Genomic DNA, 72,089 nt, shown 5'->3' with positions numbered 1-72,089 from the left:
TAATTGGTTGTGTTTTTTCCTTCAGCAATTCCATATATTGCCCCGTACAGGATGAATTTTCAAGCAGTTAAGGTCTTCATGGGTTCTCTTAGAAACTACAAAATCTCTTCTGCCATTTTGGATTTTCTTATTAGCAGGAGGATTGAAGGTTGTGATTTCTTTGCAGCTCAAGGCAGTTGATCCTCAGTAGGAGCAAATGCTCACAGCAACCTAAAATTTGAAAAGATTATTGTCTGTACTCAGATATGCCTTTTCATATGAAAACAAAGATTCTGAATGCTACAGATAGCTGTAGGGATTTAAGCTTCTTTTTCTTTCTCTCTCTCTCTCTCTTTTTTTTTTTTTTTTTGAAATGAACCTAATACAGTATCCACAGCTCTGAAACTTTATAGGGAGTATGATTAAGGACAGTCATTCATGAGTATTTCATTTTCAATTAATTTCTTATGAAATAAAAGCTTATAACAGCAACCAGTCAAAAAAATAAATGCACATCAATACTGCATTATATATTGCACCATTATACATTTAATTCTTTTATACCTGAATAGTTTTGGGCCATTCTAGCTAAGGAAAATTTAAAAAAAAAAAATGTGTGTGTGTTATTTTCACCAAATTTAATACACAATTTTCTTGAACCTCAGAAATTCTATATAAGTGAGTTTTGGCTTTAAACAAATTTAGCTGTTGATTTTGTACATATTGGAATACTTTTCTATTGTTGAAATAATGACAGCACAATTGCAAAATATTAACCTGAAGATATGTTTCTTAGAATAGTGATTTAATAGGTTGTTTGATTCCATGCAATGCAAATGTAAAAGAAGGCAAGTGAACTGGGGATTAGTCTTTTTTCCTACTATGTGTATACAAGTAAATCATTTCACCCCCTTTGCTTCCCAGCCTATAAAATAAAAACAGTTATCTATGATAATTAGCGATCTTAACAGGGAACTCTACAGGAATCCTCATAATGTAGATCCATCGACTTTTCAGGTATGTAATACGTGGCTTTTAGCAGAGGTATTGATGATTTTGTATGGTGAATCTCATTTTATTTTTGGATGATTATAACTCAAATGTGTCATTTGAAAATCATCTGGAAAACTTTTATGGTTTAAATATGGAAACAATAGTTACTGTCACAAAAATTTAGATGCTGTTTATTATTATTAATAACGTTAATTATTAGATAATCTATGTTGCCTATGTGGAAAGAACTCTTTATGAGGGTAAAGCATAACAAAGTCAGCAAAATCAATGGCTGATTGGAAATAAACTGAGCAACTGAAGAGATACTAATAACATTGGAACATAAACATTGTAAATCACGGTAGATCTGACATTACATATATAGCCAATCTTAGGCCTATGAAATGAATAGTTTCCTTTTGCATGTGAATAAATATGATTATCTTTATTTTTTTTCTTTTCTGTGTGGATTTTAGTGACTGATTGTGTTCACATTAGCTTTAAATTCATGGAAATAATAATAAGAGAAAATTTGGAATGAGAAAAGAGTAAAATGTCATACAGAAGGAACTAATCATTTTAGAACCAGCAGGCCCAATCCAACAACCATTTTAAGGATTACTTACCAAACAAACAAACAAACAAACAAAATTCAACAATGTTTTGCCCAATAGATCACATCACTATATAAACAGAACTCAGAATACTCACCTTAATTACACATGTAGATCTTAGCCTGCTCACCCTGGCTTCTTTTTAAATTTTTACATTCCCATTTTTTCCTTCATATCCTGAAGTTTACATCTGCAAAACATCCTTTTAGTTATATATTTTCCTAGCTTCATTCCATATCATGTAAATATTTAATGTATCTAAATGACCTTTATGTTTGATTCTAGCACAAGTTAAATCTAACACAACTTGCCGTAAACCATCATCTGAATTATTCCTGTTGAGAATGTACCACTAAGTCCACAATTTAACATCACTTCTTTGGGAAAGCTTTGCTACATAAAGGCACAGATACTTGTTTCACAGCCTAGGAAGAAGGAAAACAAAACAAAACAAAACAAAACAAAAAAACTAATTTCTAAAAACTAATATATTGTTGCCAGATATAGACTTTATTGGTGAATAGTTCTTCATTTTTCAGATTTTTCTATGTAGACTTTGCAATCCCGCTCATGAATACATAGTTTAAATAGTCCCAATATATCACTGAATAATGTGGGACAATAAGGGTCATATATTGTTGTGGGCAAAATCGTGTTGCCTTGAAGTTCATACGTCAAAGTCCTAACTCACAGTACCTCAGAATGTGACTGTGTTTGGAGACAGGGTATTTAGAGATATAACTAAGGTAAAATGAGTGGTGTCTATTGTAATAGGGGAAGGCCTTAATCCATTATGACTGATACTCATATAGGAAGAGTGCACTTGGATACAGACATTCAGGCACATGGAGAAAAGACTATGTGAATGCAAAAGGAGATGGCTATCTATGAGTCTAGGAGAATATCACCCTAATGTAACAATCCTGATGACACCTTGATCTTGGACCTAGTTTCCCAAACTGTGAGAAAACAAAGTTCTGTTATTTAAATCACCCAGTCTATGGTATTTTTACAATAGTCCTAGTAAACTAATACATATATATTCAATTATCTTAAGTAAAAGAAGGTAACTAAAAACTGCTTATTATACAAAGTTCACCATGGAAAAAGAATTAGTAGTAGAATCCTTGAAGAATGATAAGGACAAAGGTGTGATGTCATCTCCCGACTTTCTTTAACTATACTATTCTTCGTTACATTATCTGTGCTATTAATATCATATTATCTCTAATTCTTTATGCTACACGAGTTATATTTAAACAGTAACTGTAAGTACTGTCAAGCACCTAGTGGAAAGTCCTTTACCTTCACAAACAATTAGTGTTGTTTTTAGATATTAATTCTATTCTTAATTTATAGTTTCTATATAAGGTATTCATATTCATCATATATTTTTACAGAACTTAATAATCAATCTTTTATATTCACTACTTGTGATCCAGGCAAGATACTATTATGGTAAAATCTTTGCTGCTGTTGAGTGTTTTTCTTGCCAAAAAGTTATTTTCTTTACTGTTTACATAGTAATTGGCCATAATTACAGATTTTGAAAAATAGATACAGGCACAGAAATGATGAAAATGAAAATCAAGAAACCAGAGTTCAAAAAAAAAGAAAAAAAAAAAGAAGCTAGAGTTCTCTCCTGGGTTAGATTAACTAGATACAGTCAATTAGGCCAATTACTTTACGCTTTAATTCTGTCTCCTTATTTACAAGTAAAAAACAAAATATATATTTTATTTCCTTTTAGTTCTAAATCCCCTTACCTATGGTCTATAACAGGGGTTAGTATAGGACCACAGAGTAATTATTTTAGGTGTTTTGGTCCATATAGTTCCTATTGTGAATACTCAGCTCTGCTCAATTCTATTGTAGTGCAGAATCAGCTGTAGATAATATATAAAGAAATGAATATGGTGTAGTTCAGTAAACTTTATGTTTAAAAATAAAATGTAGACCAGATTTGGTCCAAATGCTGATTCCTGCTCAATGAGATTTACATATCACAATCCACAATTTTCTCAGATACAGACAAATATATTTAGTAAATAAATATGATTAAATACATGTACATAGGAAGTAATCTATGTCATTGGCAACATAAATATCCATAGCAGAAAATTTTGCAAAGGTGATTATGCAAATCGTAAAACAGTAAATACAAAATAGCAAAAAATGTAAGTAGTCACAAGTACTACTGAGTCACAACTAGTCATGTTATTGAAAAGTAAAATGACAATGAGATAATGCTTTACAACATCAGTTTAGTAAATATTAAAAACTGTGATTTCTACTACCTCTTTAGTATATCAGGGAAAACAAAATTCTCATACATTGCTTTTGAAAAGTGAATTATAATGGCCTTATTGAAAAACAATGTGGTAATTACTTACTAAACTTCAAAATATATAACAACATCAATGCCAATGACTCAAGAGGAAACTAATAATTAATAGTTCCAAAACTACCAAATAAATTTAATTCGTAGTTAAAAACCTTCTATTAAAGAAAACATCACACCTATAGATATAGTGTGTTTATAAGGGCTATGGGTCTATAATTTCAATTCTGGAAAGATATTACCAAAAATATTTTGGTATTAAAATAATTGTGGTCTCTTAAAAATCAGTTGGGAAGTATTTCTTCTTCTTCTATTTTCTGGAAAAAGTTGTATAGCACAGGCGTTATATTTTGACTACTTATAAACATTAAAGATTGAGGCATTAAAATATTCATTTGTAATTTTGTTGATTGTTGTGCTCATTTTGTTCACATGTTGTTCATTGTTCAACAAAGGTTTAATTTCTAGGAAAGATTACAAACTGAAAGGGCCAGAATCTTCATAACTTAGGAGGGCATTAGGCTCAAACGAGATAAAGTAAATAAAGAGAAAAGAAAATCCTCTGGGAATATTCAAAGGAAACAAGAATGCCAAGCATATATAAACCCTTTTTAAAGAAAAAAATTTGGAGCTTAAAAATATTTCACTCTAAATGCATTTTTCCGCTATCAGTAAATGCCAGTAATATGCCATGAACACTTTTTGTGATTTAAATCCATGTTGTACAAATGAAATAAAATTTACATCATACCAAGTGTTTCCATATGTGGGGAATCCATCATTTCTCCCCATTGATCTCAGTGCATTTTCTACCTCAAGGTGGTCCTCTGCTTCACTTTCAGTGTCCCTTTCAGCTCTGGTTCTGCCTCTTGAATTCCCAGTGCTGAAAACATTGCAGGAATAGAAATGGCTGCAGAGAATAGCCAGAGTCTTTTTCCTTTTGTGTTTTCTTGTGTTACTGGGTGACACCAGGGATGGATGTTGCTGCAGATCATGAGATCCTGAGACACATCTGAAGCTTGATACCCTCCTTATAAACTGGGGGCATTTCAGTGCTGCCTAGTTTTGTTTTGTTTTTTCACGTTTTGGAATTCTGGTGTCTTGGCCATAAGTAGGACTTGGAGATGTGGACCCTTTCTTTATGGGATGTTATTGCTGCTATTCTTAAGGTGGGAGTAAGTGGGGGAAGAAGAGGTGAAGCGGGGGTGGTTATGGTGGATCTGAGGAGCTCCACCTGGTGGTGAGGGCAAGTGCTGTTTGGATGGTTATAGTGATAGTGCTTCTTGGATAAACAGACTCAGAGAAGACCCTTTCTTACTCTTTTCTGATAAGGAAGGCAAATATTTCTCGATGACTGGGAAGCTTTGTGAAGAATGACAGCCTCTGCATTGCTGTGGTTTAGGTGGTTTAGATCTCATTTAGGAGGCTGAGTGGGGACAGTTTTTCCTCTTTGGAGGTGAAAAATATCTCCTCTACTTTGTAGAATGAGTGTCTTCTTGGGGATGCTGAGTACAGATGTGGGAAAGGAGACCAGGGAGAAGGGAAAGAAGAGGGAGAAATGAGGGAAAGGGGAAGAAGGGAGAGTAGGTGTTAAAAGAGGATGGCCTGGGACGCTTGGGTGGCTCAGTCCACTAAGCCTTTGCCTTGGGCTCAAGTCATGATCCCCAGTGTCCTAGGATTGAGTCCCTCACTAAACTCCTTGCTCAGCAGGGAGTTTCCTTCTTCCTGTGCCTGCTGGTCTCTCTGCTTGTGCTCTCTCTCTGACAAATAAATAAATGAAATCTTAAAAAATATAATATAATAAAATAAAATAAATACATCGCCCTCTGATGGGCAGTGGTTACAACTGCTCCCTCTGAAACAAGGGAAGTCTATTTCTGGCACTTTGGAGGATAGGCACTCTAGAAGGGGAATGTTCCTGAAGCCTGCTTACCTCTCTATAATTCATATAGGACCTCTTGAGTCATAATTTACTGAGAGAAAGAGCCACAGTCATATAAAGACTTCTGGTTTCGTTGGCTATATTTTTGTCTTATACCGAATCTGCTGCTAGTATCTTGCCACTTTATCTTATCTTTGGTTTTGTAACTATTTTTCTAGGTTTGGGTGCTGGTGAACCTGTCTTTTCTCAGCACCTTTAAGTTTTATAATTTTACTTGAAGTTCTCTCTGGGGAGACAAAAACACGTCTTTTTCTTGTGCAGTTGGATTGTACAGTGTTGAGGGACACGTTTTTTGGAGGGGAATTGTTGGAGGTTACAGCTAGTACCTTCTTGGGTGACTTGAGAAAGATAATCTGCTAGTTTTACTTGAAGTCTGGATTTCTCCAGGGAGGTTTCTTTGGTGGTGACATAAAACAAGGGCGGTATGCTGGTTCCAGACAAGGGTGTAGATGAACATCTTTTCGTCTCACTGGAGGTATACTTCTATTAGGTTTTGGTGGAGGAGACGCTTGTCTGGTGGAGTTCTTTGAGAAATGGCCACATTCCTCAGCTAGACCACCTCCTTGGTGGCTGCAATCTTTACTGGGGTCTATGGTGCTGGTTATATTGAGAATGAGAAGGAGGCCTAGAATGTGGCTGGGACTCCAGTTTGAAACCTCATCAAGTAAGTCTGCATGTCTTTTTCCTTTTTGTATTTTTTCCCTCTAAAGAATGTTCTCTAGACTCTAATACAGTTTTAGGTTTTGGAACTTTAAGGATGTTACAAGTAGAGGTGACCTCTTACATTCTTTTACTTTCATCCAAGGTTTTGAGAGCTCTGGAGTCTTCTTCACTTCAGCAACCAGGGAAGAATTTCCCGCCCTCTGCCCCTCCAGCTCTTGGTTCTGTAAAGATGAGATGGAGAATGACTGACCAACTTCATGAGAAGGCAAGCTTGCCTTCTAGGGGAAAGTGATCCTGATTAAGATAGTTTTGAGCTTCCTTTGACCTCTTTGTTTTTCTGTTGTGATTCTTTTTTCTTACTTATCACTTTTAGGCTTTATCTTGCTTTTTCATAGATGCCAATTTCTTATACAGTCTATCTCTATTTTATTTATTCTCCATTGAGTTCTAGGAAAGCAGGATGGAATCCAGTCATTTTTTAATTTTTCTGCATAAAACAGCGGAGGCCATACTTAAAATTTCTAGTTTTCCCTCCCTCCCTCCTTTCCTTCCTTCCTTCCTTCCCTCTTCCTCTTTCCCTCCCTCCCTCCTTCACACCTTCCTTCCTTCCTTCCTTCCTTCCTTCCTTCCTTCCTTCCTTCCTTTTGCCTAATAGGGTTGATATGAATTATTTTGGAGTCTGGAGTCTTCACTTGCAGCTAATTGAATATAAACTCAATCACAATATAATTTTAAACCCAAGCATTTCTGTTATTTGTTTTGTTCTCCGGGGGTTTATAATCTTCAAATTTACTTTGAACATGGTTTCTCCTGAGGCCTCTCTTCTTGGCTTGCAGACAGCCACAGATTGATTGTATTGAGAGACCCCAGAAATCATGACACCCTTATAACAATGAACAAATTTAGCAGGGAGCACTGATTTTGATCTCTAAATTCCATCCTCCAAGTAAAGAAGCAAAAATTCCTTGAAGAAATTGTTGGTTCTAGGGCTGTGGCAGGAAAAATCAAGTTGGATCTAGAGAAACTTATAGTGCTAGAAAGTAGAGAAATGCTGATGTAGATATAGTTAAGGACATAGTTGTACATGTAGAAGTATATGTAGATATAGATGTAGACATAGGCTAAGGTACATGTGCATGTAAGAAAGGCAGATAAGGCATTTTGAAAGAGTTCTCAGTGGCTAAAACTGATACAATTAGAACAAAATAATAATATGTAAGCCTTAGAATCCAATAACTGAGTACATATATTTAAAGATAAATACATAAATGGAATAAATAATTGGAAACATGGCAGAGCTCCCTCTTAGAGAAAATCCCAATGGATAATACAGAAGGAATGGAGAAAATAGAAAATTAACATTAGAACACCACGATAATTGAAGGAGGCAGGATTCATAATAAGTACTAAAATTTGTGGTCAAAAATTTGAAGAGAGAGGGGTACCTGCATGGTTCAGTTGGTTAGTTAAGCACCTGACTCTTCATGTCAGCTCAAGTCATGATCTCAGGGTCATGAGATCAAGCCCCAAGTCAGGCTCCACACTAGTATAGAGCCTGCTTGGGATTCTCTCCCTCTCCCCTTTCCTCTGCCCCTTCCTCTTTCTCTCTCCCTCTCTTAAAAAAAAAAAAAAAAAAAAAAAAAAAAGAGGTTTTGAGAAATAGATACTTATATATACTTATATAATCTCAAAGAATCTCGAGATACTTCTGAATTATAAAAGGAAAAAATAATAACTTCACCATAGAAAAACTTTAAAACACAATTTTAATAAAATGATCAAGGTTAGTGCCTTCAGTAACCAGCCATATTATGTACCCTTGATAAGATTCACTGAGAAGGACATGCTGTATGTTATTCTTAGAAAAGAAATGCATATTTTCAATCTAATCATGAGACAGTTTCAGTTAAACCCCATCTGACAGGCAATCTAAACAATATATGACCAGTTTCTCAAGTGTCCCGGTGATGAAAGACAAGGAAAGACTGAGGGCTTTTCACAGACTGGAGGAGCAAAGAAGACAACTTGGTTAAATGCAGTTTTGAATCTTGTGTTGGACTGGCACAGAGGAAGAATATTAGTGGAAAAACTGATGAAATCTAAATAAAATCCATAGTTTAGTTATTACCATGGTGCTAATATTATAATCATACCATGATTTTTTAAGGTGTTAATAATTAGGGGAAACTGGGTCAAGGGTGCAGAGGAAATGTTTGTATTATTTTGCATCTTTTTTATACATACAAAATTATTTCAAAAGAAAAAAGAAAGGACATGAGAATTTTAAATTTAAGTCTAGCTTTTAGCTGTGGAATTTACTTATAATCTCAACCTTATTCACATTGTGATGTTTTCTTGCTCTTAGTGCCCCCATAGTTTATATCTAAATATACAATACCCAAAATTGTTCATGTATAATTTTTCAGTTACAATTATTATATTTTTAGATATATAAAGTTCTAAAATTCTCAAAGTTCAAAGATAAATTTTGTTCAAAACCAAAATTCAGCTTATGAAAATCTTTTTAGAAAGAATATTAAGATCTGAGAAAACACAATGCTATTGATTAGGGGAGATGGAATTATTGTGTTAGATGACTTTTTTTTAAAGATTTTATTTATTTATTTGACAGAGAGAGAGATCACAAGTAGGCAGAGAGGCAGGCAGAGGGAGAGGGGGAAGCAGAATCCCTGCTGAGCAGAGAACCCAAGGCAGGACTGGATCCCAGGATCCTGAGACCATGACCTGAACAGAAGGCAGAGGTTAACCACTGAGCCACCCAGTGGCTAAGTTTTACAATACCTAAGTTTTACAATTCTAGGGAATGTTACCTGAGGTTTCCTTTCAATAAGTGATATTGATACACATTAATTTGATATATTTCCCATCCCCCCTTGGCTCATATATTTTAAAAAAGACTGGCTGTTCTATCCTAATTAAAAATTCAACAAAACTTATTCTTTCTCAAACAGTCCCTTCCTTACCAAAAGAAAGATGACTTTTCACTTTTCTTATTAGTGTTGTGATGGTAGTGGTAGTAGTAGTTCAAACAATCAAAAATATAGAGTACTTAATTAGAGATAAAGTACATTCTTTTCAACTTTATAAAGTGGCCTGATTAAGAAACACTTTAAGAGAATTATAATATATTCCTCTTCTAACCCAGGATGTCAATATTCAAAATCAAAATAGGTTCAATTACCATTTCACCTAATGTTTAATATACTTACAGGAGCATTTTTAAAAGCCACTTATATCAGATATGAAGATAACTAGGAAAGAAATGGCTGCATAGATGTATTGCTTTGATTAATATAATGTAATTAAGTGAAGGTAAATGAGATTTTTCTACTGAATATTAGTAACAGGAGCAAAGTAAATTTGAAGAAGCAAATTAACGCTGTTAGTGTCTCTTCAGCATATAGTAAAAGAAAAAAAATATGCAGAATTACAGGCCCAGGATACATATTGGTTGTATTCCTTTTTAATTACTCCTTCAATAACTAAGTCAAAGTATAGTAGAATTTATTAAGCCATCTTTAGATTACCAAGAAGTTGGCTTTAAGATTTGGCTTTTGAAATTTTCAGATGAAGGGATTTCATAAACATTATTTTTTTTAGAAGATTTTATTTATTTACTTATTCATTTATTTATTTATTTTAGAGAGAGGAGAGAGAGAGAGAGAGCCCAAGCAGAGAAGGGGTGTGAGTGGGGGCGGGGTATAGAAGGAAAGTGAGCAAGAATCTGAAGCAAACTCTCTGCTGAGCACAGAGCCAAATGCCCATCTAGATCCCAGGAGCCAAAACCAAGAGTTGAATGCTTAACTGTCTGAGCCACCCAGGCACCCCTATTCATTTAAATTATTATTATAATTATTATGAAAGAAGATAATCTGGACCCTGATCTTTTTTAGTTGACTCAAACAAAATGATACATTGAAAAATCAGACTCACATGAACAAACTTTCTAAAGATATTGGTGAAGTCATTTCAAACTTCTGTGACTAAAGGGATTCAAATCTTAAGTCCTAAATCTTTGAAAAATACCATAGAAAAATTACATTTTCTAGTTAATTTGAACAAGATTAATACACAAAACCATCTACCAAGATCATAGTATGTCTTCACATTAGGAAGTATGTCTAAATACCTATGTGAAAAAACTTTAATCTTATCAACAAATTTTTAAATTTTAATAAAGCTAACATAATAGTGCTATATTAAATGACCACTTTTAGAAGAAAGAAATCACAGATTCTACATAACATTGTTCTATCAGAAAAATATATATTGTGTTAGACTTTGACGTAGTGTTAAGTGATGTATTGATAGATGTGCTTTATCCATGTGGCTTTTCAAGGTGAAGTCCAAGGACCTGAATCAATGCTGTAACATGGAAGCTTATGGAAACCCAGCCTCTCTGGCCTTGGCTCAGACTTCTTAGATTACAAATCGCATTTTAAGTTCATCAAATAGTATTCTAAGAAACTGATTCTCTAATTTGGCTAACCATTGGAAACACAGATTTTTTTTTTTTTTTAAGTAGTGATGCTTTTTCAACTCCAGAAACTCTGATTTAATAGGCAACTAAGTTGCAGTGCAACTTAGACATGGATTTTTAAAAATATTTAAATTCAATTTAGTTAACATATACTATTATTAGTTTCATGGGTAGTATTTGGTAATTCATCAGTTGCATATAACACTCAGTGCCATTATATCAAGTGCCATCCTTAATATCCATCACCCAATTACCCCATTCCCCCACTCACCTCCCTCTGGCAGCCCTCAGTTTGTTCTCTATAGTTAAGGGTCTCTTATGGTTTGCCTCCCTCTCTGTTTTCATCTTATTTTATTTTTTCTTCCCTTCATCTGTGTTCATCTTTTTTGTTCCTTAAATTCCACACATGAGTGAAATCATGTGGTGTATGTCTTTCTCTGACTTATTTCACTTAGTGTAATACCCTCTATTTCCATCCGTGTTGTTGCAGATAACAAGATTTCATTATTTTTGGTGGTTGAGTAATATTCCATTGTATATATGTACCCCCTTTTCTGGGCTTTTTCAAATATTTGGGTGTGTGGACATTGCTGCTATAAACATTGGGGTGTATATGCCCCTCGAGTTACTAGGTTCATATCCTTTGGATAAATACCTAGTAGTACAGTTGCTGGGTCATCAGGTAGTTCTGTTTTTAACTTTTTGAGGAACCTCTGTACTGTTTTCCAGAGTGACTGTACCAGTTTGCATTTGCACAAACAATGCAAGAGTGTTCCCTTTTCTCCACATCCTTGCTAACATCTGTTGTTTCCTAAGCTGGTAATTTTAACCGTCTGATGTGTGTGAAGTGGTATCTCAATGTGGTTTTGTTTTGTATTTTCTGATGCCTAGTGATGTTGAGCACTTTTTTATGTGTCCGTTGGCCATTTGTATATATTCTTTGGAGAAATGTCTCTTCATGTCTTCTGCCCATTTCTTGACTGGATATATTTTGTTTGTTGGGTGTTGGGTGTGATGAGTTCTTTATAGGCTTTAGATATTAACCCTTTATCTAATGAGTCATTTGCAAATACATTCTCCTATTCCATAGGTTGCCTTTTAGTTTTGTTGACTGTTTCCTTTGCTGTGCAAAAGCTTTTTTTTTTTTTCTTTTTTTTAAGGATTTTATTTATTTATTTGACAGATCACAAGGAGGCAGAGAGGCAGACAGAGAGAGAGGGGGAAGCAGGCTCCCCGATGAGCAGAGAGCTTGACATGGGGCTCGATCCCAGGACCCCAAGACCATGACCTGAGCCTGAGGCAGAGGCTTAACCCACTGAGCCACACAGGCACCTCTGTGCAAAAGCTTTTTATCTTGATGAAGCCCCAGTATTTCATTTTTGCTTTTGTTTTCCACCTTTAGAGATGTGTCTAGCAAAAATTTGCTGAGGCCAAGGTCAAGGTGGTTGCCGCCTATGTTCTACTCTGGATTTTGACAGATTCTTTTCTCACATTTAGGTCTTTCATCCATTTTGAGTTTGTATATGGTGTAAGAAAGTGGTCCAGTTTCATTCTTCTGCATGTGGCTGTCCAATTTTCCCAACACCATTTATTGAAGAGACTCTTTTTTCCATTGGATATTCTCTCTTGCTTTGTCAAAGATTAGTTGACCATAGAGTTGAGAATCCATTTCTTGTTTATTCTATTCCATTGGTCTCTGTGTCTGTTTTTGTGCCAAAATAAAAAACTGTCTTGATGATTATAGCTTTGTAATGCAGCTTGAAGACCAGGATCGTGATGCTTCCAGTTTTTTGTTTGTTTGTTTTTTCAACATTTGTTTGGTCATATTTGGGGTGTTTTCTGGTTCATTACACATTTTAGAATTGTTTGTTCCAGCTTTGTGAAAAATGCTGATGGTATTTTGATAGGGGTTGCATTGAATGTGTAGATTGCTTTGGGTAGCATAGAGATTTTTAAAACAGTATTTGTTCTTCCAGTCCATAGAGCATGGAATGTTTTTCTATTTCTTTTTGTCTTCCTCAATTTCTTTCATAAGTCTTCTCCCAGGTGATTTAAATAAGCAACAAATTTTGAGAACCATTGTTCTAAGATGCATTATCAATCACCAATAGATAACTTATTGGCACCCGTGACCCACCCAACCAAAGTCAATTACATTGATAGTTTTTATTTCTTAAAGAGGAATTAACTTTTTTCAGGCTTCCTTTTAACAACATACATTGCTGAAAAATAATATGTTGTTGAAAAGTGCATAATTCAAAGATTTATAATATAGATAATAGACTTATTTCCAAAGTTTTCTCTTTAAAGAGATTGTGAATACATTTGTAATTGAAAATCAATTTTGATTACATTATTAACATGTTTGCACCTTTAATTTTATAGTTTTTAAAAGTAATCACATTATAAACACTTTTGTCTTTAATCCAATTTCAAAATATAAGTCCTTTTTTGAAGTTAAAAACACAACCTTATTTATTTTGATTATTTAAGTGTTGGCTTATGCTGGAGTTTAAGGTTATTTTCAGAATTGAAATAGATTTATGGAAAGGTCACATATTCTTCATTACCCTACATAGTACACTTAAGTTTTTGTCTTAGTGAAAATGAATATTTTAATCTTTACTAGGCATTTTTATAGAATTTATATAGAATTATATTTATCTCAATTATTGTGTCCTTAGGGCACAGGTATCACTCCTGAAACCTATTTTGTGATATTTTGGATAGTACCAGTTTATAAATGGCTACTTAATAAATACCAGATATTTATTATATTTAATAAATACCAGAGGTGATAATTACTGTACAGTACTTTCCCTGAAGCAATATAAGAATACATTATGTGAAATAATATAGCTTTTACTTCAATTGAACTATCTGAGTTAATAATGCCATGATAATTAACAATTCACCCTGATGACCCTTCCAGTAAGCATAGAAATGGTATATCTCTTTGTTTTTGTTTTAATAAGAACTGTGCATCAGTAACTCTTTATAATTTTTCTTCTCCATACTTTTTAACTTACACTTGTCTTTGTGTGGAGTATGAATTTTTGATAGATGGTCATGATATGAGAAGGTTAATAAAGGAGAAGAAGATATTAAGTGTAGAAAAGTAGAGAATATATTAAATCGCTTATAACTAGCTAATTAACATCTGAGTTAATGGTCTAAACATACTAATTTAAACTTGAATCAACTTATAGTGTCAAATATATATGTTATTTTATCATTTTTTATTTGATAAGTCATTCTACTAACCATACACATTCTGACTGCCATATAATCATCAATATAGTTTTAAAGTACTTTAAAAGTGTTTAAATATGCCTGAAACTTTATAAAGAGAATTATAAATCCTTGAGTCTTCACTGTTTTAAGGAGAACAAAAGTTATCATCTCTACAATCCAATACTCACTGTTAGGTTTAGAGTTTTGAGACCAGAGCGTCTGACTTCTAGAGCAATGTCATTCAGTTTTGACTGGGTATTAATTGGCCAATCAGCCCAAACTGACTGGACATTACTGTAAACATCAGGAGTTCTGAGCTTTTACCATAAATGCATTGGAAAATCCTGAGTTTTAGATTCTTTCTAATACATGTAATTGTTATTAAAGTTGTGGATTGAACTTTGATAGTTTTCAATAAAAAAGGTATTTGGAAGTTATACCTTAATATTTTATGATCCATAAGCTTATACCTTTTCCCCATGTATAATATAAAATTAATGCAATAAGTTATGTTTACTATATTGCTGTAGATTTCCTACGTGAACTTTTTTCCATAAGAGGAAAAAAAAATACCCCCCCAAAAAAGGACTTTATTGAAAAAGCACTGAATAAAGGGAAAGTCATGTCAGAAACATGAAAATGAGAGAGTAATAAAATAGCATTACAATATTTAGTTAAAAGGTAGATTTCAAAAACATAGAATATGATTAGAAGTGCTTATTTAGGAATTTGAATTCATTTTGTACCTAAAATACCAACATCATTAGTTGTAGAGATAATCGTTTAAGTTCAGTTTCCACTACTAGAAAAACAAAACAAACAAACAAACAAAAAAACCTCACCCATTTCTTAGAGACTGTTATGCATTATTTAAAGACTATAAAGCATCTTGTGAATAAAATGCTACATTCATACCTAATAAGGCTAATAATGTTTATAATGATACCAGCTGTTGAAATCCAACAAATATACATAATTAATGGCAATTGAAGTTTACCTACAGCTTTTCCATCTGCTTCATTAGAATACAATTTCCAAAATTAAATATGGTACTTTTACTTTAGAAGGCAAGGTTTTTCTCCATACCCATTCTAAAACATGTCTGGGCTTTTTTTATGTAGCCTAAAAATATACTTAATGTCTTCTCTCAAGAAATTATCTAAAGGAAACTTTTTTGATAAACACATTTGGAAATACCATCTTTTTCTCTAATTTAATTCTATTTGTGTATGTGTCGATTTCAATACCTTACTTAGTAACAATAGTTTAACTTGATTTGTGTCACCAACATTACATAGAGCGATCGGTCAAACACTATACATTTCATTACTTAGGTAATAATCAAAACAGGTCTGTGAGATAAGTACTGTTAATAGCTCAGTTTTATAGTATAGAAAACTAAGGGTCAATCAGGTATTGATACAGAGATAACTTTTAAAAATCAGAGAAAATACCTTTATAATTTAACAAGGTGACCCTAAAAATTGAGAAAAAAAATAATCTAAAGTTTACTGGCAACAATAGAAGATAAAATGAATATAAACATACAGTATGTGCTTTGAAAAAACTAACCGTGAGGTTCAACATGAGTGGGGTGAGACTCCTTGTAACATCTCTGTTTCCTAATGCAGAGAAGATCAATTGGCAGAGTGTTGAGTATCCTCAATTACAGATTTCAATTTGGAAAGAATAAATACAAATGAGGTAAATAGATGTGAATGGAACAATTTAAGGTCTCAAAAGTTAAATATGCCTTTGCTACATGGAATGAATTCTTGGAAGGCATTTATTAAGACGAAGGAGAGTGCATAGCCCAGGAATGCATATCCTAAGTGACACTCAGTTCCATTTCTCCCCAGTCTCTCATGCCTTCATGTTTCAGAAATAAGGACAGAAAACAAGACTTAGCCTTCAAACTCCAGCTTGACATTGGAAAATAAACTGATCTTAACCAAGTGAGAAGAGTGATGCTACATGCTATGCTACATGAGAGGCAATGGGGAAGTTCTGGACAGAGCCATCAACATAACTTAAGCATACATAAAGAAGATAGGAAAAATTATTGGCAGTTATGGATTTCTTCCTATAAAGCAGTGAAAAAAAAAATGGCATCATGAAGATGAAGAACTTAGTCTGTAAGAAAATAGAACTCCAGGTAATAAGTACATATCACAGTATAACATATCACACAGATAACTGTATGCATAAACTTAATAAAAATACAGAGACAGTAAATAAGAATTCAAAATCCAGATAAAACAAATTACAAACAATTGGATGACAAATATATAGTTGAAAGCCATTCAGAAAAATAAGCAATGCTAATGTAATAAATCAATAAATAACATCCAAAGATATAACTAGGGAGCTGAAAAATAGAATTGTGGCATGGAGGAATAAATTAAAATAATTATATTGAGTATAAAGAAAGAAAAGGCAAAGAATAAAACATTTAAAGAGGGGACAGTAGTTCTGTGTGATAATCTAACACAAAGATAATTGTCATTGTTGTAAGAGAATAACTGAAGAAAGAAGGTAGAAAAAGTGCTGAAAGTTAGAATACAAAAGGTATACGTTCTGAAATCAGAGGAAGATATGCAGTCCCTTAGGATACAACATAAATGATGGGAAAAATTAAATAATTACCAAAAAACATAACTTGTTTTAATTATTGAACTTCAAACATGAAGATTTCTTCAGAAACCTATTTGAAAAAGTAAGTCAGCCGTAGTGGAAAGATTAGGTAAAATTTATCTCCATCAATGCCACGTAGAAGAAAAATGTGGATGTTGGGGTTTTTGATGATATTTGGTTTCTGTATTTCTACATTTTTAATTACTTGTTCTGTTTTTTGAAGAGAATATATCCTTTCTATAAATATTATCAGTGACTTTATAAAAAAACATTAATACTACAAATCCTTATTTAAAAATTAACACCATTCAATACATTTTTGTATTTTGCTATTACTATTAATTAATCTGAAAATATAGTTCTGTACATAATTCATGGTAGTCTTTCTCTAATACATTTAAATATTTTACAATTGGCTTTTATCTTTTAGATTCTATTCTAGGTTACAGAGTTATAGCAGTGAATAAAATAAAGGAAATGCCATTCCCTCAAGAAGCTTGCATTATAAAGGAAGGAGACAGAAAGCAAACAATACATAAGTTATAAAAATATTAAAAGTTGGTACATTAAATGGAGAAAATAAAATTTAGAGAAAAGATATATACGATGTTGATAACAGAGTAGTGGTTTGGCATTTTAGAGGGGGTTGTTGGGTATGCATCTCTAAAAAGGAGCAATTTGAGCAAAGACTTGGATGAAGCTCCAGGAGTAGCCCTGTGAAGATCTGAGGGAAGAGCTCTCGGGCGAGAGAAAGTTGTAGGTGAAAATATGCTGAGGTAGAACATGCCTGGCATTCCCAAGAAAGCAAAGAAACCAGTGTGTCTGGAGCAAAGTAAGAAGAAAAGAAAATAATAGTGACAAGGGCAGAAAAATAAGGGTAGGTAGAGGGTTTGTATTCTAAATAAAATGGGGTGCTGGTAGAGGATTCTGAGCAGAAAGTGACCCAATTTGCTTTTGAAATGATCACTAAAGGGATAGATGCCTGGGTGGCTTAGTTGGTTAAGCATCTGCCTTTTGTTCAGGTCATTTCAGTGTCCTAGGATTGAGTCCTGTATAGGGGCTCTCTGCTCTCCTGGGAGCCTCCTTCTCCCTCTGCCAGCCCCTCCCCCTGTTTGTGTGCTCCCTCTCCCTCTCTCTCTCTGACAAATAAATAAATAAATACCTTTAAAAAAAAAAGGATCACCAGAGTTGTGTTGAAAATATACTTTAAGGGGACTGAGTTGGGGGATGCAGAGTAGTTTGGAGGCTAAAATAATAATCTGGATGAGAGAAAATGGTTACTTGGACCACAGAGGTGACCGTGAAGATGTCAGTGAAGTATTCAGACTTTGTAAATGTGTGTGAGTGTATGTGCGTGCACACAACCTGATCAATTTTACTGAGACATAATTTACATAAAACAAAACATAGTCATTTTTAGTTTACTGTTCACTGAGCTTTCAAAATCCAGATATAGAACATTTCATCCCTCAAACTTCTGTTACTCACTTTTGCCATAAATCCACCCCACCAATGCAAGCCTCAATAGCCACTAATTTGCTTTCTGTCATAGGTTTTATCTGTTCTATAATTCATTAATGAATTTCAAATTAATGAGATCACACAGCATGTCATTTTGAGGTTTCATTTCTTTTGTTCAGCATAACATTTTGGGATCTGTTAATGTTGTCCATATCAATAGTTTATTTCTTTGTATTGTTAAGTGATACCATATATATATATATATATATATATATATATATATATATATATATACACACACACACTGTAATTTGTTTATCCTTTCACTACTTGATACAGATTTGGCTTATTTATGATTTGGAGTTATTATGAATAAAGCTACAATGAATACTGACATATATTTTTATCCCCTTGCATAAATACCTCTGAATGGAATGGCCAGATCATATATTAGATACATGTTTTACTTTTTAAAGAATTTCTCCAAAGTGATTATAGCATTTTGCCTTTCAACCAGGCATGTATGAGAGTTTCAGTTGCCCAGAATTTTTGCTCACACTGGTTATTATCTATCTTTCCGCTAAAGGGGAACATAGTAGTAATAGAATTTCTTTGTGAGTATTTACTTAATGGTAACTAGTGATGTTGAACATCTTTTCCTATGGTTATTGGATATATATACATACATATATTTTTTAATAATTGTCTGTACAAATTCATTGTTAAGTTATGTTTTATTACCAAGATTTAGGAATCATCATATTCTGGATTCTGTTATCTATTATGAACATGTTAAATAAAATATGTCTATTAGTCATCCAAATGAAGGGATTAAATAATGCCACAATGACATAGAGGTACATATATCTTTTTGAATTAATATTTTCATTTTCTTTGGTAAATACCCAGTAGTGGGATTACTGGATAATATGGTAATTCTATTTTTAAATTTTTAAGGGACCTCATACTGTTTTCCACAGTACTGCACCAGTTTGCATTCCCACCAACAATGTATGAGCATTCCTTTTTCTCCACATCTTTGCCAGTACTTATTATTCCTTATATTTTTGATTTTAGCCATTCTGACAGGGATGAGGTGATGCCTCACTGTTGTTTTGATTTGCATTTCCCTGATGATTTGTGATGTTTAGTCCAGTGTTATTTACAATGGCCAAGATGTGGAAGTAATCCAAGGGTCTATCCATAGATAAATAAAGAAGATATCATAACACACACACACACACACACACACACACACACACACACACATACTGGAATATTACTAAGCCATAAAAAAGAATGAAATCTAGCCATTTGCAACAACATAGATGGATCTAGAAGTTGTAATGGAGGTGAAATAAATCAGAAAGATAAGTACCATATGATTTCACTCATATGTGGAATTTAAGAAACGAAACAAATGAACAAAGAAAAAAAAAAAGAGAGACAAATGAAGAAGTTTACAGAAAAGACCCATGTTGGAAATCTACATTTTAGAGTTGTCAGTGTGTAATGTGTAAAATGTCATTTAAAGCTATGAGACTGGATGGGATATCAATCATAAGCTCATTATTAATAAAAAAGCAGATCCATGGATTGAGACACACCAGCAATAGCATTTGAGAAAAAGAGAAGCCAGAAGAGGAAACAGAAGCTTGTATGAGTAGCTTGTGTGGTGGGAGAAAAACCATAGGAGTATGGTTTGCTAGAAGGCTAGTAATGAAACATATAAAAGATGAGCACTGAACAACAGTGTCAGAGGTTGCTAACATGTCAAATAAGTTGTGGACAGAAAATTACCATTGTACTTAATAATAGAGGTCTTTGATGACCTTAACAAGAGCATTTTCTATGTAGTAGCCAGGTCAAAAAAGGTAATTGGTGTGAAATTAAAGAAAGGATGACAATTAATAAAACCAAGCAGTGATTACTTTGTTGATACCACAAAAAGATTCAAAAACAGATTATAGACTTCATAATAGATATTCACATCACCATCTGTAAAGTAGGCCTGCAGAAAAATCAAACCTGAATGTAGAATGTGTTAAGTAGCACCATAGGGTTGCTACATGCAAAACCCAGATTGTAGGAAAAATAACTCAATTTTGAAAATAAATACATGGAAAGAAAAAAAAAATATGATGAAAGCCAAATCAATAGATCAAAATAGACAATAAATTTACAATCAATTACAAAGTGTTTACTAATTTCTAAGATATTGATTTGGTCAAATAGGCTGAAAAGAAACACATTTGTGAAAAATTTGGAGAATTTCAAGCACTGATGAGACTTTTATTATTAAAGAAATAATTTTGTTGTTTTAAAATGGCATTGCAGATTTTATCTTTTAGAGAGACATTCTGGAGTGTTTACGGGTAACTAGCCATATCTAGAAATTGCTTCAAAAGAATTAAACATAAGGAAAAAGAGTGGGGGTATAGACAAAATAATACTGTCTGTAATTTAATAATCAATGAAACGGGGTGATGTATATGTGTAGATTTATTACATAATTCTAGTTAATTTTTAGTATATATGATAATTTTTATAATAAAGGCAAAAAAATAAAAAGCCCAGATAATTTATTCAGTATTAAAAGAGAGAATGAATGGGAAGAGAGATATCAGAGAAAAGAAGTATCAATGACTTTTTGAAGGAATTACACTATATATTTTTTTAAAAAGCAGTGAAACCTCAAGAGGATTTTTATAATGTGAGAGAGATAACATTTTACTTGTGAACTGACAGGAATGATCTAGTAGAGTTGAAAAATTGATGGTGAGGGACAGAGAAAAAATTCTGTACAACTCAAGTCCTTGGATAGGCAATATAGACCCCTCAAATGGAAACTGGTATACAAGTGGAATAGTTGTCTTTGGACTACAGCACAAACTGTTCATTTTTAATGTAAAGAGAGAAGGTGGATAATGTGGGTACTTATGCTGGGGGACAGGGACATACACTAGTGGGAGTTTCAGCAAGTTGTCTTCTGTTTGAAAATGAAATAAGAAGCAAGGTCACCAGCTGAGAAATGTTAGCGAGAAGATGTTGAGTTTAAGAAGAAAGGAACAGAATGGAGACAACTAGAGAGAGGTATAAACAAGGCTGGAGAATTAGGTAAAGACCGCAGAAAGATTTTTCCATCTTCCTAAAAGCAGAAAACCATTAACTATGAGAAGACAATTATCAAATGCATGTTTCTAAAAAGACTCTTGTTATAGCCTGGAAACATCATTAGAGTTGTAAGAATTGGATACAGATACGTGTATGTTGATTGTCATGGATAAAATGGTTCAAAACTATACTGACTGATTTCACCTCAGATTCTTGACCATAAATCTCAAGCGGGCCTTTGATACTATCTGGCATGCAAACTACACTTCTCTAGCTACTCCCTCTTCTACTCTTCTAAATAACTCTTTAAGATGTTCTCCTTTCTTCTTAAAAGGCCTCTGCTGTCCAAATAATTAGTTTCTCAACAATGTGTGAAATTAAATAAAGAAAGGAAATGATTAACTAATGGATAAATACCTGTTAGTCATTTGCATCATGTAAAGTAGTTTCCCAGACACAAATTCTGGGAATATTTTATCTTTTACACTTGAAACTATAGTTTTTTGTTTGTTTGTTTGTTTTTAATTTTTGTACTCCCAAGATCTAGTGAGATATCTGAGTGGTGGTAGGCCCTTAGTAACTGCTTATTGAATGAAAATAGTTAATACAACTCTTCAACACTTTGATACATTGATGCTTACATAAGGAAACTAGATCCTAAAAGTGTTTTTTTTAAATAAAAACACAGGGGCACCTGGGTGGCTCAGTCATTGAGTGTCTGCCTTCGGCTCAGGTCATGATTCCAGGGTCCTGGGATCGAGCCCCGCATCGGGCTCTCTGCTCAGCGGGGAGTCTGCTTCTCCCTCTCCCAGTCCCTCTGCTTGTGTTCCCTCTCTCGCTATATCTCTCTCTGTCAAATAAATAAATAAAATATTTTAAAAAATTAAAAAATTTAAAATGAAAACACAATAAAATACTCATTTATAAACCTGCTAAAAAGTTGGTCTCTCTTTAGATCTTACTATATATGTGATCATAAAAATGTAGAAAATATAAAATCAATTCTACACTCAGATGTTATAGGTATGTGTCTGTATTTAATTATATTTAAAATCACTTATATGCCAAACACCTGGGACAGTACTGGCACATAATAGTATAAGGGATGAAAAAAGTTTTTCTCAAAACTTTTATGGCCCCTGGCTGGATCTGAAAATTAAGCTGACAAAGACAGATTAACAGGATAAAGGCATAAATATTTTATTAAATTTTTACATGTACAGGGAAACCTTCATAAGAAATGAAAATCCAAAAAGTAACAAAGAAACAAAAAAATTGGTGATTTGACAAGACTGAGGGGTTTAGTTAAGGGTAGTATAAATAGTAAAGAAGTAACCAGAAAGATGAGGATTAGTTTAACAAGGTTCGTTTGTATGGATTTCTTGACCCTCAGTTCCCCATATCTAATGATAAGAATGTCTTCTCTAATGCTGGTATAAGGACAGTACCTTTCACATGGGAGTTTCATGACTTCTTTCACAGAAGAAGGGCAGGGGTAGAGAAGACTTAGACTGCTTCTGTCATTTAAAAAAAAAAAAAGTTCCTTTAGCTAAGGATATTTAATATAACGAATTACCATATTTTGGGGTAATATGTCGTGAACCCCCTCAGTAACATAATAGATGCTCAATAAATACTTTTGAATGAATAAATAAATAAAAGAATGAATGAATTAGGCTATAGTTGTATGTGTATATGTTGGTTGTTTGTTTATAACATAGAGCAGAATACTTTCTCCTAAACTAGGACTTTTGTCTCCATTGTTCATTTCCCCTTGATGTCTGACCCTGGCACATTTCACATTTTTGGTAAGTCAGAAATTACATTTATCACCACTTAAAGGGCATTTGTGCATCTCATAATATCCTGGAGCTTACATTTCTGCATTTGAGATTCTTCAAAACTATATGTTCATGAGCATCTCCCATATTGTCAGTTTGAGATAATGGAAACAGAGGGTAATAAATGCACAGCAAAGGTCACTTAGACAATGTCACCACCAGGATAAAACCTCACATTCTTTTTTTTTTTTTTTTTTAAGATTTTATTTTTAAATAATCTCTACATCCAATATGGGGCTCCAGTGTAGACTATGAGATCAAGAGTCTCACACTCTACTGACTGTTCCAGTCAGATGCCCCATAAACCCAAAATCTTGACTGTTAGTCACTGAGTGTTACATGATGTTCTTTCTCAGGTGATGCTAAGAAACTCATATTTATATTCATAATTTTGTATATAGTTATTTTGAGAAATAGTTTAGCATAGTGATTAAGAGCAAACATTGAAGCCACATATTGAGGTTCAGATATTTCTCCCCTACTTGGCTTGGACAAATTACTAACCTCTTAGTTTCTTCTTCTGTAAGTAGCAATGGTAATAATAACTACCTCAGAATTGTCTGTTGGCATTGAATTAACCAAGACATTATTTGTAAGTGCTTAGAGCAGTTTCCTGGCTTACAAGTGATATAGAAGCATTTGCTACATAACTAAATAGGTATAAAGATTTATTTCTATTTTGTTTGCCTTTGGTTCTGAGCATGATTATAGAGTTGAGGATTAGCAACTATTTTGTAATTCATCCTTCCTACTTCTGAGATCCTGGAAGTAAAAAAAGGGGGAAAATAAAAGGAAGGGGAAATGACCCCAGTCAAATCTCATTGTTCACATGTCTATCAAATCTCTTATTGACATTTTAAAGGAAAAGATAATGGAGTCTTCATGTAATACTTTTACCAGAATTTATTCCTTTAAGTTGTTTATAGTGAACAGAATTTATCAATTTTAGAGGGCAGGGCACATTGGATAATATCATGAATTTGAAATTTTTAGAGTATAAAATGGAGATCTTTCATGACTAAAAAATCTCCCTTTGGGTAACTGATGCCTCACACTCATTTATTGGAGACCTCAAATGCCTGTGCATCTAAACACAGCAAAAAAAAAAAAAAAAGAATGAAGGGAAATATTTTTGAGGACTCAAACTTCTCACTTGTCAGTGTCTACTGATTATATTCTTTCAAATTTTAGTGAGTTTGATACTGGAGAAGGTACTTACTTTTTCTCAGTTAAATCTGGCAAGGCATCCCTTTTTAACAAACAGTGGCACTGTGGAAATGATTGTTTTTAAGATCTATGCTCATAAATGTCCAAATCACCATTGGTCAAGAACCAGGATGAGATGGAAAAACAATGAGAAGGGGGAGGAGTCAAGATGGCGGAGAAGTAGCAGGCTGAGACTACTTCAGGTAGCAGGAGATCAGCTAGATAGCTTATCTAACGATTGCAAACACCTACAAATCCCACGGGAGATCGAAGAGAAGAAGAACAGCAATTCTAGAAACAGAAAATCAACCACTTTCTGAAAGGTAGGACTGGCGGAGAAGTGAATCCAAAGCGACGGGAAGATAGACCGCGGGGGGAGGGGCCGGCTCCCGGCAAGCGGCGGAGCAATGGAGCACAAAATCAGGACTTTTAAAAGTCTGTTCCGCTGAGGGACATCGCTCCAGAGGCTTAACTGGGGTGAAGCGCACGCGGGGTCAGCGTGGCCTCAGGTCCCGCAGGGTCACAGAAGGATCGGGGGTGTCTGAGTGTTGCAGAGCTTACAGGTATTAGAACCGGGAAGCCGGCTACAGAGACAGAGCTGAGGAGTGACTCTCAGCTCGGGGTTACCTTGAACCAGTCAAAGGCTCGGTCAGCTCGGAGCGCGGCCGGAGGCCAGGGTGAAGGGAGCAATTGGGCGCTGTTCTCTGAGGGTGCACTGAGGAGTGGGGCCCCGGACTCTCGGCTCCTCTGGGCCAGAGACTGGGAGGCCGCCATCTTCATTCCCGTCCTCTGGAACTCTACGGAAAGCGCTCAGGGAACAAAAGCTCCTGAAAGCAAACCCGAGCGGATTACTCAGCCTGGCCCCTGGTAAGGGCGGTGCAACTCCGCCTGGGGAAAAGACACTTGAGAATCACTACAACAGACCCCTCCCCCAGAAGATCAACAAGAAACCCAGCCAGGACCAAGTTCACCTACCAAGGAGTGCAGTTTCAACACCAAGGAGAGCCACGGAATTCCAGAGGAGGAGAAAGCAAAGCACGGAACTCATGGCTTTCTCCCCATGATTCTTTAGCCTTGCAGTTAATTTAATTATTTTCTCTTTTTCAATTTTTTTTCTCTTCTTCTGCTAAATTTTTTAAACTTTTACCCTTTTCTTTTTTAACGTTTTTTAACTAGCTCATCTAATATATATATATTTTTTTCCTTTTTATATTTTTTCATTATTGCTTTTCTTTTTTTTATTTGTTTCTTTTTTCTTTTTCTTTTCTTTTTTTCTTTCTGAACCTCTTTATATCCCCTTCCCCACCCCCTCACGATTTGGGATCTCTTCTAATTTGGCTAAAGCATATTTTCCTGGGGTTGTTGCCACCCTTTTAGTATTTTACTTGTTCCTTCATATACTCTTATCTGGACAAAATGACAAGGAGGAAAAATTCACCACAAAAAAAAGAACAAGAGGCAGTACCAAAGGCTAGGGACCTAATCAATACAGACATTGGTAATATGTCAGATCTAGAGTTCAGAATGATGATTCTCAAGGTTCTAGCCGGGCTCGAAAAAGGCATGGAAGATAATAGAGAAACCCTCTCGGGAGATATAAAAGCCCTTTCTGGAGAAATAAAAGAACTAAAACCTAATCAAGTTGAAATCAAAAAAGCTATTAATGAAGTGCAATCAAAAATGGAGGCTCTCACTTCTAGGATAAATGAGGCAGAAGAAAGAATTAGCGATATAGAAGACCAAATGACAGAAAATAAAGAAGCTGAGCAAAAGAGGGACAAACAGCTACTGGACCACGAGGGCAGAATTCGAGAGATAAGTGACACCATAAGATGATACAACATTAGAATAATTGGGATTCCAGAAGAAGAAGAAAGAGAGAGGGGAGCAGAAGGTATATTGGAGAGAATTATTGGAGAGAATTTCCCCAATATGGCAAAGGGAACAAGCATCAAAATCCAGGAGGTTCAGAGAACCCCACTCAAAATCAATAAGAATAGGTCCACACCCCGTCACCTAATAGTAAAATTTACAAGTCTTAGTGACAAAGAGAAAATCCTGAAAGCAGCCCGGGAAAAGAAGTCTGTAACATACAATGGTAAAAATATTAGATTGGCAGCAGACTTATCCACAGAGACCTGGCAGGCCAGAAAGAGCTGGCATGATATATTCAGAGTACTAAATGAGAAAAACATGCAGCCAAGAATACTATATCCAGCTAGGCTATCATTGAAAATAGAAGGAGAGATTAAAAGCTTCCAGGACAAACAAAAACTGAAAGAATATGCAAACACCAAGCCAGCTATACAGGAAATATTGAAAGGGGTCCTCTAAGCAAAGAGAGAGCCTAAAAGTAGTAGATCAGAAAGGAACAGAAACAATATACAATAACAGTCACCTTACAGGCAATACAATGGCACTAAATTCATATCTCTCAATAGTTACCCTGAATGTAAATGGGCTAAATGCCCCAATCAAAAGACACAGGGTATCAGAATGGATAAAAAACCAAAACCCATCTATATGTTGCCTACAAGAAACTCATTTGAAACCCGAAGACACCTTCAGATTTAAAATGAGGGGGTGGAAAAGAATTTACCATGCTAATGGACATCAGAAGAAAGCAAGAGTGGCAATCCTTATATCAGATCAATTAGATTTTAAGCCAAAGACTATAATAAGAGATGAGGAAGGACACTATATCATACTCAAAGGATCTGTCCAACAAGAAGATCTAACAATTGTAAATATCTATGCCCCTAACGTGGGAGCAGCCAACTATATAAACCAATTAATAACAAAATCAAAGAAACACATCAACAATAATACAATAATAGTAGGGGACTTTAACACTCCCCTCACTGAAATGGACAGATCATCCAAGCCAAAGATCAACAAGGAAATAAAGGCCTTAAATGACACACTGGACCAGATGGATATCACAGATATATTCAGAACATTTCATCCCAAAGCAACAGAATACACATTCTTCTCTAGTGCCCATGGAACATTCTCCAGAATAGATCACATCCTCGGTCCTAAATCAGGTCTCAACCGGTATCAAAAGATTGGGATCATTCCCTGCATATTTTCAGACCACAATGCTCTGAAGCTAGAACTCAATCACAAGAGGAAATTTGGAAAGAACACAAATACATGGAGACTAAACAGCATCCTTCTAAAGAATGAATGGGTCAACCGGGAAATTAAAGAAGAATTGAAAAAATTCATGGAAACAAATGATAATGAAAACACAACGGTTCAAAATCTGTGGGACACAACAAAGGCAGTCCTGAGAGAAAAATATATAGCGGTACAAGCCTTTCTCAAGAAACAAGAAAGGTCTCAGGTACACAACCTAACCCTACACTTAAAGGAGCTGGAGAAAGAACAAGAAAGAAACCCTAAACCCAGCAGGAGAAGAGAAATCATAAAGATCAGAGCAGAAATCAATGAAATAGAAACCAAAAAAACAATAGAACAAATCAATGAAACTAGGAGTTGGTTCTTTGAAAGAATTAATAAGATTGATAAACCCCTGGCCAGACTTATCAAAAAGAAAAGAGAAAGGACCCAAATCAATAAAATCATGAATGAAAGAGGAGAGATCACAACTAACACTAAAGAAATACAGACAATCATAAGAACATATTATGAGCAACTCTATGCCAACCAATTTGACAATCTGGAAGAAATGGATGCATTCCTAGAGACATATAAACTACCACAACTGAACCAGGAAGAAATAGAAAGCCTGAACAGACCCATAACCAGTAAGGAGATTGAAACAGTCATCAAAAATCTCCAAACAAACAAAAGCCCAGGGCCAGACGGCTTCCCGGGGGAATTCTACCAAACATTTAAGGAAGAACTAATTCCTATTCTCCTGAAACTGTTCCAAAAAATAGAAATGGAAGGAAAACTTCCAAACTCATTTGATGAGGCCAGCATCACCTTGAGCCCAAAACCAGACAAGGATCCCATCAAAAAAGAGAACTACAGACCAATATCCTTGATGAACACAGATGCAAAAATTCTCACCAAAATACTAGCCAATAGAATTCAACAGTACATTAAAAGGATTATTCACCACGACCAAATGGGATTTATTCCAGGGCTGCAAGTTTGGTTCAACATCCGCAAATCAATCAATGTGATACAACACATTAATAAAAGGAAGAACAAGAACCATATGATACTCTCCATAGATGCTGAAAAAGCATTTGACAAAGTACAGCATCCCTTCCTGATCAAAACTCTTCAAAGTGTAGGGATAGAGGGCACATACCTCAATATTATCAAAGCCATCTATGAAAAACCCATCGCAAATATCATTCTCAATGGAGAAAAACTGAAAGCATTTCTGCTAAGGTCAGGAACATGGCAGGGATGTCCGTTATCACCACTGCTATTCAACATAGTACTAGAAGTCCTAGCCTCTGCAATCAGACAACAAAAAGAAATTAAAGGCATCCAAATCGGCAAAGAAGAAGTCAAACTATCACTCTTCGCAGATGATATGATACTATATGTGGAAAAGCCAAAAGACTCCACTCCAAAACTGCTAGAACTGGTACAGGAATTCAGTAAAGTGTCAGGATATAAAATCAATGCACAGAAATCAGTTGCATTTCTCTACACCAACAACAAGACAGAAGAAAGAGAAATTAAGAAGTCCATCCCATTTACAATTTCACCCAACACTATAAGATACCTAGGAATAAACCTAACCAAGGAGACTAAGAATCTATACACAGAAAACTATAAAGTACTCATGAAAGAAATTGAGGAAGACACTAAGAAATGGAAAAATGTTCCATGCTCCTGGATTGGAAGAATAAATATTGTGAACATGTCTATGCTACCTAAAGCAATCTACACATTTAATTCAATTCCTATCAAAGTACCATCCATTTTTTTCAAAGAAATGGAACAAATAATCCTAAAATTTATATAGAACCAGAAAAGACCTCGAATAGCCAAAGGAATATTGAAAAAGAAAGCCAAAGTTGGTGGCATCACAATTCCGGACTTCAAGCTCTACTACAAAGCTGTCATCATCAATACAGCATGGTACTGGCACAAAAACAGACACATAGATCAATGGAACAGAATAGAGAGCCCAGAAATAGATCCTCAACTCTATGGTCAACTAATCTTCGACAAAGCAGGAAAGAATGTCCAATGGAAAAAAGACAGCCTCTTCAATAAATGGTGTTGGGAAAATTGGACAGCCACATGCAGAAAAAATGAAATTGGATCATTTCCTTACACCACACATGAAAATAGACTCAAAATGGATGAAGGACCTCAATGTGAGAAAGGAATCCCTCAGAATCCTTGAGGAGAACACAGGCAGCAACCTCTTCAACCTCAGCCGCAGCAACATCTTCCTAGGAACATAGCCAAAGGCAAGGGAAGCCAGGGCAAAAATGAACTATTGGGATTTTATCAAGGTCAAAAGCTTTTGCACAGCAAAGGAAACAGTTCACAAAACCAAAAGACAACTGACAGAATGGGAGAAGATATTTGCAAACAACATATCAGATAAAGGGCTAGTCTCCAGAATCTATAAAGAACTTAGCAAACTCAACACCCAAAGAACGAATAATCCAATCAAGAAATGGGCAGAAGACATGAACAGACATTTCTGCAAAGAAGACATCCAGATGGCCAACAGACACATGAAAAAGTGTTCCATATCACTCGGCATCAGGGAAATACAAATCCAAACCACAATGAGATACCACCTCACACCAGTCAGAATGGCTAAAATTAACAAGTCACGAAATGACAGATGCTGGCAAGGATGCGGAGAAAGGGGAACCCTCCTACACTGTTTGGTGAATGCAAGCTGGTGCAACCACTCTGGAAAACAGCATGGAGGTTCCTCAAAATGTTGAAAATAGAACTACCCTATGACCCAGCAACTGCACTGCTGGGTATTTACCCCAAAGATACAAACGTAGTGATCCGAAGGGGCACATGCATCCGAATGTTTATAGCAGCAATGTCTACAATAGCTAAACTATGGAAAGAACCTAGATGTCCATCAACAGACGAATGGATAAAGAAGATTTGGTATATATACACAATGGAATACTATGCAGCCATCAAAAGAAATGAAATCTTGCCATTTGCAACGACGTGGATGGAACTAGAGGGTATCATGCTTAGCGAAATAAGTCAATCGGAGAAAGACAACTATCATATGATCTCCCTGATATGAGGGAGAGGAGATGCAACATGGGGGGTTAAGGGGGTAGGAGAAGAGTAAATGAAGAAAGATGGGATTGGGAGGGAGATAAACCATAAGTGACCCTTAATCTCACAAAACAAACTGAGGGTTGCTGGGGGGAGGGGGGTTGGGGGGGATGGGGTTATTATGGACATTGGGGAGGGTATGTGCTATGATGAGTGTGGGGAAGTGTGTAAACCTGGCGATTCACAGACCTGTACCCCCGGGGAAAAAAAATATATGTTTATAAAAAATAAAATAAAAAAAAAAAAGAAAAGAAAAAGAAAATTTGATGCCACAATGAAGTCTACTTATCTGTAATGTAAAGTAGGAAAACTTGAGGCAGGTTTTAGGGGCTAGTCTGACCAGTGGAATTTAAAAAAAAAATTAGACTTAAACTCAAAGGAACTATCCAAATGGGTGGGTATGGAATATGCTATTGGGTGGAAAGGAAATCAGCAAAAATTTCAACTCTCTGTTGTTAGCAATTAAGGTGACAACTTGATGTCTAGAAGTAGCTTTCTTAACAGAATAAAAAGACATAAAACCAGAAATTCTTTGTCACAGGAAAAACCTTCTTGCACTGCCATAACCATCTAAATAGCTGGTATTTTTACAAGTAAATTAATTCCATTAAGACCACTGATTAATCTAAAAAATATAAAAGAATGATGGTCATGGTCAGGTGACCATGGAATCCCAAGTGTGTTCTGCTAAAGGATTGGGTTTGTAGTAGAAGGCTGGCAAGTCATTATTGACATAGAAACATTGATTCTTAGAATTAACCATGAGGTGGGGTATAAAGGTTAGTATTTCCAGAAAATCCTGAATGAAAGAAATTCTTTATGTTGCCAAATATCTCCAAGTAAATGTGTTCAAGCAGACATTTCTAAATAACGACTGTTAACTTGCTGGTAAATGAAGGTTTTTGGCAGATCGACTTTGATAGAGGTTAACTGTCCATGCTTCTTTTGAAAAATAGAAATTTTATAAATGAAGGCAGTTCTAAACTAGATTTATGATGACATATTTAATTTAATGTCATCGACAGAGACTGTGATAATATTCTAATAGGACTAAAGAATTCCCCAATCTTCCGTACCTTATGTAATGTTGTTCTTGAAGCTTAGTGAATATTTAGGAGGCAGTAGCTGACTTACTCTCCATGCAAGGAGTTGCATGGAAGATTTGCCAGCTATGCAAAAGAAGCTGCAAAATGGTGGAAAATAGAAAAGGTAGACAAGAAAATGTTAAGGGAAACCTGGCATAACTTCAAAGAATGGAGTAAAAATAAACTTGATAGGATTCCCATTAAGGGGTTAACAGCTTATTATCAATATAGGGTGGTCACCTCTTATGTTGCCATATCTAATATTCTCTCTTTATTTTTAGCCTAAAGAAATTTCAATCCAATTATGAGGATCATGAGAGTTAGAGTGAAATATATTGAATAGGCAGGGAGTAGGAGAGGGAGGTTGTAGATTTACACTAACAATAAACTAAAAGGCCTAGATTTGCATGTCCAACCCCTGGATGAGCTCTTAAGACATGCAAAGAATTGAGTGATTTGTCCAGGTTATGGTATACAACACATATTAGATTTCTAGATGTAGGAGTTCAATATAAGCCCCTGATGGATACAGATGATATTCTGATAGGAGTGAAGGCTATACTGGGAGCATGTGGAGATTTGTGGTAGAGGAAATAGAAGTGAAGCTGGAATAACAAATTGTCATTGAACTGGAAAGATTAGTCTGTGGTCACATAGACTTTACTTGAGTGAAGTTTAGGTGGATATTGTGTGTCAATGGGACATGTTTTTTTACCTTTTCCATAGACTAAATCTGTTCTTCAAGCAGTTAACTGGTCAAGCTAACTGTTGAACCTGTCCCATCTCTCCTCTATAGCAAACATTAAGCAATACAGTATTCCAGAAGGACAGTGAAAGATTACTGCTATGATTAAGGGAATCGTTGAAGGGTGATTTTTAATTCCCCCTAAAGTCATTTTTATCAGTCTTCTATGGCCAGTATGCAAAATAGATGGTTCCAGGAGTTTGACAATAGACTAACAGAATTAAACAAGGTGATTCCTTAGATTAATTCGCCTGTACTTGAAATAGAATAAGCTCCATTGGAAATGCCACAAGCTAGAGGGGACAGCAGGATACATGGCTAATGCCTTCATTTCCATACAAATGAGGATTCCATCCACGCACAAAGGTAAGATTGCCAGATTTTGAAATAAAACATAGAAGCCCAGTTAAATTTGAATTTCAGATAAAAAAAAAAAATACTTTCTTTTAGTGTGTCTTAAGATATTGCATGGGGCAAATAATGTTATTTTATCTGGCAACTTTATGTACAATCCTTCTAGATTGGAATTTAGTATACAGTTACTGTTTTGGTACAGGGATATTTGAATTGCCATACTCTGGTGATACAGGGCTTGTACTTGGTAACCATTTAAAGTGTGTTAATACACTACATTGATGATATCATGATTTGCCTCTGGTGATGAAGAAGCTTAGGAAGAGTTAAGGACTGTGATCACTACTACTACAAATTGAGAATAACTGATCAATCCAACAAAAATTCAAATGTCAGTCCAGTCTGTGAAATTCCTGGGAGTTCTGTACTCAAAGACTGTCTGTGCAGCTGCTCTTCATTAGATAGACATATACTGCCTTGTAATAGGATGTTGGTGTAAACTGCCCCAACTATAAAAGGGCATCAGATAGTTCAGGAACCAAAAGTACTGATGCTGGGTGGCTGAAGTAAGAGAGATTAAAATACAGATGATGATGCTCAGCAAAGATTACTTGTAAGATGGAAATAGTATATCCCTGGGCATGCTGAGGGAAAATTAAAGGAAGTTACCTATTCATGAGCAGATTAATTCACTGCCCATTGGACTGACATGCCAAGGACTTTTCCTGCTTCCATTGCTCCATAAGCTGAACAATATGATTCTCCCCAACTGAGGCAAAACAAATTTCCTGGATCCTAAAGGAGGTTTTCCTTGTAGATTGGAAATCATCTGCAGTACACCCTGCAGATGGTAAAATCTTAGTGACAGAAGGTCAGAGCTGAGAATTGTTTATTTTGCAGTAGAAGAGAAATTAGGCTTGGGTGCTTAGAGCACTGTTTGAATATTTACAGACTGTTGGGCAGTAGCTAGTGGCCTTGTAATATAGATAGGCAAACAGAATCTTAGATGTCTAGACAATAAAAACACCATCTTATGGAGTTCTTAGTAATGGAAATTTCTGTGAGAGTTTACATAAGAATTAAAGTGGTTCATGTAGACAACTGTGCATGTATGTGTGCGTAATATGCACACACCCCACACAACCATACCACAAACACAATCACACCCAAAAATCATTTGCCAGGTCAAAAAGGGATTGGGATGCTAAAGCAGATACCTCTGTGAGACCTCCAAGTCTTCCTCCCTAGGTATATATGAAACATACTGAAACACAGGCACTCACCATTCACTGACAGAGAAAACATGTATTACCCTGGCATCCTATGAAAGTTATATAAGGAACAGAAACTGTACCCATTTTCAGTAGGAGAGAATTCACTTGAAAATGATTTGGGGAAATTTTTTGGCACAGTCAAGAACTCCACCATATTAACAAGTAGATTATATTGGATCTATACCAATAACTCTAGGTTGCTACAAATTGTTGTTAGGTAGGATTGATACTTACTCTATGCTTTACTTATCTTTAACAGAAGTAACTTTGGATAATACAATTAAAAGTTTGAGAAAGCAAATTCTCTGTCATCATATTATACATTTCTCTGCTACCAATATAAAAAGAGAATGAACAAACAAAAGAAAGGAGGAAACAAAGAACGGGAAAAAGCAAGGAAACATAGTACACGGACACACCATATTTCTACTATATCTTCAGAACTCTGATCTCACTTAAAGTTAAAATGAGTAATTGAAGCACCTGTTACTCAAAATGTGTGATGAAAATGTTTAATTGAAAGTATGGATTTTTTAAATAAGTGTACCCTCATGTTGCATACGAACTGAAGTAAGCTAGGGACTTCATTGGAAAGATTTCAAAGATCAAACTTGAGAATGAGGAATGGAGGAGGATGCAAACATAGGACTTTCTAGCTTTCCCACCTCAAAAATTCTTTGATTTTTTTTTTTTTTCCCTGATCCTGTAGTCCCAGGCCTAGGTGTGAATCTGTGTATATCCAAAGTTGATATAAATACAAAAGATACACTATCTATGCTGTTATATTTGATAGCAGTGTGTTGTGGAATGCATCATCATTTCACCCCATATAGCCAACCAGATTGGGTTAATTCTGATTACAACTCTATCACCATCTAGAGACAATCCTGTATTTTTTTTTTTTTTTTTTTGGTTGGTTGGTTGGTTTTTGTTTTCTTACCAGTCAAATTCATTGGCATCCATCTCAAGTGGTTCTGATAAAAAGTATTAGTCAGTTTTGTCTCCCCTATTGGTAAGAAGTATAGCTGAGCCAGGAGGAGAAATTCTAAACCTAAGAGATTCTATAAACAGGAGGAATGCTTGTAAGTGGGAAAGAGTACCAGGAAGGAAGTCATGCCATTTCCATGGGAGTTCCTCAGATCTAGAGAATAACTGCCCACCATCTTTTTTGTTTGTTTGTTTGGTTGGTTACTATCTAAAAGCTGATGCTAAGAGAAAACTTCGGTGGAGATCTGTGATTTCCACAGAGGAAAATTAGATGTCTGGTAATTTATATGAGATCTGCCTAAATCCTATGCTTGGATAATCTGGAGCAATAAAATGATATTTTGTGTCCTGAATCACATACTAACCGTGAATAGTATAGGGCAGAGAGTTCTGACCAGCAGAGTTTCTGTACTCTTTGAAGCCACAATCTACAATGTTACCTGGTATAATGAGAAAAAAGTTTGCTGCCATGTGACATTCAAAGCTTAGTTTACTCCCAATCCCTGCTGATTATACCAAATATAAAATTAGATAGAAAGTATCTAAGGAAAGTGGAAATTAAATTAGGGTAGCATTAAGGGATAAGAATTTAGATCTTATTTTGTTGCCATATTTTACAAAATCACCCTTATGGCAATGCAAGTTTATAGAAACTTTATGGAAGGGAGTTGAATTCAATGGGAAAATATATAACAGGCTCATGGGACCAAAAAAAAAAAATATTTTGGGGTGCACAAATCCAGTAATATTCAATGACAAAAACATGTATAATGACTTGATCAGCCCAGGCCCTGCTATGTCAGTGCTGTGCTATATATTCTGAGAGGATTTTAGGAGCTAGTTTTGGGGGTCTGAGTCAATATAAAATAATATTCCTGGAGGCTCTTCATAATCATGGAAAAGCCTTGGTGATATAAATAAAGCTTCTAGCAAGAATTCTCTTCCAAGAAATTTTGGAGAAATTCAAGTTTAGAGGAAAATAAAGCCATTATTGGACTAACAAAATAATTGCTCTAAGGTAACAATGCTGAGAGAGATAGACTAAACTCTCATCCAAGAAGTACTGGGTATTTAATCATTTTGGAATCTGACAAACTTTTAAGATCAGTGGCGAGGATTTCTAGGCCAGATTAGAGAGGTAGATTTATGGGAAGTTTATTTATTATAAGTTTAGGGCATAAGTTGTGATTGGGTCACACGTGACTAATGATTTAATCGTTTTTAAAGGTCTAGAGACCATACATTCTATGGTCTTTTGTTCTTTTTGTTCTTTTGTATTTTGACTTATTGCGGACAGAGTATGGAATAGTAGTTCCTTAACTAGTAGATGGGTTATGTTACATATCTGAAAGCTAATATATTAGTGATCTATTGCTATGTAATAACCATGGTCATTATCAATGTGCCTTTCAACTTTTGCAAACTTTAGACAGGTAGTCCTGACTAGTGTGGAGGCCAAGAAAATTAAGGCCATCCCACCTCAGGTTTAGCATTAGCACAAGTACAGCCATCTTAGCTTTGGCAGCCATCTCAGGCCCAAGGGCTGAATTTTCCCCTACTTTATTTTAGTTCCAGGGAGCCCCACCCTGCTTTAGTTCTAAGAATGTACCCCACCCTGCAACACCCGGCAACAACTAATCAGCTTACTGCAGAAAAGTCTGAAACTTCTCCTCCCCTCCACCCGCCCCCAAGCCTCTTGTAATGACCCAAAAAAACCCCTGTCTTAACTAGTCCCAGGGTCCAAGTACCTACTCAGCTGTGTAGGGTATACTTGGGCCTAAGCTTAAACTTGTCAAATAAACCCTCCTGTGATTGCATAGGTGCTTGGCTCCTTGGTGGCCTCTCAATCCAAAAACTCGGCATAACAACTAGAGGCCTTTGACTTCCTTTTTTTGTAAATTATTTGTCCTTTAAATGTAAATCTTCTGCAACCCAGGAATGTCTTTCTCAAATCCCCTGAGCCATCCCTTTGGAATGTAATCATTAAAATAGTGTCTCTATTTCCTAATCTGTTGAGAGAAGGAGCCTAATTTACATAAGAGTCAATCAGCAAATGTAGATGGCAGATGACCTTATCACCTTGCCCAATCATTCCCCTAGTTTTATCCCATACTTTTCTATCAGCTGGCACCAGCCTTTAAATATCTTCTTGTCTTTTATTTCAGGAAGAGTTCAATTCAATCCTTCTTTTTAACTGCATTAAATCTCTCTTGTTGCACCAGTCATTAATAAGGTCTTGTCATTTTGAACATTTTAAGTATTTGTTACAACTTCTTTTGGATGGCAAGAATTTTACAGTAAACAGTGACTTGAAACAACAGATTTATTATTTCATAGGAATACACACCAGGGTACTATGTATTTAGAGATTTGAGAAATTGCACTATTCATACCACTACATTCCTCCCCTCTGCCAACTGAGCTATATCGAAGGCTATTTCTTTTCTTTTGGCCAACTGACCAATTGATAAGATACCTAGTTTCTTTAACTTGTTATAACCAACTGACTCCTTGCCACTCTATATAGCCTTTCATTGCTTTACTTTACTTTATATACTGATCACCATCTGTGATGTTGCATCAATTATTTGGGTATTGTTTTTGTCATTTCCCAATAAAATGTAAACCCCTTGAATGATAAGATTTTGTGTTTTTTATGCTCATGTTTTCCCAGCAACTAGTACAATATCAAGTATATCATATGTTCTCAATATATATTTACTGATTGAGTGATTATTAGCAGTCTGTCATGTTTTATTGCTGATGTTCTTGAAAGATATATGTAAATAAATCTTTTACAGGAAGTATTTATTTATTATTTTGTAACTTATTATTAGGTTTTTCACTGTTGAGAAATATGGAGGAAGTCAACCTTTATGTTTTACTTAAAATTTCTGGAAAAAATGTCTTTTCAGTGTTTGCTAAAAGAGAAACAGCTAAAATGTATTTGCATAGAATTGCAAGTTTAATGTTTCCTTGGGGCATTCAGTTCTAGAGCTTTCAATCATTTCCTCATCCTTGTTCTGAAATGCCTGAGTCTCTTTAAGCATTTAGTAATTTCTGAAGCATTTTTCTCAGTCTGAAAATTCTTACTTGGATAGAGTACTTTTCTTCATGCTCTTTAAAAATCAATTTTAGTTTTTCACTTTAGCTTCATAGTTTTATCTATTTCAGTGAATGATGGTTGATTCTTCCCATTAGAGTCTTCTCAAAGCTAAAAACCTTATAGTTTGAAGCCCTGGATAATAATTTAACAACATTTTTGAAGTCTGTCAAAAATCCTGAAATACTAGGATGCTCAAGTATTGAGTTACTCTTTTATTTTGCTGACTCTTACTACTTGTGCATATACAGTTTCTTGAATTTTAATGGAACATATTTCTTGTATTGGAAATATCTTCTCAGATATGTGAGTGTGGTGTGTGTATGTGTATGTATGTGTGAGTTGCAGTAAGTCAGATAAACTTAAAGATGAAAGGGAAAAAAATCTCTTTGGAGTGATAAAACAAAAACAAAATAAAACAAAAAAAGTAGACATCAGGCTCCTGACCAAGATGTGACTTAGGAGACCCCTAAATTTCTGTCTTCCCAGAGAGACACTAAATGTACCACTATACACAATTATTCCCTCTAAGAGAAATCTGGAAACTAGTTGAGTGACCTCTACACGTTGGGTGAGTAAGAAAATAACTACATTAAAATGGGCAGGAAAGAGTGAGACACAGCCTTGCCATAAATATCACTGCTGGCACAGTGTCACATGATGGGGAGGGAACCCCCAACTCCCAGCTTCATTGTGAGGAGGAAATGGTTTGGAATGTCATCTAGTGCCCTAACTTTTAAGGGTCCCATTGAGGAACAGGCCTCCAAATCACTTATCTCTGAAAGCCAGTGGTGCTTGCATTCATGAGTCCCGCAGGACTATAACAAAGATACAGTTGTTAATGGGTGTGTGAGCGCTGTCCTTAGCTATCTGCCCAGGACCTGACACAAAGGGAGCAGACAAAAATGGTCATAACCCAAGACTGGGTTATGACTACATACTTTACAAGCTAATACCTGAAGTTCTAACTTCTAATTAGCATGTGTCTAGGTGCTGGCTGTTATTCTCTCCAGAACCCAGGGGAGTTGGTAGGGACTTCCCCACATTTTCCCACCAGTTTGATTCTTAATAAAATCAAGTCATCAGCATATCTCTGGAAGGAACTTATCCACATGTCTAGCACCCCAACTTTTATAGATGCCGTTTGAAAGATGGAAACCCTGATCACAGGGCTCTGATACCCAATGGAGCTTGCATTCTTGAATCCCACAGGACTGTAGCAGATGAAGTACATGTGAGCATTTGTTAAAGCTCATGTGAGCATTTGTTAAAGCTATATCCCCAGGGCTCAGTGCAGAGACAACAATCATGTTCATTCCCTGTACTTTCCCTGGAAAGGGTCTGACTAAATATTTTACAAACAAGTCTTAATAAATTTAAGAAGACTGAAGTCAATCAAACATCTTTTCTAAACACACAATATTAGATACCAGTTACAGAAAGGAAACTGGAAAATTCACAGCTACATAGAGGTTAAACAACATGCTCTTGAAAACCAATAGTTCGAAGAAGAAATCAAAAGGATGGTTGAAATGGGTCAAAAAAGAAATAAAAAATTATCTTAAAATAAGTGAAAAGGGAAATACAATATACCAAAACTTACGGGGTTCAGGACAAGTAGTTCTAATGTTATAGTGACAAATGTTATAGCAATTAATGCCTATAATAAGAAAAAGTCCACCTAGACTGAGTCATTAAAAAAAAAAAAAATCCAGGGCACCTGCATGGCCCAGTTGGTTGAGCCTCTGACTCCTGACTCTGGCTCAGGTCATGATCTCATGGTTTTGCAATCTAGCCCTGCATTAGGTTCTGTGCTCAGTGGGGAGTCTGCTTCTCTTCCTCTCCCCTTCTCAAATGAATAATTCAATTAAAAAAAATCTGAACACACCAATTACTGACTAGTAAGGAGTTTGAATCATTAACAAAGTAATTAAATTCACCGTATGGTTTCACTGGTGAATTCTACAAAACATTCAAAAAAGGAATACTAATCCTTTTTAACTATTGTAAAAAAGTGGAAGAGAGAGAGAACACTCATTTTATGAGACCAGCATTATTCTTTTACCAAAGCTAGACAAGGATACTACAAGAAAAGAAATTTTGAGGTTAGTATCCCTGATGAGCATAGATGCAAAAATCCTCAATAAAATATTAATAAACTGAATATAAGAGCACATTGAAGGAATCATATGCTGTGATTTGTTCAACATTGGCAAATACACATTATTAGCAAAATGAAGGATAAAAATATATGATCATATCAATAGATGAAAAAATGTGTTTGACAAAATTCAGCATTCTTTCATGATAAATACTCTCAACAGTGAGTAGAGAGGAAATGTATCTCAACATAAAAAAGCCATATAGGAAAAGCCCATAAGTAATGTCCTGTTCAAGTTAAGCCTTTCCTATAAGATCAGGAAAAAGACCAGGACGCCTACTTTTAGCATTTTATTCAACACAGTACTGGAAATCCAGCCTGAACGATTAGTCAAGAAAAATAAATAAACGTAATTAAATCAGAAAAGAAGAAGTAAAATTGTCTCTGTTTGCTCACAACATGCTATTAAATATAGAAAACCCTGATTCCACTACAAAACCCATTAGAGCTAATAAACAAATTGAGTAAAGTTTCAGGATACAGAATCCATATACAAAGATCAGTTGCATATCTAAATGCCATATGCTAGCAACAAACTATCTGAAAAGTTAATAAAATAGTTGTGTTTATAATAGGATCAAAAAAATACTCTGGAATAAATTTAACCAAGGAGGTAAAAGATCTTTACACTGAAAACTGTAAAATATTGATGAAATTGAAAAAGATACAAATGGCAAGACATTCCATATTCATGGGTTGAAAGAATTAATATTCTTAATTGGTTCATGTTTCCCAAAGCAATCTATAAATTCAGTGCAATCCTTATCAGAATTCCAATGGGATTTTTCATAAAATTAGAACAATTTCCAGACTTGAATGGAACCACAAAAGAATCTGAGTAGCCAAAAGAAATCTTGTATCAAGGCACCATTCTCCCTAGATTTCAGACTCTTACTGCAAAGTTCTAGTATCAAAAAAACAGAATGTTGTTGGCATAAAAACAACAGATCAGCAGAACAGAATTAGAGACCCCAGAGATAAACCCATGCCTATATTGTAAATTAATTTATGACAAAAGTGCCAAGAGCATGCAAAGGGGAAATGACTGTGTCTTAAATAAATGGTGTTAGGAAAACTAGATAGCCACATGCAAAAGAATAAAACTGGACTACTACCTCATACCATACATAAAAATTAACTCAAAATGGATTAAAAACTTAAATGTAAGAAATGAAACCATAGGAGATAAGCTCCTTGATACAGGTCTTAGTGATGATTTTTTGGATCTGGCTCCAAAAGCGAAGGAAACAAAAGCAAAATTAAACAAGTTGGAGTATATTTATATTTTTATAAACTAAAAGTCTTCAGCAGAACAGAGGAAATCATTAAAAAGAAAATTCATTTCATGTAACTTCCTGAGTAGGAGAAAGTATTTATAAATCGTGTATTTGATAAGGAGTTAATATCCAAAAATATATAAATAACTCACATAACTCAGAAGTAACACAAATATGATTTAAAAACGGGCAGAAGGGGCACCTGGGTGCCTCAGTCAGTTAAGTGTCTGACTCTTGATTTCAAATCAAGTCATGAACTCAGGGTTGTGAGATTGAGCCCTGCATTGGGCTCCATGCTGGATGTGGAGCCTGCTTAAGATTCTTTCTTTCTTTCTTTCTTTCTTTCTTTCTTTCTTTCTTTCTTTCTTTCTTTCTTTCTTTCTTCCTTCCTTCCTTCCTTCCTTCCTTCCTTCCTTCCTTCCTTTCTTTCTTCTTTCCTTTTTTTTTTTTAATATATTTTATTTATTTATTTGACAGACAGAGATCACAAGTAGGCAGAGAGGCAGGCAGAGAGAGAGGAAGGGAAGCAGGCTCCCTGCCGAGCAGAGAGCCTAATACAGGGTTTGATCCCAGGACTCTGGGATCATGACCTGAGCCGAAGGCAGAGGCTTTAACCCACTGAGCCACCCAGGCGCCCCAAGATTCTCTTTTTCTCTCTGTCTTCTCCTCACCCCCACCCAACTCTCCCTCTCTTAAAAAAAAAAAAAAAAAACAATGAGCAGAATATCTGAAAAGACATTTTTCCAAAGAAGACATACAGATGACCAGTAAGTACATGAAGAGATGCTCAATACCCACTGATTATCAGGAAAGGGCAAATCAAAACTGTAATGAGATCACCTAACACCACTTATGATGACTGTAATCAAAAAGAGAAGGAATAGTAAGTGTTGGCAAGAAATTAGTAAAAGAGAACTTTTGTACACTGTTGGTGGGAACATAGATTGGTATAACCACTACAGAAAATAAAATCGAGGTTGCTCCAAAAATTCAGAATAAAACTGTCGTATAATCCAGCAGTTCTGCTTCTGGATATTTACCTGAAGGAAGTGAAAAACTTATTAAAAAATATATATTTACCCACATGTTCATTGAAGCATTATTTATAATAGCCAAGTTATGGAAGTAGGCTAAATATCCACTGATGGCTGAATGGATAAAAAAAATGTGTATGCCATATGTACATGCACATATGATGGAGCACTCAGCCATAAAAAAGAATGAAATTTTCCCACTTATGATAACATGGACATACCTTCAGGGCATTATGCTGTGTGAAATAAGTCAGACATAGAAAGAAAAGTACCATATGGTCCCAATTATGTATGGAAACAAACAAAATAAACCCAAGCTCATAGATACAGAGAACAGATTGTTTATTGTGAGAGGAGAGGGTAAATAGGGGTGGGGTGAAGTGGGGGAAGGAAGTCAAAAGGCACAAACTTCTTTTAATAAAATAAGTAAGTCATGGCTGAATAATATTCCATTATATATAATATATATACATTATACTAATATACATATATGCATATATACACACACATTTTATATAATATGTATACAATATACATATTTTATACACACACACACACACACACACACACACACACCACCTCTTCTTAATCTAGTCATCAGTCAGTGGACATATGGGCTCTTCCCATAATTTGTCTATTGTTGATAATGCTGCTATAAACATAGGGGTACATAAGCCCCTTAAAATCAATATTTTTGTCTCCTTTGGGTAAATACCTAGTAGTGTAATTTCTGGGTTGTAGGGTAGTTCTATTTTAAGTTTCCTGCTTTCCAGAGTTGTCTGTATCAATTTGCATCCCATCAACAGTCTAAGATGGTTCTCCTTTCTCTGCATCCTCACCAACATCTGTTGTTGACTCTGTTGTTAATTTTAGCAATTCTGATGAGAGTGAGGTAATACCTCATTGTAATTTTGATTTGTAGAGGGTTGCTGGATGGGGTGTGTGTGTGAGGGGATGCGCTAAATGGATGATGGGTATTAAGGAAGGCACTGGTGATAAGCACTGGATGTTATATGTATAAGTGATGAATCACCAGATTCTCCTGAAACTAATATTATGCTACATGTTAACTAACTAGAATTTAAATAAAAACTTGAATCATAAAAAAATAAAATAAAACAAGAAAATCATTGAATGTGAAGTATGTATAGCATGGTGACTATAATTAATAACACTGTATTGCACATTTGAAAATTACTAAGAGTTTAATAGTCCCCATCACAAGAGAAAAAAAAAAATTGGTAAGTATGTATCATGATAGGTTGAAACTAGACTTATTGTTGCAATTATTTCACAATATATATAGATATTGAATCATTATGTTATATATCTGGAATGAATATGTTAGATATCAATTATACTTCAATAAAAGGTATATATATGTATATATGTGTAATATATACATATTACCTATGACTTGCTTTTATTTATTTATTTTTTTTACGATTTTTTACATTTAATTTTATTTTTCCAGTGTTCCAAGATTCATTGTTTATACACCACACCCAGTGCTCCATATATATATATATATATATATACACATATATATGTATATATATATATATACTTGTTTTAAATATATATGTATTAAAGATTTTATCTATCTCCTTGATAGAGAGATAGAACACAAAGGCAGAGGGAGAGGGAGAAGCAGGCTCTCTGCTGAGCAGGGAGCGCAACATGAGGCTCAATCCCAGGACCTTGGGATCATGACCCGAGCTGAAGGCAGCTGCTTAACCAACTGAGACACCCAGGCACCCCCAATAAAAATATATATTTTTTAAAGATTTTATTCAATTTTTTGACAGAGAGATCACAAGTAGGCAGAGAGGCAGGCAGAGAGAGAGGGAAGCAGGCTCCCCACTGAGCAGAGAGCCTGATGCGGGGCTCAGTCGCAGGACCCCGAGATCATGACCTGAGCCAAAGGCAGAGGCTTAACCCACTGAGCCACCCAGGTGCTCCCCAATAAAAAAGGATAACAAGGGTTGATGTGGAAGGAAGGAACTCTTGTACACTGTTGCTGGGGTTATAAGTTGGTACAGCCACTAGGGAAAAAATACAGTTTCCCCTCAAAATTTAATATAGAACTATCATATGATCCAGAAATTCCACTTCTGGGTATATTTCCAAAAGAAATAAATCACTATCTTGAAGAGATATATGTACTCTTATGGTCACTGCAGCATTATTCACAATAGCCAAAATATGGAAACAACCTAAATGTCCATTGATGGATGAATGTGCATGCATGTATCTATACCTATATATGTATAAATATATGGTATCTATCTATCTATCTATCATCTATCCATCTATCTAATCTGTGTATCCAGTTGTTGGCAGAAGTCACTGAGAGGATGTGACCACTAGTCTCATTACCCCTTCCATTGACTTTGGAATGTGCATTCTGCTTGCTTTACCCACTCCCAGAATCTGCCTTGAAGACAGTAATGTAGTATTGAGACCATCTGTTTGGTATGTATGATTGAACCCATTTAAAGCATCTACCACAACCTTTAAGATTTGGCAAGTGGGTGTGGAAATCTGCTCATCTTGTGGCCCCTTAATAATAAGCCTCATATGTAAGTTCCCTTGCTTATTAAACATGCCATCTATCGATCTGGAGTGGCCTGCCTCTTTCTTTGGTCTCCCTGCTCTCCACATATGGGGGTGGGCTTCAGATTTCACTTAGGAAGCTCCTGAGGAGGTTGTTAATCAATAACAATGAAATATTATTCAGCCTTCAAAACTGAGGAAATCCTGTCTTTTGAGACAACATGGATGAACTTGGAAGAGATTATGCTAAGTGAAAAAAGCCAGACAGAGAAAGACAAATACTGCATGATATCATTTATATGTGAAATCTAAAAAATAGTACTTTATGTACTCATAAAGTAGTTATGGCTGGGTGGTAGAAGAAATTGGAAATTGGTAAAAGTATATAAACTTTCAGTTATAAGGTAAATAAGATCTTAGAATCTAAAACATAATTTGGTGACTATAGTAGATAATATTATTTGTATAATTGAAATTTGCTGACAACATAATTTAGTCTCATACACACACACAAAAGGGTAAATAAGTGGGGTTATGGATGTTTTCATCAATTTGAAAGTGGGAATCCTTTCACAGTATATACATATATCAAATCATCACATTGTATTATTACAACTCTATTTCTCAATTATTCCTCAAATCTGAAAAAGAGAATAGAAAAAAAAAAGTACTAGTGGACCACAAATACATCATGACAAGACCTTATTAATTCCCCCTCCCTTTTGCCTTCCTGTTCAGTGAAATAGGGATCTTTGTTTTGTTAATTCTATCAATTATGCATTGATAGAAATTATATTTATTCCTATAAAATGGAATACATTGATGACAGCATGTTTTGAAATTCTAAAATAGAGAAAGATGTCAACCACTAGATGCCAACATGAATTCGGGAAGAAGGCAAGAGTGCTTTGCATACTTCCACATAAAGTTTCTCATTAACCTGCTTAAATTTGGTTAGGCGTGGAAGTATATTAATTAGAAGATAACCCTTACCAGATTTGATAACATTCTATGGAAACAAATTGTCTGGTGAAGGATCTGAAGGGGCCAACTACAAAGGAACTTAACAATGAATCAAAACATGATTTAGCAATATTTTCATAGAAGGGGATTTGAAGACACAGATTCATTAAGAAGATAAATTGAACTTTAGTATTTAATAGATGTGTCGTTTGAAAAGTAAAAGGAATGTAGGATAATCCAGAGATTTTTTTTAGGTATGTAAATTAATGCGTGGTGGTTGATGAACTCAGATATTGGATAGAGAATGAATAATTCAGTGGTGGAAGATACTTTCTATCTCATTAATTTTAAAATAGGTCACTCAAATAATGGTGATTTCAGTTATTTATTGATGTGTAACAATCTACCTAAATACTTAAGAACTGAAACTATAATTTATTGTCTGTCACAGTAGTGGATGTTAATTGGGCCCAGCAGGGCAATTCTTTCTTAGAAGTCTCCCAATTACCATTTTAGATGGTGGCTGAAAGTTTGAATGGGCTGAACACTGAAGATGGCTTTGTTCTTTTAGGTTTGGAACCTAGGATGGAATGCTTGTATGGCACCTCTTTATGTGACTAGCTGGATTTTTTTTGTTTGTTTGTTTTGTTTTTTCTCATAGCAAAGTGGCTCATCTCATGGTATTTGGACATTTTACTTAGTGGCTTGTTTTCTACAGAATGGACATTCTGAAAGATTCAGGAAGAAGTTGTAAGGGAACAAGACCTAGACTGCCACTTCCTCTGCACCTTATTTATCAGGCATATGACTAGAAGAGTTTAGGTACAAGATGAGGGGAAGAAGAGACTGCCTCTTATGGGGCAATGAGGTGTGAGTACATGAAGACAATAATTGTTTATAAATATCTTGGGGATTAGCCATCACATAATTATCCCCAATTTACTTGCTTTTGTGTGACTATAGGGAGGGTGAACAGAGCAAACATGTAGTTTTGGGCATCTTGAACATATTATAACCACAATAGTTAATGTGTTTGTCCAGAGACAGCATGGTATATAAGGATAATAATATATTTAGACAGAGGTTGTTGCATACCAATGTTTAAAAAGTGAGGACCAAGAACTGTACAGGGTCTAAAGTTCTTGAGAAGTTTCCACACTTCCAATAACACACAAGATTTCTGGGTCAGAGATAAAGAATGATATTGCATGAGCTCCCTGTTAGCCTCATTTGGCCCTCAAGTTCCACAGGGGTTGATGTGGTTGAGCATAGGTGGATGCTATTCACGTAGTGGAGTTTGTGTTCCAGATGAAGACCTTGGATATAGAAGACCCTAATTTTTTATAATGGTTGCAAGCAAACCTGCCTGATTTTTGCCCTGAATGTAGATCCTGTCTATATTATACTGGACAACAAACAAACCTGTTCTCTGCCCTGGAGGTAGACATCATCTCTATCTTCCAAGGCTGCTAGATACATAAAAGTCCTTGAAAACTATATTCATGTTCTGTTACTGCCATAACAAATCACAAAGTTAGAGGCTTAAAATAACACAAAACTACTACTTCACCATTATGTAGGTCAGACATCTGAGTTGGCTTGACTGTTGGTTTCTCTGCTCTAGGTTTCACATGTCTGAGATAAAGATGTTGACCACCGGGTCTGTTATCTGGAGCCTCTCGGAAGAATTGACTTCTAAGCTCATTCAGGTTGTTTCAGAATTGAGTTCCTTGTGTTCCCCTTTTCCTGCTGTTTGTCTGCTGTGGGCTTCCCTAGCAAATAGAGGACTCTTATTGATCTATGCATGGGTCCCTGTATCTCAGATCCAGAAACATCACATACAGCCTTTTTTTTTTAATTATTATTATTATTTTTTTTATTTTTTTATTATTTTTTAAAAGATTTTATTTATTAATTTGACAGAGAGAGAGAGATCACAAGCAGGCTACCAGCAAGCAGAAAAGAGAATGAGGGAAGCAGGCTTCCTGCTGAGCAGAGAGCCTGATGCAGGGCTTGATCCCAGGACCTTGAGATCATGACCTGAGCCAAAGGTAGAGGCTTAATCCACTGAGCCACTCAGGTGCCCCTCACATACAGTATTTATCACAATTGGAATATCTCTGACTTTTTTTCCTTCCAGTCCAGAAAGTTCTTTGCTTTAAGGACTCATGATTACATTGTTCTTACCAGAATGAACTCCTTATTTTTAATTTTAATCATAATTATGTCTGGAAAGTCTAGTTTGCCTTGATCAGTATGTACATGGGTTCTAGGGATTAGAGTGTGGAACTTCTTAGGGGGACCCAATTTTTGCCTACCACACAAAGATGGCCATGAACAAAATCTCTCAGTGCTTTTGCCCAGAAGACATGCAGAAACATGAAAAACTCATGAGAAATTGTCTTCTAGCTTTCCAGAGTGGTGAAAAAAGTCCCCAAAGCAAGCATTCCAAAATAATAAAGTTTAAAAGTATAAGAAAAGAGTAATGCTACTGGGGAAAAAACATACATATAACAGTGTCAAATATATTCAGATAAGTTTAGATACCAGATATTTGTTCATTTGATTCAGTATTTTAAAAAAAAATCATTAGTGACTGTTTAGAATCAATTTTAGTATTGTAAGGAGGTATGTTAAATTGCACTGGGAGTTGGAATAGGTATTCAGTGAGGAAGAGACTCCAGTAAGTGCCATACTACCTTTGGCAAAGCTTATTAGTGAAGTAAAAGACACATCAAAAAGCTTGAAGATAGGAGTGGAATCACTGGTGGTTTTGTTTGTTTGTTTGTTTTGTTTTGTTTTGTTTTTTGTAGGGGTGCATATAGTGGGGAACAGTTGGGAATATTAAAAAAGGGAGAGTCAAGGTTAGGGTTTAGCAGAGACAGAATTGATAGAATAATGTTCCAAAGACACGGGAGTAGATTGACTCAGAATCACAACTATATAAATGGAAGTAGGAAGTGCCTGTGACGACATGAACATAAATTTATGGTGAGGTAGCATACCAACATAGGTGGAGTTTATGTTCATGTTTTATGCTATTCTGAAGGAAATAGAAAAAACACAGAGATTGAATCAAGATGCAGAGATAGAAATTGACTTTGACCTCGAGGTTAAGATTGGAGGAAGTAAGAATATCAGTGAGATAGAAATAAATTTATAGGCATTAGTAGATTTGGGGTTGAGGGTATTCATGCATGAACTTCTTAATGGTATGAAGGAGATAAGGAATGATGTTTGCCGAAATTAAAGGTGGTGGAGATTGGAAAGGAATGTTTTGAAGAGTTTTAATGTTTATGGCTAATTCTTGAAAGAGATGAATAAAGAGATTAGATAAGGATAAGGAAAAGCACTGTGAATCAGCACAGATCTCACTGAGGGAGAAGGCCCTAGATTTGAGGTTTCAGCACTTTACATGATTTTTTCAGTAATTCTCAATGCCTCCCCCAAATCTTTGTTCACACAGTAATTTGGATTATATTTTCTATTTCTAAGGGAATGAGAAACCAGATGTTGGACATAGAAATTGTACAGATAAGTTCTAGAACAGAAATAATATTGGGACACAAAGAATAACTGCAAGGTAGGCTTTACAAAGTCTAGCATGCTGCAAAGAGAATGACCGGCTCTTTCAGTTCCAGAAAGGAAAAAAAAAAAGTACTATTAATTATATTCTGTGAGAACCTATATCCATGCCAGTACTCTACTATAGTAATTAAGTGCTTCATATTAACAACAACAAAAAGGCTAAGCCAAGCCATTAAATGAATGAGCTAATCAGATTTGGTATGTCCTTCTTACTAGAAGCATATACACAAATATTACATGAGAAAGTTATACCTAAATGCAAGTCTCTTAATATGTAAATTAAAAAAAAAATCAGCCAAATGTTAACTCATAGTAAAAATTGCCAAACACAGAAGAAACCAAGCTACTATTAAGATAGTAGGAACAACAGACATATTTGACTTTCGTATGTAAATATTTCTTATATATCACTGAAAGGCAAAGATCTTTTTAGAAATATAGCCACAATACTGTCGTTATGTTTAAAATGATTCCTTAATATTAACATGGTATGGTCAGTGTTCAAAATGCAAATTTTCCTGATTGCTTCATATTTATTTAGTTTTTGTTTGTTAAGTTTCAGATACAGACCATATAATACAATTGTTTAGTATGTTTCTTATTCTTTTTTTAATCTGTAGGTATTCCGCCCTCTCTCTCTCTATTTTTTCACTTTGCAAATTTATTTGTTGAGGAACTAGCTTGCTTATCTGAAATTCAGAATGATTGCATTGTCATCTTTTATTATACCAAGTTCTTCTGACCTTTGTTTTTCTTGGTATTCAAATATATGGACTTGTACAGATTTGGAATTAATTATTACTATTATTGTTATTTGACTTCATTTTTTTGGCCAGAGAACACCATGGATCGTATTGTGTTCTCTTATCAGAAAGAACAGAATCTCTGACTACTTCTTTGTTTTGGTAGCAGCCTAAGCCTTTTATTTCATTGGATTGCAAAATGGCAAAAGTCTAATTTTAGACCATTTTCTCCATGTATTAGCTGGATTATATCTATACAGATTATACTTATAAAGGGAAAATATCCCTCCTCCAACTATTTGCTTACATTGTGGTACAGTTTATACTGGCAAGGAAAAAATAAAATTTTATTTTATTTAATAAAAAAAATCAAAATGGTGTCAGTTTCCCAGCATCATCGAAAAGAAGCCAAAGAAGGTTTTCTCTCTTTTGATTTGTTTTGTTTTTATGTTTTTAGCCATTAAAAATACATGTATTTAAATATATTTGGTTTATTTCAACTTATTAAAGATTTAAAAATTATTATTGAGGTATAATTGATGTACAGTGCTATATTAGTTTCAGGTGCACAACATATTGATTCAGCAGTTCTATACATTACTCAATACTCACCATGACAAGTGTCATCGTCTGTCACCATACAACGTTATTACAATATTATTAGCTGTATTCCCTGTGTTGTACTTTTTATTTCCAGAACTTATTTATTTTATAACTGGAAGTGTTTTGTTTTGTTTTGTATGCACTTTTTCTGCCCAGACATGGAATTAGTACTTTTCCCATAGAATCCTTTTTCCTTTTGGTAGGGGAACATAGGATTTATTGGCCATCATCTGACTGCAATGATTCCTCATTGTTATTGGCTGTAATGATTTGCTAAGTCTGTCATAACAACATGCCACAGAGTAGGAAGCCTAAAAAGCATAAGTTATTTTTTCACAGTTTTGGAAGCTGAAAGAACAAGATCAACATGCTACCAAGGTTGATTTCTCCTGAGGCCTTATTTTGTGTTTTGCAGATGGATGCCCTCTTGATGCCTCTTCACAAAATCATCCTTTTGAAAGTGTATCTCTGGCATCTCTTGATGGTCCAAATTTCTTCTTCTTAAAAGGGTATCAATCAGATTGTATTAGGGCCCACCCATATGGCCTTGCTTTACATTAGTTACTTCTTTAAAGGCCTTTCCTCCAAATATAATATATTCTGAGATACAGGAGGTTAGGTCTTCAACATAGGAGTTTAGCAGGGGACACAGTTTAGCTCATGACACTGGCTATTGTTTCTAAGTCTTTTTAGCATATCTTGAGTTATTTTATATTTGTATATTTTTTTTCTTGTTTCCTTATTAGGTAAATACTATTATTGGAAATAATTTAGGCATTTTTACAGTTTTGTTTTTCTGTCCTTGGATATAACCCACTAGAGAACTGTCATCAAATTTCCAGATTATAAAGTTACTATAAAATATATAATATATATATAAATATATAAAATATAATATAATATATAATATATAGATATATAAAATATAATATATATAATATATAATATAAAATATAATCTTCTAAAACTTTCTAACTTTTTTGATTTAGCCACTAACTACATGCACAAGTTTGTTTTGTAAATTGCTTTAGAGATTAGAGATTTCATTTAAAATTTAATTCTGTTTTGTTGTTATGTGAAATATTTAGGTGTTTCTAAAGTCAAATCTATGAAAGGTTTCCTGTGAGGCATCCCTTAGTGTCAGTTGCTCTTGTCAGAAGGACCTATCAGGCTCTTCATGCAGAGTAAAAACATCTTTTTAAAGAGTAAATTCTTGCCGACACTTAACTGTATTCTCCATTCTCAAGGCCATCAGAATTCCCCATATTTCACCTCTTTCTTCCCACATGGTTACTGATACCACCAGAATCTGATTACTGTTGGTGATTTGACACCCTCCACTTATAAACTGATCCCTTCTATTATAATCGTAGGGAAGTTTTATAAGGCAGATAGTATTTTTCAAAGATGATTGTACATATATGCACATTTAATGTACTATGCTGGTAAATGTTTAACAATTGACAATATGTGGGTGGGAGAGGAATGTAGCATTTGTTGTGTTTGTCAGTTTTCATGGTGTAAATACTACTACCATGCCTGATCTCAAACTATCAATGTCAGACTTCCATGCCACTGAAGGTAGAGTTGGGAAGTAATGCTAACAATCAGCCCATATGATCAACTCCAGCACACAATTTATCCCATCACATATGTTCTACTTTCTATGTGATATTGGCATTCTTCCATTGAATTGGTGGAGATTATTCTCTTTAAACTGAGACAGACTTTTCTAATAACCTCAACCAACAGACTACAGCAGAAGTGGGGTTATATGACTTCTGAATCTAGATCACAATAAGCAATATGGCTTTCTCCTGACTTTCTTTCCCTCAGATTATACACCTTGGGAACCCCCATATATGTAGTCTAGCTACTCTGAAGCTGCCATACTGGAGACAGTATATGGAGTGACCAAATAGTAACGAAGAGACATTTCCTCAGTTTTTTTTGTTTTATTTTCAGAGAAGGAAATAACCTAGTTTCCAGATAACGCCAGTCCAGTCAACATCCTCAAGCAAGAACTACTTAGTTAGACACAGTCTACTTTTAGAACTGTGAAAGGTAATAATTTATTGTTATTACTGTTGATTAACTTTTTTATTTAGAAGTAATTTTAGACTTACAAAAATTTGAAAATATAATATAAAGTATACCATTCAGCCAACTTCCTCAGGTTTTTACTACTTTCCTTTATTGGGTCCAAGATCCAACGTAGGAACCCATATTATATGACTTTGGATTAAAGGTGGTTTGTTATACTACCTGGAGCATCATTACTAATTTTTTTTTTTAAAGATTTTTATTTATTTATTTGACAGAGATCAGAAGTAGGCAGAGAGGCAGGCAGAGAGAGAGAGAGGAGGAAGCAGGCTCCCTGCTGAGCAGAAAGCCAGATGTGGGGCTCGATCCCACGACTCTGGGATCATGACCCGAGCCAAAGGCAGAGGCTTTAGCCCACTGAGCCACCCAGGTGCCCCCATCATTACTAATTTTTGGTCAATGAGAGTCCCTTAATGTTACTTCTGTGGTCGATACCTTCTATTTTAACCCTTAGATTCACTTTCTGTGCCTCTCTTAACTTACCCCTTTGTCCCAAGAGGCTAGTATGGATCCTTATGATTGAGAGCCTTATTATTTATTGAATATGCAACTTTTCTGACATAAATGAAACCAATACATAATAATGGCAGAAGGACAAGATAACTATAAAAACATTCACATTCAGGAAAGGGAACTTTAGGTAGTCATTCATTTAAGCTCTAAGCTCTATGGCCTCATCCAAAGTGATCTTTGGAGAAATTAATTCCATTTCCATTTCTGCTTTGCTTCTGGTGATAGGAGTTTGGAGAAGCCCTAAAGTTATTTTAACTCCTGAATAATCACTTTCTATTTTGAGTCCAGGCCCATGGTGATTTACAGTGCAGATCTTTTACAAACTTGGTAGTTTTCTTTTTGTTTTCTTTTTAATGTTTAATTTTCTGAGAGTTATTTTCTGCATATAATTCAGTGATTTGCAGTAGGACTTTTTTTGTGTGTATGTTTTTGTCTACATGCCTCTTTTTATACTCAACTAAATTGGACCTCATGGGCTTTATTGAGAAAATCTCATGTTTAGTGAGCTATATGTTAAAATAACCAGATATATTGGTGTCATATTTACCACTTCAATTCACCAGTTGTTAAATTTATAATACTTTCTATTTGATCCTTTCTGCAGAGCTGAGTTTTTAGTTAGATTTAGTTTATGTAACTATTTCCCAACTTTAATTTTCACAATTTGGGGTTAAAGGACAGTTGCCTCTTCCAAATTTATTAATTCCTTAATTTCTGGATTATTTCTGAGAATTTGTATGCCTTTTTTCATCCTGGCTGATTCTGACCTTACTTTTGATAATACTTCTAAAAAGCAAATAACTAAATGTACTATTATAATTCTACCTTAAGACTCTTCCCTAAGAGGTATAAATACATTAAGCAAATTATTTGCTATCAGTATTATTATAGGAAAATTTACCAAATATGCCTGTACAATATAACATATATTGCCATCCTTCCAGTCTCTGATGTAAATGTGTTTACTGCCTCACTCCACTCATAGGTACCTGTGATGGGGTACCCCAGAACCATCCCCAGAGTCACTCTTATCCTCATAGTTAGAGTTACTACAGCTAAAAGATACAGACAAAATCAAAGAGAAAAGATTCATGGAGCAAAATTCAAAAAAAGACAGGCAAAGCTTCTAGGCATCCCTCTGAATGTAGTCACATAGTAGTACATGCTTAACTCCCCTGCAGTGATGTGTGACAGCATGTGCACAATGTTGCCAACTAAGGAAGCACATTTGAGCTTAGATGTTTTTCTGGGAGTTAGTCCTTTAGGAATGCAGGGCCTGAGTGACTGACCCCAGTTATTCCAGCTCCAGACCCCTGGAGAGTAAGTAGGTGTTCACGATAAATTACATTGTTAGTATATATCATCTGGACAAACTGGGATACAGTTGGTCCAGGCTTCAGGCTGCTAACATGCTCTTACCAGAACATTCAGGGAGCTTCCTTCTCAGAAGCTGACCAATGGCCAGTCCTGAAAATGGGCCTTTCTTTAGAAAATGTGTATGTTTGAGCAACCCAGTTCTGCTGAGTTAATCCTTTCCTGAACAGCACACTTTTCTGTATCTGTCAGAATAGGCCAGAAGTAAAATTAGGAAGCATCTAAGTGAAATTTCAGCAGCTTAGTGCATTAAAAATCTAATTCTTACCCCTACAACAAATCCCTGTAGTGTTAGTTGGGAACTCTATTCTGTTTCATTCTCATTTAGGAGCTTGGTGGAAAAAAAGATACAGTATAGCAAATTATGATCTACCTTTTAAAATTTTAGCCTGGAAATGACACACATTTGAGTAACAAAGGTAAGTCACATGGTAATGCCTAATTTTTTCAGATGGCTTAGAAGTAAAATTTTACTCTATGTTCAGAAAGCAGAAAGCTATAAGGATTTGGTGAATCCTACTAATGACTTGTATGTTATTATATTTACAATTCAAATTGTGGTTATTCTACCTATATGGTATATGTGTAAAATGTGTAATTATATATATTATACATTTGTACTACTGTATTATTATTATATTATGCTTGTTTATTAATTTTATGGAAGACTCAAGATAAATCTCACAGTTTAATATCACTTCTGAAGTTAGCCTTTGAATATAACTTTGAATTGATATATGAAAAGTATTCATTTTATTTCCAAATCTATAAGTTTGCCATTCAGGACCAAACATTCTATTTCTTAAAGAAGCTGAAGTTTGCTTTTAACAAGTTGAACAGTGCTTTCAACCTTCTTAGGGAGCTAACGGGTCAAATATTAAAGAACACAATCTGCCAGAAACAGATTCCTGTCTGTATTTGGGCTTTGGTTGAGACTCCAAAGGCCTACATTTTAGGAGGAAGGGTAAATATGAAGTAGATAAACTCCAAGGGAATTGGGGTCTAAACATGAATTCTTTGAATCCCGACTGGAATAAGAAGACTTGGCATTTATAGGACCTTTAGCCTAATCAATTACAAAAGTAAATTTTATCTGAGGATTATAATATTATCTGTAAGTATATGACATAACCTGTACAATTTTTCACACATAAGGTATATAGAATTTAACAAATAAGAGCTAAGTGAAACATCACATTAATAAAATAAAAAAAGATAATCAGAATAACAACACCAGAGGTTAAATAACAGAGGCTAATTTTACATTTTTCACCAAGGTAATATTGCAAAATATATAGCTAAATTTGATACAAATGAAATTGTTATAGAAGTTCAAAATTGTCTTGTAATTATTTAAGAAATCAAATCTATATATAAAAACTCACAAAGAAAACTTAAGGCCTAGATGGGCCTACCCCGAATGATACCAAACAATTATGAAATAATGCCAATGATATAAAAATTCTTTTAGAGAATGGGAAATGAAGGAATTTTTTCATTGCATTTTATGAGGCTGCTATAATATTAATATTGAAACCTAACAAGAATTACAAGAAAGGAAATTTACAGGAAAATTTAATGATTATCTATGTAAAAATAAACGGGTACTTGTAACTGAATCTAATGTAGCTAATGTAAAAATAAGCAGGTATTATCAAATATGTTTTATTTGGTTCACAATTGAAAAAATATTTTTCTTATGTATATTATGGAAGTTAATCCTGGAATATATCTATCTACTTCTCTTCGGAGAGAATATCAGAAAGATTAAGATATCTACACATAGACATTGCAGTCACCTTTTTGTAGGCTGTTACTAATTTTGCTTTTCTCAGTTTTGACAAAATGTCTTTGCTTAATATAAGACATGTATGTGTCTGACAGACGACATCTTATAATGCCAAGACAAATGAACAAAACTCCATGTATAAGGAATGAGAGAAATCTGGTTAGTTAGTTTTCTCAACTTACCTATTTGTCCCATTTGTTCTTTTATTTAAGTATATCTCTGGTTCCTATGGCATTTTTACCTTTTTCCCCCAAAAAGTAAACTGAACTGAAAATGTTAAGAGTATCTGAGAAAATGAGAAAGGACAGAGCAAATGACAAAACAACTAACGTGTCATACTTTTATGGATGGTTCTCTAATTTGGAGTTGCAGAGACTGCTAAGTAAGAGTAAGATATACTTAACAGGGTAAACCAAAATGAAAGAATATACAAATGCATTTTCCTGTAGCACACTCATTTGGAACCTATATTTAGCCAGAGCAAGTCCAATTATATTCAATTACAAAATATCTGTAGGGAAGTTGGTATGAAATCAAATTCAGTATGTGTGGGAAAACTCTTAGAAGTCATTTGCTTCCAGTGTCACCATGGAGTTCTCTGGGACTTCTTGAAACATCAGGGTGGAGGGGAATTTCACAGGATATTACTGATTCCTCAGAAGTTATGTAAGGAGAACACCTTCCCTTGCGATCTTTAAGTGGTAGGTTCACTGTGTAGCTTAAGTGAGTTTCAAATATAATGCAAAATTTAATGTCCTAACTAGATTTTTCAGTGGGACATTTGCATTTTCTTTGTATTTAAGATTTGAGATAGAAAAACTGACATATAATTCCATGTTGTATAACATGGGAGTTATATAACAAATGATAATATATGGTATCTGTACTTGACAGATTGTACTTAATTCTGGAAACAAACAAACAAAAATAAATAAAACTTTAAAGGAGATCTAATCTGCAGATATTGTCAGAGAACTTATTTTAAACCTTTTCTACCTTTATTGAGCTCTCCACATCACAACTGCAATTTTGTCAGCCAAACTAATTCCCCGTTTTTTTGCGAACATTGACACAATGTGGTAGGAACTCACTTTCCATTTTCTTTCTTACAGTTTTTATGGCATCTTTATTTCCTTTTCTTCCTTTGCCATGATCTCAGTAGAATATTTATCATTTCTTCTCTCCAAGGGAAATCACTCTTCTGTGTCTTGGGGACTACCTCCTTTCTTAAGTTTTGCTTTTTATATCATTTCGTTCTTGACATTTTATTTTCTCCATTTCCACTGATTTTTTTTCCACCTGATTTTCTAACTTATTTAAGTCTCTCCTATCCTGATAAAATCTTTTAGTCAGTCCTACAACCATTCATTATTTTAATCATTAAACTTCTTGAAAGATCAGTCTATGTAATCTGTTTCTATTTCATCACTATACACTCATTTTTTAATCTTCTAAATAATGCTTCACTTTCCAATCCTGTATTTTTAACTGCTCTTAATGGGGCAGAGATTTAAAGTACCAGAGAACTTTTCTACTCTCTAGTCTCATTTGCAGTCATTTGTCATTCTTTCTTCTGCCATAGCTGTTATTTTCTTGTTTCATTTATCTTCAATTTATCATTGCATCCAACTTCCTAGTTTAAATCTTCATTCCTTACAGCTGAATGGTCAACACTGCTTTCTAACTGTTGGGCTATCCTTAATCTGTATGTCTTCCAATTTATTATGCATAGTTACTAAATGAATCTTTCTGAAACATTTATCTGATAAGTGGTATAATGTAGAACTCCTCTGCTGAATTCCCATTGTCTGTAGAATAGACTAAAAGACATTAGCTTGTTTTTTAGGCACTCCACAGTCTGATTCCAAATCACCTTTCTGATTTTACTTTTTACTACTGCTTTTCATGACTCTTATAATCTTGCCCATATGTTTTCTTATGTTCATGCATTTGCTCCCATTTTTCTATCAAATAACTATCCTTTATAGCACATTCACAATTCCTCCTGCTTCATCAGTCTTTCCCTGATACTCTAGGCAAAATAATATACTGTTTCTTTTTTTAACTTCCATATTTTATCTATACCTTTATTTTTTTTAAATTGTTATTTATAAAATATAGGAAGGATAATATTGACTGACACATGTGAACATAAACATAAAAATTATAAAAATTGTGTCATATTTTAAATATAATAAATTATAATATCTTATTAATATAATATTTTATTGGCTATGAGATTTTTCTGACTTTCTTCTCTATAAATTAATTTATTAGATTATCCAAATATATAATTTATCAACTTTATTTTCAGTTAATTAAATGAAAATAATACTGGTTGCTCTTGGCAAATGTAAGATTACAAATAATTTTTTATCATTTTTAGGTTGAGAAGGATATTTCTGCTGATATGTATTTAGATTGTTTTTTTTTAAGCTGTTGAGTTTAGAGAATTTTCTTTATATTTAGACTTTAAGTCCTTTATCATATATGTAGTTTGAATTTTTTTTTCTAATATGTACTTTTCATTTTCATCCTTTTAGCAGAATCTTTCATGGAGACAAAAACTATTTTTAATCAAATCATTTTTATCCTGTTTTTCTTTATGAATTTTATTTTTGGTGCCATGTTTGAGAACTTGTCACCAGACCCTGGTCATCAAGATTTTCTCCTGTATTTCCATTAAAATTTTATATTTTTGGGATGCCTGGGTGGCTCAGTCAGTCAATCATCAGGCTCCCTGCTTCTCCCTCACCCACTCCCCCTCCTTGTGCTCTCTCTCTCTCTGTCGAATGAATGAATGAATACATACATACATACATACATAAAATAAATAAATTCTTGAAAAAAATTTCTGAATGCAATTCTAATAAATATATTTTAAATAAATAAATATATGTTTAAAAATAAAGTTTTATATTTTTATGTTTATATTTGGATTTACAATTTATTTTGTGTTAATTTTTGCAAAGGTGTAAGGTTTAGGTTGAATTTCTGGTTTTCTTTTCTTTTTTTTTTTTTTTAAGATTTTATTTATTTATCTGAGAGAGAGCAAAAACCATCACAGAGGGAGAGGGATCACAAAGGTAGAGAGATCACAGAGAAAAGGAGAGGCAGACTTCTCCCTATGCAGAGAGCCCTAAGCAGGGCATGATTCCAGGACCCTGAGATCATGACCTGATCTGAAGGCAGATGCTTAACCCACTGAGCCATCTAGGCACCCCAAAGTTTTGTTTTTCTTTTCTCTATTCTCACCTCCCTTCCTTTCCCTTTCTCTCCTTTCTTCCCCACCTCTCCTTCCTTTTCTCTCTCCGCTCTTCTCATTCTTTTCTTGATTCTATCCTGTCCTATAAAGATATCCTATTTCTCTAGCACTTATTTGTCAAAAAGACAATCCCTCCTTTGAATTGCTTTTGCACCATCATATAAAATCAGTTGGCTATACTTGTGTGTGTCTATTTCTGGTTCTTTATTCTGTTCCATTGATCTGTGTATCTGTTCATCCATCATATCACAGACTCTTGATTATTGTAGCTATATAATACACCTAAAGTAGGTAGAGTGAGTCCTCCCACTTTATTTTGCTTTTCCAAAATTGTTCTAGTGATTCTTATTCCTTTGGTTTTCCATATAAATTTTAGCATAATCTTATCATTATTTACATAGTATTGCTGGGATTTTAAAGATGACATCTTTAGTGTGTAGAGACTTTAAATTGACAAATACAATATGTATTTTCATTTATCTAAGTCATCTTTTATTTCCTTTAATAGTATTTTGCAATCTCAGCATGTACATGCATTGTTATCTTTATGTTTAAGTATTTCCTTGTTTTTGAATTATGTAAATAGTTTTATATATTTAATTTTGCTTCTATGCAGAATACATAATTGCAGAATACATAAATACAATTGATTTTGTATGTTGCATATTCTGTACTTTGGTGAGCTCATTTATTAGTTCTAGAAGTTATTTGTAGTTTCCTTGGAATTTTCTAACATAAACAATCATATTATTTGCAAATATTTAATCTATGTTTGTAGCTATTTATCTCTGCATTAGATGTGAGAGTTGTATTGTATTCTTCTCCATTTATTTAAAAAAAATGTGTAAAGACAGAACTTTAGTATTGTACATTAGTAGTCCTCAATAAATAATTTTGAATGAATTATGTAAAATTTTCTAATTATCTCATTCATATATATAAAATATAGTACAGTAGAGTGAATTATGAATTATTATTTTGTTTTAGTGCATGTAAGACCCCGATATTTGGGAATTTTCCCAGCAGTATGTCACATGATATCTGCAGAAGATTCTGTGGATTCTTATTATAAAACAAACCCAATTTATTATGAATGAGTCTTACTTATCAGACTCTTGATTCTGTCATTTGTCAGTTATTCTGGTGTTGACAATACTAGGTGAATTGCCAAAGGACTTTAACAACTTTTAAAACATGAAATCCATGCTGTCATTTCAGATCTACTGAATCAAAATCTCTTGGTCCTGAAGCTCTGGAATATTATTTTTAAAAAGCTCTTTAATTTTTAGAACTTTGCATATTGCATGATTCCTTTTGCATAACATCTGTGAAATAACATAATTAAAGATGTGGAGGATAGATTAGTAATTGCTAAGATTTAAAGGAAGACAGTGGAGGAAGAGAATGTGGTTATGAAAGGTTAGCATGATGGGGCACCTGGGTGGCTCAGTGGGTTAAGCCTCTGCCTTCAGCTCATGTCATGATCTCAGGGTCCTGGGATTGAGCCCCACATCGGGCTCTCTGCTTAGCAGGGAGCCTGCTCCCCCCTCCCAACTCTCTCTGCCTGCCTCTCTGCCTACTTGTGATCTCTGTCAAATAAATAAATAAAATCTTTAAAAAGAATAAAATAAAAGGGTAGCTTGAGTGAATCTCATCATGGTGTAGTTAAGTATGTTGATTGTGGCGAAGTTTACATGAAGCTGCACTTATGATACAATTGCATGAAATGCATGTGCACACATGTGCATGCACACACACACACACAGGCATCTATAATTGGTGAAGTCAGCTTAAGCTCTGAATTGTAGTAACGTCAGTTTCCTGGTTTTGATGTACTGATGCAAGATGCTAATACTGGGAGAGGATGGGTGAAGAAGTGTTCACCAGACTCCTCTATGTATTTCTTTGACACTTCTTGTAATTCTATAATTACTTTTAAAAATAAAGTTTAAAAACAAAAAGCAAAACAAAATCTTCTCAGGTAACTTTTATGGAGCCTCCTGACCATGCCTTGGCTGGAGTTTGGGAACCCCTTCATAGGAAGTTGTTGGAATTCATGAGAAAGTTGCATAAACATTTATCCCTTTGGTGGTAAAAATATTATAAAACTGTTATTAAAGAAATGTGATTTTTACTTTGAGCAACACAGACTCACTTTCAGGCATATGTTAGAAACATATTGCTTAATTTAAAATTAATCCACCCATCTCTTTCTGCTCCACAATGGGCTGCCCAGAACTTTCATTATAGTGATAGAAGATAAAATGAATCTCAAACTCCCCACACCAGTAGATAATATATCCAGGGTAAGCTATAATTGGTAGTCATTTCATTATTGAGGAAGGTCACTGGATTTGCATGATTATTCTTTTATTGTGAATGTTTAATTCACATTTGATCTTATGAAGTGACATCTTTGGTTCTTTGGTTCATAATCCCAATGGGAGCTATTCATTAGCAGTGGGTAACAAGATGAACTAACAAGATGAACATGAGTGCACAATGTCATTCCTTAGTTATAAAAACAGCGCAGTACTGGGATTCATGGTGAGAAGAAGAATGCGTTGATACCATGAGATAAATCTCCCATTATATTCAGCATCCCAGCATGGTTAAAACCTTTCATGGGTACTACATTAAGTTTTGGCTCTGCAACTTAAAAGGGAACTTACAGAGGATTAAAAGAGAGTTTCATAAATGATTAAAGGATTAAATATATGACCTCCACAAGGAGGTTAGAGGGACTGTAATTATTTAACCTAAAGACTAGGAAGCCAAGAGATAAGTTAGAATTATCTGTTAAGAATATTACAGGCAATTATACAGAGAATGCTATATTGTATTCTCTAATTCTTCTGAACATGCCTGGAAGAACTGAACATAAATTGTAGCATAAGGGATTTAGATTATATTTTAAATGGAATTTCAAAAAATTAGGTATTTTAGATATTTAAAATTATTGTCTATGGATATTGTAGCAATTCCATTGTGAAAGTAAATAAAAAGAATATTCAATCAAATTGTATCTAATTGAGTTGACTCACTTGAAGGAGTCCTGGGGATGGAGTGACTTTTCTGTCATAGAAACCCCTCTGGTAAGAGTTGCTATAAATGATGTCAGTCATGTTAAACAGCAACAACCTTTAAAGGCACTTACATAAATTGTATAAAGCAGACATGTCTCTTTTTGCAGTGGTGGAAAAAATACTTTTTGACCAGATGAAGATAAAGGAAGTCAGTCTCAAGCAAAATTATACTCTTCATCTGCAAAGTTTGTTGTCTTTTCTTTACCTCCCATTTGGTGTATTTATCTACTTTATACTTTGGAAGTCTAATGTTTCCTTTTTTTCCTTGTCTGTTCCTCTATCCTTAGGGAATCATTTATTTGTTTATTTATTCTACAAATACTTACTGAATATCTAGCATGCTACAGGCACTCTGTTGGCTATGAGGATACAAAGAAAAATAAGTAAAACCAGGCAGGAATGACTATAGTCATCAAGGAGCTAAGAAGACATACAGACAAGTAAACAAACAATAGAATACAGGATGCAATGGGATCATGTAGGAGAGAGAACTGACTTTGTTAAGAATCACTTGACTGTATTAAGGGGTTCTATTTCTGGCCTCTGCATTCTTTTCCGTTAGTTTATTTATCTGTTATTTTGCTAAGATACACTGTCTTGATTACTGTAGCTTTATATGTCTTGAAGTCAAGCAGTACTGGTCCTCTAACTTTGTTTTTCTCTTTTTACCTTATGTTAGCTGTGCCTCTCCTTATAAACTGTAGAATCAATTTGTCAATATCCACACACACACACACACACACACACACAAACCTTACTGAGATTTTGATTGGTATTACGTTGACTCTACAGATCAAGTTGGGAAGATATGGCATCTTGAAAATGTTGAGTCTTTCTATCCATGTATCACTATCACTAATGATGTTTGATGATTAAAGTTGCTTCCTTACCAACACTTGTGGTTACATTTAATTTACATTCCCCTAATGACTAGTAATGTCTATTAAAAACTAAACCTGTTTTTTTCATTTTATATGTATATTGACCATTCTTTTTTGATGTTGATGCCCATTAATTTTTTTTTCTTATGTTAGATTTAAGTGAGTCTTCTCTTTCTAGCTCTTAAAGGTAGAAGTTTATAGCATTAAATTTAGATAATTTATCTTTTCCAATATAAATTTTTAAAGAATTTCCCTCTAATCACTGCCATGACTGTATTTAATAAATTTTGATATTTTGTTTTTATAATGATTTAGTGTAGAATATTTTTGAATTTCTATTTTAGTTTCTTCCTTGACTAATATATTTTTCTAAGTGTGTAGTTTTATTTCTAGGTATCTAGAGCTTTTCTAGCTGTTCTATTTGTTGTTGATTTATAATTATATTCTATTTTCATTCAGGGGATCTATATAAACGTATTTCCTTTTAAAATGTATTAAGATTTACTTTGTTGCCTAGCATAGGTTTACCTTTGTATTCCATATAAATGTGCAAGGCATATTAATTCTGCAGTTTTTGGAGGTATTGATTGCATAAAGATCACTTATGTTAAGGAAATTGATAATATAGCTCAGATCTTCAATTACATTATGGAGAGAAGTGCTTTAAAGTCTCCAACCATGATAGTACTTTCTCTGTTTCTCCCTTTAATTCTATCAGTATTCATACATTTGGAAGCTCTATTATTTTATGTGTGTGTGTGTGTGTATCTGTATACACATACAAATTATATGTGTGTGTGTATTTTTTTTTTCATTCTTACTGTTATATCCCCTTGATGTATTGCCCCTTTTTGTCATTGTTTTGGAGACTGTTTTTTCCTGATATTAACAAAAACACTCTAGCTTTCTTATATTTACGGTTTGCATATTATGTCCTTTTCCATCCTTTTACTTTCATCATCTTTAAGTCTTTGTACTTAAGTGTGCTCCTTATGGATAGTAAATAATAGATTCTTGCTTTTGTAAGACACTTAATTATTTGTGCCTTGTGATTGGAGTGTTCATCCACTTATATTTCATGTAAATATATTAGTCAGCTTGAGCTGCCATTAAAAAATAATACCATGAGGCACCTGGGTGACTCAGTCATTAAAGCATCTGTCTTAGGCTCAGGTCATGATCCCAGGGTCCTGGGTTCAGCTCCACATCAGGCTCCCCACTTTGTGGGAAGCCTATTTCTCCCACTGCTGGTGTTCCCTCTCTCACTGTGTTCTCTCTGTCAAATAAATAAAATCTTAAAAAAAAAACAAACATAGACGAGGTGGTTTAAACATCATGAATTTATTTTATTTTCTCACAGTTCTAGAGCCTAGAAGTCCAAGATCAAGATTCTGGCCATTTTTTTTCTGAAAAGAACTCTTCCTTAGATGGCTGCCTCTTTCTTGATATGTGCTCACTTGGTCTTTCCTCAATGAGTGTACAAGTGGAAAGACATGGCTCAGAGAGGGCTTGACAGGAGGAAGGAGAGTAGAAAAGAGAAAGGGAGGTCTCTGGTGTCTTTTTTTTATGTGTACAATAATCCTGTGGGATCAGGACCCCACATTTATGACCTCATTTAGCATAATTACTTCCTTGGAGTCCCCGTCTTCAAATACAGCAACACTGGGGATTAAGGCTTCAGCCTTGTCATGATGAATTTTGGGAGGACCCATTCCTTACAAAACAATGAAACAATGGGCATTGATTTTTTTTTTTTAATTTAGGTCTGCTTTTTTGCTATTTATTTTCTGTTTTCCTCATTAGTTTATATTAATCTCTCTACCTTTCCTGACTTTGTGATGCTTAAGTATTTTTTAGTGTTCTACATCTAATCAATTTAGTGAATTACTGTACATAAAATGGTTGATTCAATGACAGTTCATTACTTTCCATCTTATCATTTAATTCTATAATTAGATAAGTAGATAGGAAAGAATGACAGACAAAAAGACAGACAAAGAACAAGAGAAAGAAAGAGATAAAGAAAGAGAGAAAGAAAAAAGAAGAAAGAAAGAAAGAAAGAAAGAAAGAAAGAAAGAAAGAAAGAAAGGGAAAGAAATAAAGAAAAGAAAAGAAAGAAGGCATATATAGTTCTAATGTCTCATTTTTGGTCATCATAAATACTTGAGAATTAAAAAAACCCTAGAAATTATAAATATGAGAATAAATATGAAGGCTATATTCCATTATGTTTTATGTCTATATATCTTATTCTTCTTATGTAAAATTTTCTTTTCCCCCTTTTTATTGTTACTTTTATCATTCATTTTTCCCCCTTGAACTACTTTTGAAGTTGTATTTTCTACTGCTGTTTTAGTTAATATAGAAATTAATTCATGCATACCTAATATTTCAAAATTTAAATTTACTGACGATATTTACATGCCTATAATACAAGGTCTTAACAAAATATAAATTTTGACTTTCTTATGTATATTATTACTGTTGTTATTTATCTTGTTGCTGTTGTCATTTTAACTTCATAAGATATTGTTACTGATTTATAAACTCTATATGTGTTTAGATTTACCCGTATTTTTTCCACTTTCATTGATCTTTACTTCCTCTTACATCGCAGATATTCAGTTTGGAGTTATATTCCTTCTTACTTAAAGTACCTTTTTAAAAAAGATTTTATTTATTTATTTGACAGAGAGAGAGAGAGAGATCACAAATAGGCAGAGAGGCAGGCAGAGAAGAGGGGGAAGCAGGCTCCCTGTCAAAGAGAGAGCCTGATAAGGAGCTCGATCCCAGCACCCTGAGATCATGACCTGAGCCACCCAGGTGCCCTTGAAGTACAACATTCTTTAAATATTCCACAAAACCTCAAGCTCTCTTCATTTTTTTTTTTAATTTTTATTTTCTGGAAGTATCTTTTTAAAGCCTTGTGAACACATTTTCCCATTTGAATATAGCATTCTAGGCTGTGGAAAACTTTTTTTTTTTTTCTCATTCAGGCACATAGAAGACCTTACCTACAGTTGGGCAGGGGCATATTAGTATAGCTCTGTATAAGGAAATATGAGCATAAGTGATTGGTATCACTGTGTTGTAAGAAAAACTGAAAGGCAGTTGGGGAATGAGTAGTAAGGGAACTTGTGCCAAGGATTGGAAAGGTCACGATTCGTTTTTGCCGTGACAGAAATTGTTGTAAAACTGGTCTCCACAAGAAGGAGGTCTAGCATGTGAATAATGCTAGGAAGTGAGTTTGGACAACAAAATATGAGTAGTGAGTGTGTCCATTTTATTTGCTGCTTTTACCTATTACAATAAAGTGAATACCTTGGGGAAAAGTTAAGTAATTTTGTACATAAAAAGGAAAGGTAATACTGAGGTTCCATAAATTTGGAAACTTTCCAAGTATGGAAGGAACAACTGCTATATAAGATAAAGTTGAAAATTCTTTTGAGGGGAAGGCATCCAGGAAATCCCTTCATTTGTATAAATCGCCTATGGGGAAGAATGAATTTTAATTTCTATAAGCCCCCATTTCTTCCACAGCCATCCATTTCTTTAAAACAATGGTTTAGCTGTGATTTGCCTTGCTTTACTAGTTCTTAGACTTATTGTGACCTAATTCTTCTTTACTAGTTGTGTAAGTTCTTTCCTCAGTTTTTTGTTTGCTTGTTTTGTTTTGTTTTGTTTAAATACACAGTTGTCCTGTTAGGGATAGCTTGAGCCTGGAATTAAAAATCCTGTTATCATGGGCACTGGGTGGATCAGTTGATTAAGCGTCTGCCTTCCATTCAGGTCTTCATACTAGGGTCCTGGGATCCAGCCCCATGTAGGGCTCCCTACTAGGCTGGGATGCTCTCCCTGACTTCTGCTTCTACCCCTTCCCCCTTCTTGTACTCTTTATCTCTCTCAAAATAAATAAGTTAAAAAAATATATATATATATAAAAATCGTGTGATCGTTTAAGTATTCAAATAACCCTTGGCTCCCAAGTCCTATGATCAGGCCAGGTAGCTTCCAAGGAAGAAAGGATATTACCCAACAACCACGTTAGCTAAAGCAAAAGAGAGTGGGATTCTCTTAGAGCAGGGATCAGCAAATTTCTTTTGTAAAGAACCTAGCAAATATTTTAGCCTTTGTAGGCCATATCGTCTCTATCATGACTCAATTCTGCCATAAAAGTAGCCATAAACAATATTTGAATCAATGTTTGAGGCTATGTTCCAGTAAAACTATATTTAATAAAGTAAGTTTGAACAAGGGGTAGATTTAACCCTAAGGCTATAGTTTGCTAACTTCTGCTCTAGAGATTGAACCAGGTATCATGGGACAAATTTGTATAGAGTTACTTTCTAAATTGTAGGAACAGACCTAATAATAATTCATGTTAGAGGATCATGACTGCCCAAAGATATTCTAGAATAGGTAGGTATCTGTGCCTTTGCATATCTTCCATTCTTCTTTCTGAATGGGTGTAATTATTTTCCCTCTTAAACTGTTCTATCTGACTTGTAAGTGGGGGTATAGGAATGCAAATAACTTGTTTATTTAAATTACAACATCGTGACCTAATCTATCAAGGCTAACCTAGAGTGACAGATACAGTCTTTCTTCCTTTTGACAGTGTCATTTCACTGTAATTTTACATTGTATATTGTGACTGAGAACTTTTTTGTATAAATCTAAAGTTTTTATCTTGGAAGGTAATCTCTCTTTCATTTCAGGGTTTTAGGCTTCTCTTGAAATCCCACATTCTCCATGATACAGGTTATCTGATGATTTCTGTTTTACTTAATCTGATGGGATTGGTTGCTTTTCTTGAACCTTTAGCTACTTGTCTTTTGTTTGTTTACTGAATTCTTACAATTATCTTTTCTTCAGGGCCATTCTCTTTCTCCTCTTCCACAGCAAGCATACAAAGACTGTAGAATCATATTGTGGTACCCTACATGGCTTTAACCCTATCTTTCAGACCTAGTATTTCTTATCTTACTAGGCTGTGCTCTGGAAAATTTCTTTTAATCCTTTTTTTTTTTTTTTTAAATCTTTAAAGATACTCATCATTTTTTTTTAATTTTAATTACTATATCATTCAATTACTGTATCAGGTACCATTTCTAGAGTATTCATGGGATTATTTTTGAAATCTTAATAATTTTTCTTTTATTTCCTGCAAGTGTACTCAAGTTTTTCTTTTTTCTTTTGAACTTATTAGGCACAATTAATACATTTTATGACTGATTTTAAAATTTACTCACTAGTGACTTGTTTATTTGTGTGATTTTTTGCCTGTGAGCTGCTTGTTTCTTTATGCAACTAAATCTGTGACCATTTTTAGGCTTTTCTTGACTTGAGTTTCTCCAGAAAGTATTTGCATTTGCTATTGTCTCCTGCCTAGGGCCACTAACAGCCAGGACTGCTTTAAATTTTAATTCTGCCTTTGATATTTGATGTTTTTGAGAGAACACAGGTAGCCTGTTGGGATGAAAAGTCAGTGCTAGAGCCATTTTAGGGTTTTGAATGTTCAAAAGGGATTTTTGTTTATTCTTTCAAAGTTCAGGTAGTTGAGCTTCCTTTCTGTGTCTACTTTAGTACAGCTTATTTCTTGTTGACTCTTAACCCTGAAGGTGTATTTTGAATGCTAAGTTCTACGGCAAGTTTCTATAGGTTTTCCACTTTGTCTCAGTTTCCCCGTGTTCAAATGTCAGTTCAGAAGTCTTGGTCCCAGAATACAGCAAACAACCCCAGAGGGAAAGCCACCTTCACCTCTCACTTTTTTTAACCTTAAACAGGATTCTTGTTTTTGTTTGACTTGTGGGCTTCTTTCAGTGTACTTCAGCAGTTGACAAACATATTTGTTTTGTTTTGTTTTTTTCCTGTCATTTTAGTTGTTTAATTTGGGAAATCATCAGAGTATATAAGCTGCCATATTGCAGAAAACACAGACTTATTCCAATCAGTTTCCCCATTGATAAACTGTTTTAAGTGTTTCTCTTGTGTTTGCTTGCCTGCCACATGGTTTATGAGAAAAGGAACTGTGTCTCTCTTATTCACCAGTACATTCACCAGTACAATCAGTACACAACCACATAAGTACATCCAGCACTTGGCAAGGAGCCTGGCTTAGGGCAGCCAGTGGGTAATTGCAGAATAGAGCAACTTGAATAGAGACTTTCTTCATGTCATCAGATTGTTTTAGACCCTACAGGCTGCTGTCCCTTTTGTCCAGCACAAGTGTCTACACTTCTCAGTTTTCTCACCAGCCTTTCCTTGAATCTCTGAATAGGTTTTCTTTATTATAAAAGAGATAACATGTGTGCTGCAGATATCACAGTTTGTGGCACGTAGTTGAAATTCAATACATTTTAGTCATAACTGCTCTCTCCTAAGACCTGTACCATCCATGTCCCAGTTTGTTTCACAATCTGAGATACACATTGATCTTTTCTATGGTTTATAATTTAATTTTGGTGATTTTAATGATTCTCCTGCATTATAAATCATATAATTACCACCCACATATCAGGCAGTAAAATTTTATTAAGCAACTACATTATTTTTACCTGTGGTTATACAGTTTTTGCTGAAAGATATATGTAATTGAAATCAAACTCTACACTAACACATATATTATTACGATCTATCAATATCTTTTCCAGATCTTTGGTTCTGTTATATATGAGGCATTCAATAACATGAGGAATATTCAAATAATATGTTTAGGCAATATTGACTTTATTTATTATTATTATTATTTTTTTAAGATTTTATTTATTATCTGACAGACAGAGATCACAAGTAGGCAGAGAGTCAGGCAGAGAGAGAGGAGGAAGCAGGCTCCCCGCTGAGCAGAGAGCCCGATGTGGGGCTCGATCCCAGGACCCTGGGATCATGACCTGAGCCAAAGGCAGAGGCTTTAACCCACTGAGCCACCCAGGCGCCCCGACTTTATTTATTATTGACTTTAATAAAAAATTAAGTATCTTGAAGATCTTAAGTATCTGTTTCAGTGAACACTAATGTTTATTGTCCTTTTGTTATTAAAACATATTTAATTTGTTTTGGAAAGTACAAAAATAATTGAAATTTGAAAACTTTTCTCTATTCAGAGATTCTCATTTGGCAGGCAGTGTTGTAGTAATGTTGACCTTTAATTCTCCTTGTTTTCATTTTAAATATTCTTTATAATTTCCTTTATCTGGGAACTTATCACTCAGTTTCACTGAGCCCATAGCATTTGCCCTTTTTGGGATATTTCTCCCATTGATTATAAACATATCTACATGAAGTATTGTTATTAATTTGCTTGACAGGATTAATCCACTGAAAACCTAAATGGCATTTTATGAAATAAAGTTTCAGATGCACCAGTGTCACACTAAACCAATAAATATAATTTCATTTTTCACTTGTTTCTATGATACTCTTTGTCTGACTTCAAAGGTAATCAGAAAAGATACAATATATCAGAAAAAAAAATGACAGAAGTTGAAGCACTTCTCCTTAAAAGAATATATCAGAAAAAGTATGATCTTAGCCAAGTGTATCTGTGGGGCAAAATTTCAAAGCAATGAGTAGAGTTTCATTTAACCTACCCAGAACTTGGTGTGTTTGATGGAATAATTAAACTTTATTGGGAAGGACCAAGAAGCTTTACCAAAATGAATTATCAGTGAGGCTTCTGAGGAATCTGTGCTAAAGAGAAAGGCTGAAATAATTTCTATATTATCTTGCAGATTTTTTTTTTAAAGATTTTATTTATTTATTTGACAGACAGAGATCACAAGTAGGCAGAGAGGCAGGCAGAGAGAGAGAGGAAGGGAA

Source organism: Lontra canadensis, unplaced genomic scaffold, assembly GCF_010015895.1.
Source record: "Lontra canadensis isolate GAN:19392208 unplaced genomic scaffold, GSC_riverotter_1.0 scaffold80, whole genome shotgun sequence".
In the NCBI taxonomy this organism is placed as follows: Eukaryota; Metazoa; Chordata; class Mammalia; order Carnivora; family Mustelidae; genus Lontra; species Lontra canadensis.
Note: the sequence above shows the minus strand (reverse complement) of the source record.